The 72,089-nt window shown below is 44.8% G+C and overlaps 1 protein-coding gene across 1 annotated transcript; it reads right to left on the bottom strand.

Moving 5' to 3' along the window:
• Positions 1-30,642: 30,642 nt before the first annotated feature.
• TRIM16 (tripartite motif containing 16) lies at positions 30,643-60,420 on the bottom strand. The gene is made up of 7 exons (XM_069750611.1): positions 60,220-60,420; positions 58,633-59,397; positions 52,633-52,728; positions 50,405-50,638; positions 49,548-49,719; positions 43,443-43,538; positions 30,643-31,794 (listed from the first exon to the last, which is right to left on the bottom strand). Exons 2-7 carry the CDS (start codon positions 59,131-59,133, stop codon positions 31,013-31,015), a joined length of 1,881 nt encoding a protein of 626 aa, XP_069606712.1. The 5' UTR covers positions 59,134-59,397; positions 60,220-60,420; the 3' UTR covers positions 30,643-31,012.
• Between the last annotated feature and the right edge of the window lie 11,669 nt (positions 60,421-72,089).

Below are 72,089 nucleotides of genomic sequence, written 5' to 3'. Positions count from 1 at the left end.
TCCACTTTGGCGGGGTCGGTGGAAATTCCTTCTCTGCTGACTATGTGCCCCACATATTTCACAGTCGTCTGGCAAATCCAGCACTTATCAAGGGACAACTTCAACCCAGCCTCCTTCAACCGATCCAGCACCTTGAACAACCGCTGGTTGTGTTCTTCCAGAGTCTTCCCAAAAACAATTAGATCATCGAGATAAACCAGGACCTCACGTAAGTGCATGTCCCCCACTACTTTGTCCATACATCTCTGAAAAGTGGCCGGAGCACCTGTCAGTCCTTGAGGCAGTCTCTGAAACTCGAAGAACCCAATGGGGCAGATAAAAGCAGTCTTCTCTTGATCTTCTTTTGACATGGGTATCTGATAGTAGCCACTCCGGAGATCTAACACAGAAAACCATTGGCTCCCTTGCAAGCAATCCAAAGCTTCATCGATTCTGGGCACAGTGTACTGGTCGGGGATCGTACGCTTATTCAAGGTTCGATAATCCACACACATCCGAATAGCTCCATTTTTCTTTCGAGCTATCACAACGGGGGAAGCATAAGGGCTACTAGATTCTATGATGACTCCTGTGTCTAACATACCGCGTAGATGCTGCCTGACATCTTCGATATCTGCTGGAGCCAATCTTCGGGACCTCTCTCGAAAAGGCTTTTGATCCTTCAACCGAATGCGATGCTCCACTCCATGAGCGAGGCCCATGTCCCATTCACCTAGAGAAAAAACTGCACCTCGCATCATCAGGCCATCAATGACCAACTCCCTCTCTTCTCCTTTTAGCTCGCTTCCTTCAAAACAAGGGTCAAAGCTTTCAGGCCGTAGTTCCCTCTTCTCCTCCTCCGTTCTCACATAGGCCTCCAGGCAGACTGAGTGGATGGATAGGGTCTGCGAGTAATTTTCTCCCCCAACTTCCCGACACCACTGAGCTAACGTACGGAAGATGTTGGCATTTGTTCCCACTATGACAGGTGTTTGTCTCTCATCTGCCTCGGCCTCTGGGCAGATTAACGCTATGATGGGTATCTCTTTATCCACTCCAACAACAGTCTCTGAGAATCGTAGCGTCACGGACACGTATCCTCTGTAGGGGTAGCTGTGCTCACTCAGTCCCCACACCACGAGTCCAGACAACGGTTTCAGAGGCACTTTGGATAAATATCTCTTATACCATCCTTCAAAGATGATAGATACTTGAGACCCGCTATCCAGTAATACTGTGCAAGGTTGACCATTGATATATGCGGGGACATGTGGGGATGGTCCCACTAAACCTTCAGGCAGGGTTTTCGATGATGCACTATTAGATGGGGCGGTAGAGTAGGTCCTAGTTGCTGATGGGGGCTCAGTATGGGGTTCTACTGGCCCCCTTTCCAGTTTCCCGACTGCCTCTGAGGGTGATGGGGAAACTGTGAAGAGTTCTTTGAGCTCCACCTCTTTGGACACTGACGAGCTATATGGCCTGGACTCCCACAGACGAAGCACCCTTCTGGTTTCCTACTCTCCACTCTACCGAGATCTTCTTTCTCTCTTCCTGAAACCAGTGTTTTCTGCTCAGCTACCTCCACAACACTTTGAAGTCGCTGTATTGTCTTGGCCTGAGCACTTAACAGTTGTGTAATCTGCTCCCCCTGTTTCTCGATGACTTTCAACAGTTCTATGTGTCGGCATTCGGCTTCTGGCTTCAAGGCAACAGTAGTCACCCGAGGGGATGCCTTCTCTCTTGCGGCCAAAATAACCTCCTCCTTCCGAACTTCCTTAAGCAACTCATGAAAAGATCCAGGAATCTTCTCTCTATCACAAGACCTCATCCGCTGGGCAATTGGATCATGAGTGAGAGCTCCTCTGAGTACTTGTTCCAGGCGACACTGATCAACTTCTTGAGGGCTGATGCCACCTTTAGCTACTATTCTATGAACCAGCTTATCTAGTCGGTATAAATAGTCGGACATCTTCTCATCTGGCTGTTGGTAGGTGGTACGGAGTTTAAAGAGTAGATCAGTAGCATCTTCAGGGGATCCAAAAGCATCTTCTAAAGCACTCATATAATCTTGATAAGTTGCCAGAGGCTTGCTCCGCCAAGCAGCCTGCACCACCTCCATAGCAGTACCCTTCAAGCTCTCTACTATTCTCTGCCTCTTTACAGCATCAGTGCACTGCCACTCTTCTAGGCACTGTAAAGTGACATCCCTCCAAGTATCATATCCTTCTTCTCCAGTAGGGGTGGGGAGGGCACCCGAGAAAATTCTTAGACGACGGTAGTTCCCTTCTGGCTGCATCTTGGCAAACTGACTGACTAACTTTTCCATAGCTGTCATAAGCACATCAGCAGGGGCCGCTGTCTCTTCAGGACGGAATCTAGGTGGAGTAGAAGGTGGAGATATACTAGTCTTTCTAGGCTGAGTGGTTGATTCCTGTTGCCGGGTCTCAACTTCGGACTCAGTAGGCCAAGTGATCTGCCATTGTCGACCATACTCTGAAGACACAACTACCATAGAGGGGGAAGTATTCTTTCCTCAAGATCTGCCCGGTTGAAATCAGGGCTGTGGGTAACTGTCCCCCCTTTTCCTTCCGGCGATCAACCACTTTAGGGTGGGCAAGTTCAGTGAGTCGGTTAACTATTTCCAGCATCTCTTCATCAGACGCATCACAGAGCTCACCACTCACTGCAAAGCTTTGTTTGGCGGGAACATCCATCTCTTCACACCATAAATACACTTCTTGTTCTGTTAAAGTCTCCATAGTAAATACTCCTGTGTTAGTTCTAGATCTCAGCAGTGCCTCCACTGTAACACCCCTTTAGGGCTACCACGGTACACTGGGTGTTATGGGGGGTCTCACCTCTCCAGGGCGCAGTGCCTCCACCCGAATCTTGATTGGAGTTCTCTCTCTGGGACTGCAGAAGGGCTATTATCTTCTGCCAGGGGCTGATTCGGGAAACCCCTGCCACTCTCAGTACACACTCACAGGGATCAGGAGTAAAACAGTTTAACAGGTTTATTGCTATGCAGCATAAATTAGATGGATTTAAAAGAATAACATGAAATACAAATAACTGTGCTCTGTCAAGGTCATATACACATCTCACTCTAATTCTACTTCAACCCTGCAAGTATAACGTAGTAGGGTTTTTTGTTTGTTTCTTCTAGTTTAACTCAGTCCAAACGTTGTGGCCCAGTTGCCGCGGGTGCAGGCGCGCAAATTAAAACAGTTGGTGCACTTGGACGAACATAACTGGCAATAGTCTGAGCTGTAATGTACTCACTGTAAAAAACGCTGGTAGGACCACAAGTCTCAGAAAGTCACTCACGGCACGTCTCTAACGGTCGGATGGTTCTCTGGACACCAGCTGGGGGCGGCCGGATTCAGTCCTTTATAAGGTGGGAGTGCAGGCAGAAATCTCCAAGTTTTTGATGCAACTTGCTCCAGAGGGTAACACAAAGTAGCACTCTCTCCAGCAACACGAGTATATCCGGGAGGACAGCAACCCTGCAGCATGGGGCCAGGCAAGTTCCCCGTGCTCCGTCTCTCCCAACAAGATACCACGCTCTTTTCTTCCTGTGAATTCTTAGTTTCACTTTCTCCCCAGCTCCTGCCTCCAAGTCCCTCCTCCTCCAATCCAAGCTGTGTCATCTGACTCAAACAAGGATCCCTGGGAATTGTAGTCCAGGGGTCCTTGGGAATTGTAGTCCACTGCAGCTCAGAGGAAAATCTGCTAATGTCTGTAGGTCCTGGTATAACAGCAGCTGCAAAGCTCTTCTTAGTGTCTGTAAATCCCAGTATACCAGTAGCTGCCCTAACAGTTCCCAGTGCAGGTGTTACATGTACATGCAAATTTCAGGCTAAACTCATTAATTACCTGTAGGTGTTGCCCTGTTTCTGTTGTCTGCAAGATCAGGGGGTGTAACCTAATGGGCCTAGTCATATATGGCAGCCCTCTTTCATTTTATTTTTATCACAATGAGTAAGGCGGCACGACCGTTGAAACGCGTATGATTTTAATGCACTTTAAGCCTGTGACTGTCACTGGTATGAATCACCCGTTTTTGTGTCTATGGATATGAAGATGGACTTTGGATTTATGTGCTTTTAATGAAAATGGAATAAAAGGTATTTTTTATGGACATCACCCGCGCTGGACTTCTGTTTTTTCCTTCTATAATACTGCTCCTATGTACAAGAATATGACTACTATAATACTGCCCCTATGTGCAAGAATATACAGTAACTACTATAATACTGCTCCTATGTACAAGAATATAACTACTATAATACTGCCCCTTTGTACAGAAATATAACTACTATAATACTGCTCGTATGTACACGAATATAACTACTATAATACTGCTCCTAAGTACACGAATATAACTACTATAATACCAATACTGCTCCAATGTACAAGAATATAACTACTATAATACTGCTCCTATGTACACGAATATAACTACTATAATACTGCTCCTATGTACAAGAATATAACTACTATGAGGCCATGTTCACACGTTCCTGATTTCCCTGCTGTTTTTTCTGCACTAAAAACCACAGCTCTTGGCAGAAAACGCAGGTTCGTTTTTTGGTGCGTTTTTTTATGCGTTTTTTTATGCGTTTTTTAGTGCAGTTTTTTATGCAGTTTTCTCTGCAGAGTCTGTGTGTTTTCTAGGAAGTTTTTTTAGGGTTAAAATGGCTGAAAATACCCTAACCCTACCCCTAACCCTACTCCTACCCCTAACCCTACCCCTAACCCTTTCCTACCCCTAACCCTAGTTCTAACTGTAGTGGGGGAAAAAAAAAAATTCTTTATTTTATTATTGTTACTACCTATGGGGGTGATAAAGGGGGGGGCATTTACCTTTTTTTATTTTGATCACTGTGAGGTTATCACAGTGATCAAAATGTGCCTGGAACGAATCTGCCGGCCGGCAGATTCGGCGGGCGCACTGCTAATGCGCCCGCCATTTTGGAAGACGGCGGCGCCCAGGGAGAAGACGGCCGGACGGACACCGGGAGGCCCGGTAAGTATAAGGGGGGGAGATTAGGGCACGGGGGGGCGTCGGAGCACGGGGGGTGGCATCGGAGCACGGGGGGGTGGCATCGGGGCATGGGGGGGTGGGATTGGAGCACGGGGGGACAGCCACACTCCGCCCACGCACTTCCTGCTGCAGCGGTTCTGCACCACAAACCGCAGAAAAACTGCAGATATTTTTTTCGTCTGCGGGTTTTACTGCGGGTTTGACCTCACAATGGAGGTCTATGGGTGCAGAACCGCTGCAGTTCCGCAAAAAGAAGTGACATGGTACTTCTTTTTTACCGCGGCTATTCAGCGCGGCTTTTTTCGCGATTTTCCGCAATGTGGGCACAGCAGTTCCTGTTTTCCATAGGGTACATTGTAATGTACCCTGCATGGAAAACAGCTGCGGACCCGCAGCGGGAAAATCGCGGCGGTTCCGCATTAAAAAAAGGATGGTGGGAACATGGCCTAATACTGCTCCTATGTACAAGAATATAACTACTATAACATTGCACTATATACAAGAATATAACTACTATAATACTGCCCCTATGTACAAGAATATAACTACTATAATACTGTCCCTATGTACAAGAATATAACTACTATAATACTGCTCCTATGTACAAGAATATAACTACTATAATACTGCTCCTATGTACACGAATATAACTACTATAATACTGCCCCTATGTACAAGAATATAACTGCTATAATACTGCTCCTATGTACACGAATACAACTACTATAATACTGGCCCTATGTACAAGAACAAGAATATAACTACTATAATACTGCTCCTATGTACACGAATATAACTACTATAACATTGCACTATATACAAGAATATAACTACTATAATACTGCCCCCTATGTACACGAATATAACTACTATAATACTGCTCCTATGTACACGAATATAACTACTATAATACTGCTCCTATGTACACGAATATAACTACTATAATACTGCTCCTATGTACACGAATATAACTACTATAATACTGCTCCTATGTACACGAATATAACTACTATAATACTGCTCCTATGTACACGAATATAACTACTATAATACTGCTCCTATGTACAAGAATATAACTACTATAATACTGCCCCTATGTACAAGAATATAACTACTATAATACTGCCCCTATGTACAAGAATATGACTACTATAATACTGCTCCTATGTACAAGAATATAACTACTATAACATTGCACTATATACACTTGCAGTATATGATCTGAGCTGATGAGATAATACTCCTATTTGATTAGAATTGACCTTTGATATAAATCCCTCTGATCATTTTTTCCCGCCTCGTGTGTATTATCAGAGGTAATATCACACCCAGCGACAAGCTCAATATAGCATTATTACATTGTAACAAATTGACAGAATGGCGATAATTTCAACCATTTGGGCAAACACCGTCTGTAGCCAATTATTAGCTAAACGGCCTAATTTCATTACGTGCAGCCTTTCTATCAGCTCACAAGTAGCTGCGTCTGCACATAACAATTACCCAGCTAATCAAGAATAAATGAACTGCAATTTCCTCTCAACTGCACAGAAGAATCAAGGAAAGCTCAGCGGAACGCTTGGCATTTCAGAGTCGAAATGTCACAGATTTTCCAGGGAGATTGGGTATAAATTCTACTTTTGTGTCAGAAAACGAGCAGACAAAACCGCTCATATTAAACGTAGGCAATAAAAAGTATCACCACCCAGGGACTACGAACGTGAACGATTTATGAAGCGTAATCCGCAACCACATCATCGGTGACATTGAAATAAGGGTTTTTTTTAAAGAAAATTATTAGAAGATTTTTAGTTAGTTTTTTTTTTTTTACTACATGATCTTGATGAGTCTGACGGCCTTATATAAAATCATGCACAGTGAAACTCTAGACAAGATGTGTGGTTTCTTAACTGTAGGAATTAGCTACAGTCAGGGGTCTTAATGTCATATGAGGAGGATTTAAATTTTTTTAACAAAATAGAAAATACATTTAACAATACTTATTTCACTAGGCAGGTCTGCTATTGCACACCTGTTTAAGAAGTCAAATATGAAACCCGTGCACAGCACAACAATACTGGGGCTGTTGTTGTATTAGGTTTCCGGTCATCATCACGTGTATCTACCTTGCATTTCATGTTTAATCCTATTTTTTTTGTGGAATAACTGTGGTTGAACATTTTTAAAAATATTAGTTACACTTGTGTACATAATGTATAGAAAGAGCAAAAATGGCAAGGGACAAAGTGATGTAAATGAAAAAAAAATACCATAACTAAAAATGTGGGAGCTGCAGCAGCATCACCGCCAACAATACCGCTAGACGTCCAAGCAGTGGCACTATCACATGCAAGTAAAAAACAGCTTCCATTATCTATGGCAGGGCTCCCCAACCTGTAGCTCGGGAGCCACATGTGGCTCGCGGCCCCATGAATTGTGGCTCGCGGCTGTCTGCCAGCTTTATGCATTAGGTCCAGGTCTATCAAACAGGTATGAAGACCACATCTCAAAATGATGAATTCTGTGAGTAGCCCTGCACAGAATTGCAGATCTGGATGCACATGTACTGGTCTTGGGGGTTTAGGGATGTTTTAGGTATGGTACGCTGGAGGTTTGTACTACCTGTTAGAGAAGGTGCTCAAAGCTGGATGTGACAGTGTGTTGGGAGAATACTGAATGGGGGTATTGTGGTAACCCCTAGATCTCAGTGTACTGCTCTGGAGTGATTTCTGTGGAAAAGCTTTGGTTATCATTTTACCTGTAATGGGGGGTTTGGTTGACACTACTTTGAAGGGGGTGGGAGCTGGATGTGGCTCGCGACCCTCTCTCAGTGCTGAATGTGGCTCGCGAAAGGTTGGGGACCACTGATCTATAGCAAGAATGATGGTGAGGAAGAATCAAAGGGTGTAATGGAATATACGACACATCGCTGGTCTCAATCACAGGAAGATAATGTTACCTCTGACAACGACACAGTCAGTTTTAGTAAATGTTCTCTACTCTTAATCTTTTACATTGCATAATCTCAATTCTTTTAATGATACCTGCATCTGTTCAGTCCATTCGTTCCCAAAGCCACAAACACTTTGGGTGCTAATGACAACATTTCACAACATCTTCCAGTCGAATTATTAGATGAGATGCTCAGTCATCTTTTGTGCACAGATGACTTGGGACAAGAAAAGATGAAGGACATGCTTCAAAGACTTGGCTACATTGATGGCTCTCTCAACTGGGATGCACTGACAGCCAAGGTGGCAGTGGAACTTCTAGTTAGGGCAAATCTGAGGCAACCTTCAGCCAAGTCAGAAATGATGATTGTGTGGTGGACAAAACCTTGGAATCAGATTGGGGAGATTAGGAAGAGAGTGATGACATCAACAATAAGGAGTGTAGGTAATGTTCTGCCAAATGATCTTCCGGTTGCAGATCTGTTTTTTCTGCAGTCAACTCAAGAGCAGGTGATGCTTTAACTGCTGTTGGTGGATGAGATTCATCAGAGCCTAACAGTTCTAGTAGTGGTGGTGGTGAGTCTTACATGCGGGCATCTCAGGTTTAGGAATTCTTTTCCATGTTTTGGCCAACGAATCATTTGTAGTTCCTGCAGAAGGAACATAAGCCATTGACATCTAAGCTAGAATAAACTATGAGCTACAGCTCTCCATGAGCACATGAAGTGACAATCATCTGCTCATTTGAGAAAAGCAAGCTGCCCAGCAATATGAAGATGGCTCATGCTGTCCTCACACCCCTTCTGCTCATCTTTCTGGCCGCATCCTCAAGAAGTACCTGGCTGGTGTTGTCATCATTATGATCTACTTCTTTCCTTACTTTATTAAACCCAACCCTTTCTTTGTTACATTGTCAGTTAGCCATATGTGTGCCCAAGAAATGTTTGTGCGGAGACTCAACTCCCTCATGTCCAAGTTCACCACAATCAACAGCAGCAATTACAGCCAAGGACTTACCATGCCATTCATGTCCCAGTAAAGCAATGATTGAACTGCGGCAATGCAGTAGCAAAGAGGCTCAGGAGTTTACTAGTGATGCCTTCACACCAAGCAATGCTTACAATATATGCTTCCTCCACATCCTCCTCAATGGACATCTCCCCGTCCCCATCAACAGGGCAGAAAGTTGTACTCTTCAACTACAACTGGACAACTTAGTAAGTGACAATGCCAGAAACATTATAGCTGCTTTAGGTTTGGGCATTATACCAGATGCTCACTGCATGGGACATTTACTAAATATGAACGTTCAATATCTTTAAATGAATATACCCTTCAAAACAAGGTGGTGTTCATTGCCAAAACAATGTGTTGGCACTCAACTGTTCTTACGTTAGAAAAGAATGGTCACCAGGTTTTGGAGCTACTGAGCAGTATGACTGAGCCCCCGCCTGCTTTGCAACATTGCAACAAAATGGAATTCACCACTGCATATGTTGCAGCAGCATTATTATTTATTATAGCGCCATTTATTCCATGGCACTTTACATATGAGGAGGGGTATACATAATAAAAAACAAGTACAATCTTAATACAAGTCACGACTGGTACATAAGGAGAGAGGACCCTGCCCTCGAGGGCTCACAATCTACAAGGGATGGGTGAGAATACAGTAGGTGAGGATAGAGCTGGTCATGCAGCGGTTTGGTCTATAGGTGGTTACTGCAGGTTGTAGGCTTGTCAGAAGAGGTGGGTCTTCAGGTTCTTTTTGAAGGTTTCCACGATAGGCGAGAGTCTGATGTGTTGGGGTAGAGAGTTCCAGAGTCTGGGGGATGCACGAGAGAAAGCTTGTATGCGATTGTGGGAAGAGGAGATAAGAGGGAAGTATAGAAGAAGATCTTGTGAGGATCGGAGGTTGCATGCAGGTAAGTACCGGGAGATGAGGTCACAGATGTATGGAGGAGACATGTTGTGGATGGCTTTGTATGTCATGGTTAGGGTTTTGAACTAGAGTCGTTGGGTAATGCGGAGCCAGTGCAAGGATTGACAGAGGGGAGAGGCTGCGGAATAGTGGGGGGACAAGTGGATTAGTTGGGCAACAGAGTTTAGAATAGATTGGAGGGGGAGTGGGAGTGTTAGAGGGTCTTTCCCCCCTAATCAGATGCAGCACAGCCGTCACTCCGGGCCCGTGCGCCGGGCGCCGCCTCCTCTTGCTTCATTAGTGTTCCCGCCTCCTGCGCTGTAAGTATTTTTTATGGGCATGCGCAGTTGTGCTGCCCTTCGAACTTACAGCGCAGGCGCCAGGGACGCTGATGAAGCAAGAGGAGGCGGCGCCCGCCGCGCACACTCCCGGAGTGACGGCTGTGCTGTGTCTGATTAGGGGGGAAAGACCCACCCCCGGGACGATTTCACGGTATGAGGGGGCACATTTTATAAGTGTTTATTTCAGCGTGTGCAGGGAGCATAACTAAAAGAGCCACCTTGTTAGAATGCAGCATTAGTGCTGCACAAGGTGGCTCTTTTAGTTACAAACGCCTGAGGGGGATGACAGGTTCCCTTTAATAGGTCATTGGTGACTTTCTTTAGAGCCGTTTCAGTGGAGTGATGCGACTAGAAGCCAGATGGAAAGCGGTTGATGAGGGAGCAGGAAGAGAGGTGGGAGGACAGTTCAAGATGGACGTGTTGTTCCCGTAGTTTTGAAGCATGGGGAGAAGTGATATGGGGCGATAGCTAGATGCAGAGGATGAGTCAAGGGAGGGCTTTTTGAGAACAGGTGTGATTTAAGCATGTTTAAAGCTTGAGGGGAAAACACCAGTTCCTAGTGATAGGTTGAAGAGATGGGTTAGGGTTGGAATGAAGACTGTGGTGAGGTTTGGGATGAAGTGGGTCAGGATCTGGTCAAGTGCACAGGTGGTGAGATTTGATCTTGAGAGTAGAGTGGAGAGTCAATCTTCTGTAATGGTGGAGAAGTTGGTTTTGGAGGAGGAGGGCTGGGCAGTTAGGAGGAAGGGCTCTGGGGGTTGTCGACCAAAACTGTCTCTGGTGTTATCAATCTTCTGCTTGAAAAATGAGGCATCTGTGCAATGTCAGGTAGTGACTGATCATACAGTAGAGAAATTGGAGCTTGAGTTACCTTGAGATCCTCAATCAGCAGGGGATTAGAGGGGCAGCAGAATTTGTTATTAATGACAACGGGGCTCCTGCGCAGGGCTGGGCACAGCAGTCTAAAAACAAAACATTCATTAGCTTCCATGAATATTTTATGTACAATCACCATCAATTTTTGGATATATGTTGATTTTTGGCCATCAACTAGGGTGAATTCCCCTGGTAGGAAACTTCATAGGGCTGGGCACAAAAGGCAAACACTTTTCCAATAAAAATTCAAGGGCTTCTAAGGGTATGTGCACACATTGCGGATTCCATTGCGGACTTGCGGACTTTTCCACTCGGATTCTGGGGAATCCACAGGTAAAATGACCTGCGTTTTATCTGCGGATTCCCTCCAGATTTTGTGCAGATTTCACCTGCGTTTTTACACCTGCAGATTCCTATAATGGAATAGGTGTAAAAACGCTGCAGATTCTGCACAAAGAATTGACAAGCTGTGGAAAATAAACCGCTGCGTTTCTGCGCGGAATTTTCTGCAGCATGTGCACTGCGGATTTAGTTTTCCATAGGTTTACATGGTACTGTACAATGCATGGAAAACTGCTGTGGATCCGAAGGGCCAAATCCGCTGCGGATCCGCAGCCTAATCCGCTACATGTGCACATACCCTAAGGCTACAATTTTCTTCATGACCAAAACGGCAGAAATTTTTGTGAAGCAGAAAGTCATGAGTTTATGTGATGGTCATCTTTCCCTTTTATGGGTACATAGAAGGCTGATGTAATGTTATTTTTCACCCCTAACTCACATAGTAATAAACAAAGGAATTAAACCCTGAGTTTACGCTTACCATGGTCTGGACACCATGGAGGACACAGGAAGCAACACACAAAGTTGATAGGATGGACAGTGACAAGAATGGATAGTTATCATCTACTTCTGGTCCCTGCGTGTGTCAAATACATGGTCAAACAAGGTGTATGGAAGCAATTGCTATATACTCCCCTGCACAGGCTATATCAGTCATTGTCCTGTATTTACAGACATTAACACTTTGTTTAGCGATTTGCACAAATCAAATTGCAAATTGTTTGAAATTGCCTGGGCCAACAAATTTCAGAAAATTCGACACAATTGTTTTACATGGAACATATTTTCACATCTCTAATATGTAAATAAATATATATATATATATATATATATATATATATATATATATATATATATATTTATATTTATTAAGCTGCCCATTTTCAGGCCCCGGGCAAAGTTCTCATCATCGGAGACCTCGACGCAAGAACTGGGAGAGAAAAAGACTTTCTGACCACGGATGGAAACACCTACATTCTTGGAGCAGAGACTGACAGCCATGACTCAGTACACATGGAGAGAAACAGCTATGACAGTACAGTCAACAAAAGTGGCAAAAAGATCTTGAACCTATGTAGAAGTTTAGGACTTCATATTCTTAATGGTCGCACCAAGGGAGACTCTCTAGGAAGATACACATTAAACTACCATGTAGGAAGGAATGTAGTAGACTATGCCATTACAGATATGAACATGGAAAATATCGGCGGCTTCATAGTGACCCCACAAATGCACCAGTCAGATCACAGCCAACTTCTTCTGTACACAAAATCTACAGAGAAACCATTGGCACAAAAGCCTCAGCAGAGCGGCCTCTTCAACCTCCCCCATCCTATAAATGTTCCAAGACGTCGGCAATAAAATATCAAGAGGCTCCCATCAGACCCAGAATACAGGAGATGCTCCACCACTTCTACAACTACGAGTACAAGCCTAACCAAGAAGGAGTGAACCAAGCTACAAAAGACCTCAACGATATATTCTACACCATGGCCGAACTGTCCGACCTTCAAAAAGTTAACAATAAAAGGCCAAAAGAAAAACAGGCCAATGGTTGGTTCGACAAAGAATGTAAAGCCATACGGAAGACACTGAGAACAGCTTCAAACAAGAAACACAGAGACCCCCAACCATCTGGGTCTGAGGAATGCCTACGACACTATACAAAAGCAATACAAAACCATCCTCAAGAGAAAGAAACAGAGTTAGATCTCCACCAAATTTAACCAACTCCAAGACGCCCTCCATGACAACTCCTTCTGGGAACTATGGAACCACATGGACACAAAAAACAACAAAAACATCATCCATATCCAAAATGGCAAAATCTGGCTTCATTTCTTCAGAGACCTCTACAAAGACATCCCGAAGGAAGAACTAAACCAAGAACAGAAAAACATAACTGAAAAACTAAAAGCTGTGGAAGAAAAAGTCAAAAATTTCCAAAACCCACTGGATACACCAATCACACTACAGGAAGTTACAGAGAGAATCTCTTCCATAAGGTGTAGAAAAGCCAGTGGCCCGGATGGAATCCCACCAGAAATGTTGAAATACAGCCCACCGGAAATACAGGCAGCAATGGTTAACCTGTTCAATATTGCGCTGAGTGCTGGCTACTTCCCTCGTACCTGGAATCAAGGCCTCAATTCACCCATTCACAAGAGTGGGGACAGGTATGACCCTGCCAACTATAGAGGAATATGTATCAGCAGCAACCTGGGTAATAGTTCAATAGCATCTTGAACAAAAGGATCCTTAATTTCCTCACCGAGCATAACGTCCTCAGCAAAAGTCAAGCGGGATTCATGCCAAACCACCGCACTACCGACCACATCTACACCCTGCACAGCCTCATTCAGAGTCACGTCCACAACACAAAGCACGGGAAGATGTACGCTTGTTTTGTAGATTTCAGAAAGGCTTTTGACTCAGTGTGGCACCCGGGCCTGTTACTGAAACTGCAGGAGAGCGGAATAGGAGGAAAGACCTACGATGTCATCAAAAGCTCCTACACCGAGAACTGTTGCAGCGTGAGCGTGAATGGTAGAAAACGGCTGATTTCCAGCAGAGCCAGACAGGGCTGCACCCTAAGCCCAATGCTCTTCAACATTTACATCAATGAGTTGGCCACCGCTCTGGAATCTTCCCCGACACCAGGTCTCACACTTCATGATGCCCAGGTGAAATTCTTGCTGTATGCAGATGACCTACTGCTGCTGTGACCAACTGAGAAAGGTCTCCAAGAAAACCTGAAAATCCTGGCGAAATTCAGCTCCAAATGGGCACTGCCGATCAATGCAAAGAAAACCAACATTATGGTGTTCCAGAAGAGAAAGCCAAGACTGAACCAGCACATTCCATTTGTGCTAAACAACTGCGCTCTTACAGAAACAGACAAATACACCTACCTGGGCTTGGAAATTCACCAGTCAGGGAGCTTCAAACAAGCCATAGAGACCCTGAAGAACAAGGCCTGCAAAATCTTCTATGCCATCTGAAGGAAACTCTACCATCTGAAGCCGCCAGTGAGGGTCTGGCTAAAAATCTTCAATGCCATAATCACCCCAATCCTCCTGTACGGCAGTGATGTCTGGGGCCCTCACACATACCCAGACTGGTCAAAGTGGGATTCCAGTCCAACAGAAATATTCCACCTGGAATTCTGTAAACACCTTCTCCAGGTCCATCGGAGCACCACCAACAGTGCCTGTCGGGCTGAGCTGGGCATATTCTCACTGCATTTAGCAGTCCTGAAGAGGGTGCTATCCTTCCAGGCTCACCTACATTGTAGCAATCCAAGCTCCCATCATCATAAAGCCATGCTACATATAGGTGGTCCTCACAAACAACTCACCCAAACCCAACCTGACCGAACCGTCAACCAAAAAAACCTGACAAAAGTCACAATCAGGAAGATGGTAGAGGAGGGACAGGAGAAGTATGTCAGTGTCTAGAGGAATGAGATCAGCAGCTCACAGAAACTAACCGTGTACAGACTGGCTCCATATCTGGAGAAAGTCTCGGATCCCAGAGACCGCCAGATCCTGAGCCAGTATAGACTCAGTGCCCACAATCTGGCCATCGAGGTTGGCCGGCACAGACAGATCTACAAACCCAGAGAAGACAGACTGTGCCTACACTGTGACCTGAGACCCACTTCCTGCTACACTGCCCCAAATACTCAGCAGGGAGGGACACTCACTTCAGGAAACTCTCCGATCTCTTCCCGGATTTCAGCTCCATGAAGGAGGAAAAGAAAACAGATCCTGCTGGGGGAAGAAGAGAGCGTGGTGGAGGTAGCAGCGCAGTATGTGAGCGCGTGCCATAGACTGCAAGAAAGACAACCATGATATGCCATGGACTTCCTTAGCCCCACCCTGTACCCCATCCATCATTCCTACAGTCCCCACCCATTATCCCCACAGTCTCTACTCCCTATTCCCTACTGTACACGTGCTTTGGCAAAACTAATGTTTATTTGGTCCTGCCAATAAAGTTTCTTTGAATTATAATATATAAAGCTGAATGTGTGTGTGTGTGTGTGTGTGTGTGTGTGTGTGTGTGTGTGTGTGTGTGTGTGTGTGTGTGTGTGTGTGTGTGTGTGTGTGTGTGTGTGTGTGTGTCCGAGATTGGCATCTGCACCGTTGCAACTACATCCACAAAATTTGCACAGTCACACATCTGGACCCCGAGAGAGTCATAGGCTATGCTGTGAGGCAAAATTTTAACCCCGCGCTTTCTAATTCCCCAAACAATTTTGCCCCTATCTACATAATGGGGAAAAAGTGAAAGGAAAAGTGTTGGAGGCAAATTGACAGCTGCCAGATGTGAACAAGGGGGACTTAAAGAATGAGAGCGATGGCGCCAAAGAGTATATACCGTACAGTTGCTAAGGTGGGGCCCCGACATGGGATACTCACCACACACGGGGATGTGAACACACACACAAAATGCGCCACACACTACCACGTGCTTGAACATATATACCTCCCTCAGCACACATTTCACCACACATACACCAACCTCGGCACATAAAAGTCGAAACACAAAAGTCACCGCTCAAAACTCTCCACGCGCCAAATTCGCCACATGGAAAACTCGCCACATGCAAAACTAGGCTCACGCAAAACTAGCCACACGTGCAAAACTCACCTCATGGAAAACTCGCCACACGCAAAACTTGCACATGCGGAAAAATTGCTACATGCACAAAAGTTGCAACACATGCAAAAGTTGCCTCACACAAAGCTTGCACATACTCAAAACGCACCACACATAAAACTCGCCATGCGCAAAACTTGCTGCACACAACTTGCTATACTAACCTGTCACATGCAACTCGACACACAAAAAGTTGCTACACGCATGTCGCCACACGCAACTCAACACACACAACTTGACACATGAAACTCGCCCTAAGACACACACAAGTCTGGTATTATCCATCAAAAATAAAAATCTGATTAATAAGCAGACAACCTACTAGAGCAACAAATGTACCATATAGGAAGTACGGCAGCTGTCAGTCACATGACCTGTCTAGTATGTGTATGTGTGAGCTAATATTTACTGCCAGGGGAGGGCTTCCTGTTGGCTGGGGATTTATCAGGCTGCCAATTTAGCTTACAAATACTGAGGTAAAAATACTGACCAAATAACGTGTGAACGAGGTCTAATACAGGAGGAGATGACACACAGATATACTATATACAGGAGGAGATGACATACAGGTACAGTCATGGCCAAAAGTTTTGAGAATGAGACAAATATTAATTTTTCCAAAGTCTACTGCTTCATTTTTTCTAATGGCAATTTGCATATACTCCTGAATGTCAGAGTGATCAGCTTAACAGCAATTACTGTACTTACAAAGTCAATATTTGCCCAGAAAATGAACTTTAACCCCCAAAACACATTTCAACATCATTGCAGTCCTGCCTTAAAAGGAGCAGCTAACATCGTTTTAGTGATTGATCCATTAACACAGGTGTGGGTGTTGATGAGGACAGGGCTAGCGATTAATTAGTCATGAATAAGTAAGAATGACATCACTGGACACTTTAAAAGGAGGCTGGTGCTTGGTATCATTGTTTCTCTTCAGTTAACCATGGTTATCTCTAAAGAAACACGTGCAGCCATCATTGCACTGCACAAAAATGGCCTAACAGGGAAGAGTATCGCAGCTACAAAGATTGCACCTCAGTCAACAATCTATCGCATCATCAAGAACTTCAAGGAGAGAGCTTCCATTGTTGTCAAAAAGGCTCCAGGGCGCCCAAGAAAGACCAGCAAGCGCCAGGACCGTATCTTAAAACTGTTTCAGCTGCGGGATCGGACTACCAGCAGTGCCGAGCTTGCTCAGGAATGGCAGCAGGTTGGTGTGAGTGCTTCTGCACGCACTGTGAGGCGGAGACTCTTTGAGCAAGGCCTGGTTTCAAGGAGGGCATCAAAGAAGCCACATCTCTCCAGAACAAACATCAAGGACCGACTGATATTCTGCAAAAGGAACAGGGAGTGGACTGCTGAGGACTGGGGCAAAGTCATTTTCTCTGATGAATCCCCTTTTCGATTGTTTGGGACATCTGGAAAACAGCTTATTCGGAGAAGAGGTGAGCGATACCACCAGTCTTGTCTCATGCTAACTGTAAAGCATCCTGAAACCATTCATGTGTGGGATTGCTTCTCAGCCAAGGGAATTGGCTCACTCACAGTCTTGCCTAAAAACACAGCCATGAATAAAGAATGGTACCAGAATGTTCTCCAAGAGCAACTTCTCCCAACCGTCCAAGAGCAGTTTGGCGCCCAACAATGCCTTTTCCAGCATGATGGAGCACCTTGCCATAAAGCAAAGGTGATAACTAAATGGCTCATGGAACAAAACATAGAGATTTTGGGTCCATGGCCTGGAAACTCCCCAGATCTTAATCCCATTGAGAACTTGTGGTCAATTATCAAGAGACGGGTGTACAAACAAAAACCAACAAATTCTGGCAAAATGCAAGCATTGATTATGCAAGAATGGACTGCTATCAGTGAGGATTTGGTCCAGAAGTTGATTGAGAGCATGCCAGGGAGAATTGCAGAGGTCTTGAAGAAGAAGGGTCAACACTGCAAATATTGACTTGCTGCATTAACTCATTCTAACTGTCAATATAACCTATTGGTACTCATAATATGATTGCAATTATATTTCTGTATGTGATATAAACATCAGACAAACACTAATAAAAACCAGAGGGCAGCAGATCATGTGAAAATATAATTTTGGTGTCATTCTCAAAACTTCTGGCCATGACTGTACATACTATATACAGGGGAGATGACACACAGGTATATACTTTATACAGGAGGAGAACACACACGGGTACATACTATATACAGGAGGAGATGACTTACAGGTACATACTATATACAGGAAGAGAAGACAGGTACATACTATATACAGGAGGAGATGACATACAGGTATGTACTAGATACAGGGGAGATGACACAGGTATATACTATATACAGGAGCAGTTGACACACAGATATGTACTATATACAGGAGGAGATGACATACAGGTATGTACTAGATACAGGGGAGATGACACAGGTATATACTATATACAGGAGCAGTTGACACACAGATATGTACTATATACAGGAGGAGATGACACACATATATACTATATACAGGAGGAGATGACATACAGGTATATACTATATAAAAGAGGAGATGACACATAGGTATATAAAGGAGGAGATGACATACAGCAAGTATACTATATACAGGGAAAATGACATACAGGTTTATACCAGAGGTGTCAAACTGCATTCCTCGAGGGCCGCAAACAGGTCATGTTTTCAGGATTTCCTTGTATTGCACAGGTGATAATTTAATCACCTGCACAGAATGATTCCAGCACCTTGTACAATACAGGGAAATCCTGAAAACATGACCTGTTTGCGGCCCTCGAGGAATGCAGTTTGACACCTCTGGGTATATACTATATACAGGAGCAGATGACACAGGTACATACTATATACAGGAGAGATGACACACAGGTACATACTATATACAGGAGAGATGACACAGGTATATACAGGAGCAGATGGCACACGGGTATATACTATATACAGGAGGAGATGACATACAGGTATGCACTATATACAGGAGGAGATGACACACGTATATACTATATACAGGAGGAGATGACATACAGGTATATACTATATAAAAGAGGAGATGACACATTGGTATATAGAGGAGGAGATGACATACAGCAGGTATATACTATATACAGGGGAGATGACATACAGGTATATACTATATATGGGAGATGACACAGGTATTTACTATATATAGGAGGAGATGACACATAGGTATATGCAATATACAGGAGAAGATGACATACAGCAGATATATACCATTTACAGGGGAGATGACACAGGTATATACTATATACAGGGGCTATGACACAGGTATATACTAGATACAGGAGATGACATACAGGTGTATACTATATATAAGGGAGATGACAAACGTATATACTGAGGGGAAAATGAGATGTGAGGTGAAAATGAGAGGTGTGAGGTGAAAATGAAAAGGTGTGAGTGCAAAATGAGAGGAGTGAGGGAAAATAGTGGAGTGATTGGAAAATGACAGAGGTGAGGTCAAAATGACAAGTGTTAGGGGGGAATGGGAGGAGTGAGGGAGGAATGAGAGGAGTGAGGAGGAAAATGAGAGGCGTAATGGGAAAATAAGAGAAGTGAGGTACTATAACTAACCACACAGATATTTACTATGCCCAGGCAACGCCGGGCTCTTCAGCTAGTATATATATATATATCTCTATCTGTGGCTCTGCATCTGTGCCCCACCTGCGGTTCTGCACCTGTGCCTCGCCTGCGTCTACTTGACTGTCCAGTCTGAACTGGGTCCTATCTGTTCCTGTATTTGAGTTGTATTTGTCTGTGTCTCAGTCATTCCTGAAAATGCTCCTAGTCTGAACTGGGTCCTACCTGGCCATGTATTCCAGTTGTACCTGCTTGTGTCCAAGTCCTTCCCGAAACTGATCCTGTCTGCCCAGTCTGAACTGGGGCCTACCCATCCCTGTATCATCCCACTCTTACCTGCCTGTGTCCTAGTCCTTCCCAAAACTGTTCCTGTCCCTCCAGTCTGAACTTTGCCCGCCTGCCCACCAGAGTGTCAACTGTGCCCGCCTGAACATCTCCCGTGCCTGCCAGTACTTCAGCTGAGCCAGACAGTATATCTACAGTACTTACCTGTACCTGTCTTTACAGTGTCCTGTCCCCTTGGGGGTCAGCTGCTACTGCCAGACGCCACCCTAGAGTGGTACCTGTCAGCTACCTGCTGTACAAACCTGACCTCACCACTAGAGGCTTCAGCGAACACCAAGGTAGCTGCTTAGTCATGCCCCTCCAGGGTAAGCCTGGTTTGTGGCACCGTGGGGCCACAATTCTCGCTTGCGCCATCCAGTCTGGGCTCAAGCTTTACATTGAGGACTATCTGGTGCATTATACTATATGGAGACTATTTAGGGGGCCATCATACAGTATGGGGATAACAGTGAGGAGGCCATCATACAGTGTGGAAGATAATGTGGGGTATTTGTACAGTGTGGGGGCCATCATGGACTGTTGGAACCATCAAACAGTTTAGGGGCTGCTACGGGGTCAGTATAATGTGTGGGGGATATTATGTATAAAAGAGCATCATACTGTGTAGAGGGGAGTTGTAAGGGGGTGCTTGGGACATTAATAAATGTTAAGTGGACACTTAAGGTTATAGGGGAATTCAGGTGATTGTGGCTGCTAAAGGGGCACCCAGGGCATTATTACTTTCTAGGGGGCAAAATGTGGGCACTTTTCTAGGGCGCTTGAACACAGCATTAATATATTTTAGAGTGGTGTTTTAGTATCTAGAGGGAACACAGTACCACATCACAGCCTAACACCCTTCTATTTGGTTGTGTTAAGAATTTGCCAATCATATTACACTCATTACATAGTATTCAGCTGCCATAATTTACAGGGATTCAGGTTAACCCCATATAAAAACTTTAGCTGTTCTAGTTGGATTTTCCTGACAGTTTCTTAGTTGTATTTTACACCAAAAGCTGTGGTCAGTTAGCAGCTAACAACACAGCAAATGGATCTTAATGTTTAACCCCTTAATGACCGCCAATACGTCTTTTATCTGACCTGAGATATAAGAGACTAGCCTCCCCATGCAGGTGACAATCCAGCAGCTGTCGGCTGTACACTATAGCTGACAACTTGCTGCATCTGCCTCGATCAGTGTTGTCACTGTGCATATCTGTTTAACCCCTTAGATGCTGCTGTCCATGGGCAGACATACCGGCTGTTCAAACTGTGCAACCGCACAGGGGCCCAGAGCGGGAGGGGGCCCCCAGCGGGCATACAAAGCAATGAATGTGAATGACAGCCGGCAGTAGTATTACTGCTAACAGGAGAAGCAGGGGGGCCCGCTCTGCTGCACGCATGTGATATGACAGTTAAACGGGCCTCCTCCTCACCTGCTAGCATATATTATGCTGCTGTCTGTGGTGAGGTGACGGGTAGCAGATGCTGGACCAGGAAGAGAGGAGGGAGGGGGAGGGCCTCTCAGTCACAGTGAGTCACTGAAGCTTGCTCAGAGCTGCATCCCTCCACCTGCAGAGAGCCACACATCACATGTATGGCTGCTGCTGCTCTGTGCGCACAGGACCTGTGATGAAGTCACAGGAGGGGAGGAGTCAGGAGTCACATGATTAGGGGCCTCCGTGTATTGCAGCGGACTCTGCTGTGCTGTCATGGTGCTAGATGGTAAGCTTATGTGTGGGGTGAGGAGTTGTTTACAGAGTGAATGTAGCAGAGCCGTGTGTGTATGAGGTGTACAGAGCGGAGCCATGTGTGTGTAAGAGATGTACAGAGCAGAGTCGTGGGTGTGTATGGGGTGTACAGAGCGGAGCCGTGTGTGTGAATGAGGTGTACGGAGCAGGGCCGTGTGTGTGTATGAGGTGTACGGAGCGGTGCCGTGTATGTGTATGAGGTGTACGGAGCGGAGCTGTGTGTGTATGAGGTGTACAGAGCGGAGCCATGTGTGTGTAAGAGATGTACAGAGCGGAGCCGTGGATGTGTATGGGGTGTACAGAGCGGAGCCGTGTGTGTATGAGGTGTACGGAGCAGGGCCATGTGTGTGTATGAGGTGTACGGAGTGGTGCCGTGTGTGTATGAGGTGTACGGAACGGAGCTGTGTGTATGAGGTATATGGAGCGGAGCTGTGTGTATGAGGTGTACGGAGCGGAGCCGTGTGTGTATGAGGTGTACGGAGCAGAGCCATGTGTGTGTATGAGGTGTACGGAGCAGAGCCGTGTGTGTAGGAGGTGTACGGAGCGGAGCTGTGTGTGTGTATGAGGTGTACGGAACGGAGCCGTGTGTGTGTGTGTGTGTGTGTGTGTATGTGGTGTACAGAACGGAGCTGTGTGTGTGTGTGTGTGTGTATGTGGTGTACGGAACGGAGCGGTGTGTATGTATGTGGTGTACGGAACGGATCCGTGTGTGTATGAGGTGTACAGAGCGGAGCCGTGTGTGTGTATGAGGTGTATGGAGTGGAGCCGTGTGTGTATGAGGTGTAAGGAGCGGAGCCGTGTGTGTATGAGGTGTACAGAACGGAGCCGTGTGTGTGTGTGTGTGTGTGTGTGTGTGTGTGTATGTGGTGTACGGAACGGATCCGTGTGTGTGTATGAGGTGTATGGAGCAGAGCCGTGTGTGTGTATGAGGTGTACGGAGCGGAGCCGTGTGTGTGTGTATGAGGTGTATGGAGTGGGGCCGTGTGTGTATGAGGTGTACGGAACGGATCCGTGTGTGTATGAGGTGTACGGAACGGAGCCGTGTGTGTATGTGGTGTACGGAACGGATCCGTGTGTGTATGAGGCGTACGGAGCAGAGCCATGTGTGTATGAGGTGTACAGAGCGGAGCCGTGTGTGTGTATGAGGTGTACGGAGCAGAGCCGTGTGTGTGTATGAGGTGTATGGAGTGGAGCCGTGTGTGTATGAGGTGTACAGAGCGGAGCCATATGTGTGTAAGATGTACAGAGCGGAGCCGTGGGTGTGTATGGGGTGTACAGAGCGGAGCCGTGTGTGTGTGTATGAGGTGTACGGAGTGGTGCCGTGTGTGTGTATGAGGTGTACGGAGTAGAGCTGTGTGTGTGTATGAGGTGTATGGAGCGGAGCTGTGTGTATGAGGTGTACGGAGCGGAGCCGTGTGTGTGTATGAGGTGTACGGAGCAGAGCCGTGTGTGTATGAGGTGTACGGAACGGAGCCGTGTGTGTGTATGTAACATAGTAACATAGTTAGTAAGGCCGAAAAAAGACATTTGTTCATCCAGTTCAGCCTATATTCCATCATAATAAATCCCCAGATCTACGTCCTTCTACAGAACCTAATTGTATGATACAATATTGTTCTGCTACAGGAAGACATCCAGGCCTCTCTTGAACCCCTCGACTGAGTTCGCCATCACCACCTCCTCAGGCAAGCAATTCCAGATTCTCACTGCCCTAACAGTAAAGAATCCTCTTCTATGTTGGTGGAAAAACCTTCTCTCCTCCAGACGCAAAGAATGCCCCCTTGTGCCCGTCACCTTCCTTGGTATAAACAGATCCTCAGCGAGATATTTGTATTGTCCCCTTATATACTTATACATGGTTATTAGATCGCCCCCTCAGTCGTCTTTTTTCTAGACTAAATAATCCTAATTTCGCTAATCTATCTGGGTATTGTAGTTCTCCCATCCCCTTTATTAATTTTGTTGCCCTCCTTTGTACTCTCTCTAGTTCCATTATATCCTTCCTGAGCACCGGTGCCCAAAACTGGACACAGTACTCCATGTGCGGTCTAACTAGGGATTTGTACAGAGGCAGTATAATGCTCTCATCATGTGTATCCAGACCTCTTTTAATGCACCCCATGATCCTGTTTGCCTTGTGGTCTACGGAACGGAGCCGTGTGTGTGTGTGTGTGTGTGTGGTGTATGGAACGGATCCGTGTGTGCATGAGGTGTACGGAGCAGAGCCGTGTGTGTATGAGGTGTACAGAGCAGAACCGTGTGTGTATGAGGTGTACGGAGCGGAGCCGTGTGTGTATGAGGTGTATGGAGCGGAGCCGTGTGTGTATGAGGTGTACAGAGCGGAGCCGTGTGTGGATGAGTTGTACAGAGTGGAGCCGTGTGTGTATGAGGTGTGCGGAGCGGAGCCGTGTATGCAAGGTGTATGAATGGAGCGGAGCCGCGTGTGTAGGAGTAACTGTGTGGCCATTATACTGTACGCAGTATCATGTGTGGCCATTATACAGTATGGAGCATCATGTGTGGCCATTATAGAGTATGGAGAAGTATGTGGCCATCATACAGTATGTAGCATCATGTGTGGCCATTATACAGTATGTAGCATTATGTGTGGCCATTATACAGTATGGAGCATCATGTGTGGCCATTATAAAGAATGGAGCACCATGTGTGGCCATTATACAGTATGTAGCATCATGTGTGGCCATTATACAGTATGGAGCACTATGTGCTCATTATACAGTATGGAGCACTGTGGCCATTATACAGTATGTAGCATCATGTGTGGCCATTATACAGTATGGAGAATCATGTGTGGCCATTATACAGTATGGAGCATCATGTGTGGCCATTATACAGTTTGGAGCATCATGTGTGGCCATTATACTGTATGGAGAAGTATGTGGCCATCATACAGTATGTAGCATCATGTGTGGCCATTATACAGTATGTAGCATTATGTGTGGCCATTATACAGTATGGAGCATCATGTGTGGCCATTATACAGTATGGAGCACCATGTGTGGCCATTATACAGTATGTAGCATCATGTGTGGTCATTCTACAGTATGGAGCACTATGTGGCCATTATACAGTATGGAGCACTGTGTGGCCATTATACAGTATGGAGCATCATGTGTGGCCATTATACTGTATGTAGCATCATGTGTGGCCATTATACAGTATGGAGCATCATGTGTGTCCATCATACAGTATGTAACATCATGTGTGGCCATTATACAGTATGGAGCATCATGTGTGGCCATTATACAGTATGGAGCACCATGTGTGGCCATTATACAGTATGTAGCATCATGTGTGGTCATTCTACAGTATGGAGCACTATGTGGCCATTATACAGTATGGAGCACTGTGTGGCCATTATACAGTATGGAGCATCATGTGTGGCCATTATACTGTATGTAGCATCATGTGTGGCCATTATACAGTATGGAGCATCATGTGTGTCCATCATACAGTATGTAACATCATGTGTGGCCATTATACAGTATGGAGCACCATGTGTGGCCATTATACAGTATGTAGAATCATGTGTGGCCATTCTACAGTATGGAGCACTGTGGCCATTATACAGTATGTAGCATCATGTGTGGCCATTATACAGTATGGAGCACTGTGTGGCCATTATACAGTATGTAGCATCATGTGTGGCCATTATACAGTATGAAGCATCATGTAGGGCCATTATACAGTATGGATCATCATGTGGGGCCATTATACAGTATGGAGCATCATGTGGGGCCATTATACAGTATGGAGCATCATGTGTGGCCATATTTTTTGTTTGTTTATGAAACAGTGTGATCAGCAATGCTAAGTGGCTGTGCTTGGAATGTGGATATGGGTGTAACTAGTTGTGAAATAGGTGTGGTCAGAGGCGTGGCTTAAAATTTGCCACGCCGCAAACTTTATCCCTCTTTCCCCTCTTCAAAAGTTGGGAAGTATGGTTTAACTGCGCCCCCACTTGTATATTTGAGGAAAAGGTGTGTGTAAATGGGTGTGGCTTAAAAAATGGGTGCGATTTTCTACACAAACACAGAACCTGTTAAAAATTTGAATCCCACCCCTGCTTGCTCTGCTTGTGACTCACTGTTGCTGTGCATGGGCAGTAATTTCTGCACTCTTCTCAGAGCCTCAGGGATCCGTGGGACTAGGTCTTTACATTACACATGAAAATGGGGGGGGTGAGGGGAGGAATTAATTAATCACTGGTCTAGGTAGGGGAAGGACCAGCTCCCCCGGAATAAATGTATTAAAATGATCGATCCACTATATAGGGGGTGGATGGGGATAGAGATCTACAGAGCGCCTGGTACATGTTTAAGGAAATATGGAGTGCACAGTGACATTTGTGCATGGTTACCTCTCAGCCAATCACACTGCCTTACAAGCACATTGTGATTGGCTGACAGGATGATCTGCAAGTGTCTTCTGTGCAGATATGATATCAATTGCATGACTGCTTTGGGTTATATTCATTTGTTAAGTATGGAACTTAAATTTGTTATTTAGAGTTGATAGTTTTGTTCTAAACTGATAAATATTACAACCTATATGTTTACATAACTTTGTTGCACTATGGAGGGGGGCCGGGAAGGTTTCTTGCACAGGGGCCCTCTGCAGTCTGTGTCCGCCCCAGGCCCAGCCACAGCCCATACCTGAATCAAATTGAAAATCTGTGGGTAACCTGAAGATGGCGCTGTACTCACAATCTGACCAATTGGGGGTGCCACTGAAAAGGATTTTATTTTTATATTTCCACCCAAAAAGATATTAGTTAATCTTTACAATTCAATTTAACCCCTTTCTGCCATTGGACGTACTATTCCGTCCATGTGAGGTGGGCCTAAATACCCAAGGACGGAATAGTACGTCCAGGGCGATCGGCAGCTGACATGCGGTACTATGTGCCAGGAGCGGTCATGAACCACCCCCGGCACATTAACCCCCAGCACACCGCGATCAAACATGATCGCGGTGTGTCGGCGGTATAGGGAAGCATCACGCAGGGAGGGGGCTCCCTGCGGGCTTCCCTGAGACCCCCGCAGCAACGCGATGTGATCGCGTTGCTGTGAGGGTCTCCTTACCTCCCTCCCTGTAGCAGGCCCGGATCCAAGATGGCCGCGGCATCCGAGTCCTGCAGGGAGGGAGGTGGCTTACCAAGTGCCTGCTCAGAGCAGGCGCTTGATAAGCCTGCAGTGCTCTCAGACAGATCGGTGATCTGACAGAGTACTGTGCAAACTGTCAGATCAACAATCTGTGATGTCCCCCCCTGGGACAAAGTAAAAAAAGTTAAAAAAAAAAAATTCCCACATGTTAAAAAAAAAAATATTCCCATAAATAAATTTCTTTATCTAAATAAAAAAAAACAACAATAAAAGTACACATATTTAGTATTGCCGCGTCCGTAACAACCCAACCTATAAAACTGTCCCACTAGTTAACCCCTTCAGTAAACACTAAGAAAAAAAAAAACGAGGGAAAAAACAACGCTTTATTATCATACCGCCGAACAAAAAGTGGAATAACACGCGATCAAAAAGACAGAGATAAATAAATAAGCATCATCTTGTCCCGCAAAAAACGAGCCGCCATACAGCATCATCAGCAAAAAATAAAAAAGTTATAGTCCTAAAAATAGTTTTTATTGTATAAAAGCGCCAAAACATTAAAAAAAATATATAAATGAGGTGTCGCTGTAATCGTACTGACCCGAAGAATAAAACTGCTTTATCAATTTTACCAAACGCGAAACGGTATAAACGCCTCCCCCAAAATAAATTCATGAATAGCTGGTTTTTGGTCAGTCTGCCTCACAAAAATTGGAATAAAAAGCGATCAAAAAATGTCACGTTCCCGAAAATGTTACCAATAAAAACGTCAACTCGTCCCGCAAAAAACAAGACTTCACATGACTCTGGACTCAAATATGGAAAGATTATAGCTCTCAAAATGTGGTAACGCAAAAAATATTTTTTGCAATAAAAAGCGTCTTTCAGTGTGTGACGGCTGCCAATCAAAAATCCCGCTATAAAAGTAAATCAAACCCCCCTTCATCACCCCCTTAGTTAGGGAAAAATTAAAAAAAATGTATTTATTTCCATTTTCCCATTAGGGTTAGGGCTAGGGTTAGGGTTGGGGCTACAGTTTGGGTTGGGGCTAGGGTTAGGGTTAGGGTTGGGGCTAAAGTTAGGGTTAGGTTTGGATTACATTTACGGTTGGGAATAGGGTTGGGATTAGGGTTAGGGGTGTGTTTGGATTAGGGTTTCAGTTATAATTGGGGGGTTTCCACTGTTTAGGCACATCAGGGGCTCTCCAAACGCGACATGGCGTCCGATCTCAATTCCAGCCAATTCTGCGTTGAAAAAGTAAAACCGTGCTCCTTCCATTCCGAGCTCTCCCGTGTGCCCAAACAGGAGTTTACCCCAACATATGGGGTATCAGCGTACTCAGGACAAATAGGACAACAACTTTTGTGGTCCAATTTCTCCTGTTACCCTCGGGAAAATACAAAACTGGGGGCTAAAAAATAATTTTTGTGGGAAAAAAAAAAGATGTTTTATTTTCACGGCTCTGCGTTATAAACTGTAGTGAAACACTTGGGGGCTCAAAGTTTTCACAATACATCTAGATAAGTTCCTGGGGGGTCTAGTTTCCAATATGGGTTCACTTGTGGGGGATTTCTACTGTTTAGGTACATTAGGGGCTCTGCAAACGCAATGTGACGCCTGCAGACCATTCCATCTAAGTCTGCATTCCAAATGGCGCTCCTTCCCTTCCGAGCCCTCCCATGCGCCCAAACGGTGGTCCCCCCCCCCCCACATATGGGGTATCAGCGCACTCCGGACAAATTGGATAACAACTTTTGGGGTCCAATTTCTCCTGTTACCCTCCAGAAAATACAAAACTGGGGGCTAAAAAATAATTTGTGGGAAAAAATTTTTGTTTTATTTTTACGGCTCTGCATTATAAACTTCTGTGAAGCCCTTGGTGGGTCAAAGTGCTCACCACACATCTAGATAAGTTCCTTAGGGGGTCTACTTTCCAAAATGGTGTCACTTGTGGGGGGTTTCAATATTTAGGCACATCAGTGGCTCTCCAAACGCAACATGGCGTCCCATCTCAATTCCTGTCAATTTTGCATTGAAAAGTCAAATGGCGCTCCTTCCCTTTCGAGCTCTCCCATGCGCCCAAACAGTGGTTTACCCCCACATATGGGGTATCAGCATACTCCGGACAAATTGTACAACAACGTTTGGGGTCCATTTTCTCCTGTTACCCTTGGTAAAATAAAACAAATTGGAGCTGAAGTAAATTTTTGGTGAAAAAAAGTTAAATGTTCATTTTTATTTAAACATGCCAAAAATTCCTGTGAAGCACCTGAAGGGTTAATAAACTTCTTGAATGTGGTTTTGAGCACCTTGAGGGGTGCAGTTTTTAGAATGGTGTTACACTTGGGTATTTTCTATCATATAGACCCCTCAAAATGACTTCAAATGAGATGTGGTCCCTAAAATAAAATGGTGTTGGAAAAATAAGAAATTGCTGGTCAACTTTTAACCCTTATAACTCCCTAACAAAAAAAACATGTTGGTTCCAAAATTGTGCTGATGTAAAGTAGACATGTGGGAAATGTTAGTTATTAAGTATTTTGTGTGACATATCTCTGTGATTTAATTGCATAAAAATTCAAAGTTGGAAAATTGCAAAATTTTCGCCAAATTTCCGTTTTTTTCACAAATAAACGCAGGTAATATCAAAGAAATTTTACCACCATCATGAAGTACAATATGTCACGAGAAAATAATGTCAGAATCACCAGGATCCGTTGAAGCGTTCCAGAGTTATAACCTCATAAAGGGACAGTGGTCAGAATTGTAAAAATTGGCCCGGTCCATAACGTGCAAACCACCCTTGGGGGTAAAGGGGTTAAGGTGAAAACAGTTTGAAAAATCATGATAGCATACCACTGTATATAGAGAGGTGTTAGCCAAGTAGACAAAAACTTCGTCTTCTCTCTGTGGGAAATTCTGTTTAATTTTACCTGGGGCTTTGTATAAAGTGACTTGGACAAACCTTAGTGCTGTAATTTTACATTTCTTATATGGAAGATAGACATGAAATGCCATCTTGTGGTAATATGTGGTATGGCAGGAAGTTTCTTTTGAAGGCACATAAAGTTTCCATGCTAGATATCCTCGCTCATCCTTTCAACCTTCCTGAATCCAGCAAAACTGTCCAAAATTTGAGGTGGTGTTCTGCTCTCCTAGAAGGTCTAGGGCATGCCCCAAATTCAGCTTCATGTGTATCCTCATGGCCAGTGGCGTAACTTGAAACTCATGGGCCCCCGATGCGAAAGCTCCAACAGGGCCCCCAAATATTTTAAATCTTTAAAAGCAATAGTTTTTTCTATAGGCCAAAGGGACTTTTAGGGCTCCCTAGGCTCCAGGGCCGGGATGCAATTGCAACCCCTGCACCTGTTATAGTTACACCCCTGCTCATGGCACAGAAAGTTGAATACAACAGTGGAGAAAGGACCTGACCGGTCAGTCCTCCACTATTCCATTTATGTAAAGATTAAAGGTCCTATTGGAACCCTTGGATGACATTCTCCGATCACAAGACTAGGCAATGGAAGCAAGAGAAGAGAAGCAGGACTCAAGAAAAATGTGTGCGAGTGGCTCAGAGCGTGTGTGCGGATGTTGATGTGGAACAGAGCTGTGGGTATTGGGGCCATTATACATTCTTTGATTACCGTAGTTTGCGCCCCCCTTTCGTTCCATTCAGGGTTGAGAGGTTTGCTTCATGCAATGTTTGAGAACTTTTATTTTTTCCATCAAAAATGCTATTTATTATAGAATTTAAATAAACGCACATTTTACAAATGTGTCAGGAGGAAACATCATTGCCATGAAGAATATCTCTGTGGTGTGACCTCTTTATATCATCTGGCATGAGTAGTCAATTGGAGTGGGGGAAGTGAAGTGTCAACTGCCTTGGGCACATTTCTACATCCTAAAAGTGGTCATTAAATTTTTCTTGTACAGGAGTGGTTGCAATACAGTCCAGCATTAGGTTATACATCTCATGATTCATTATATCCAAATTTCCATTTTCATCACTAAAGGACAAACCAAAACAGATATTGAATCTTAAAAGGGTCCAAAACAGACGCAATGTCAGACGGTGGTGACCTTAGTGCTGGGCTGGTCGTCCCTCCATTCCAGTTCTCCATTGGACGCTACGACAGTAGACGGTGTTGACTTTACCAAATCCGTGACCTCTTGACCGTTACTTGTCTCCACTTTGATGGTCTGAATTGTGGTATTGACCAAGACTTCTGTCTTTGTGGTAGTTAACATGATGGACTCCTTAGGAGTGGCGGTCGCCACCTTGGTGTCCATGCTTGGTACTGGTTGGACCATGTCATCTGGACTAATTATGGTAACCGAATTTTCCTTTTTGGGAAGCCAAAACGCAGCATAAAGGGGTTCAGAAAAAGAGCCCTCAAACCTATGCAGGAGCGTCATGGTGTCCTTGACCCCGTAAAATGCCACAGTGCCTCTCTGGTAATTGATATAAACTCCAATTCTGGAAAACTTTCCTGTCTTTAGTGGGGTCTCCACGTCACTGTGCCAAGCTGAAAAATCTTTACCGTTCCACTTAATGGACCACGAGAAATCATTTCCGATGATTGTGCTGTTACTTTCTGTCCCTTTCCGGTTAATGCACTTGTAGGTCACGCCAATGTAGAGGACCTCACCTTTGAACTCAACCTCAAAGTAATGGCGACCCACGTAAAAGCTTTCATCGCTCAGAACCTGACGCCAGTACTCAAATCTTTCTGGGTGCTCCGGGTAGGACTGCTGCCACGGGGAGGCATTGTTCACTTTTCGGTTGTTTTGTAGTAGCCTCAGGAAGCAGTGAGCAGTCACCGGGTCCAGGGTGACATTTGACTTATCTGCAATCACAAAAACATTAAATGTAAGGATGGCGTTTAATATAACTCCTAACAATAAGTTGTTTTTAGTGATCGTGGCAGCAAAGGGCTTCAACCGATCGCTACAACCTGGCACCTGGTCCTAAGGTTTTTTTATTTGGTCTTGCAATCTGCTTCCGTTCTGGAGGCGGCTCTTTGCTGATGGGAGATTATAGAGTCTGTATTTAGTGTTCTCCACAAAGATATTGCTACAGGACTGCTTTATGATGTCGTAAAACTAACTTTGGAGCTGAGCAAGTACATTAAATGATAATTAACCCAGCCCCACCCACCCATGCCTGGCAGAGTCTCAGGTACTGATACTGTTAACAGGAGAGTGTGACCTAGATAGAATTGGGAAGATAAAGTTACACACTGGAATATCAAGTCCTTCTCAGAAATTTCCACTGCAGATGGGATCTCCTCCTCAGAAGTGATCCATTCCTCATGTACAGTGCAAAAAAAAAAAAAAAACACATCAGATCTCAAACAAAAGAGAAGGTGAAAATCTTTACAGATATAAATTTTGCAATTTGTTGAGAACAAAATGACTGGCCAAGGGAAACCAAAGTCATCACTTGAGGGCAAGTCATCAACAAAGACCAATATCATCAAGAGTAGGGTTGAGCGAAACGGATTGTTCATTTTCAAAAGTCGGCGACTTTTGGCACAGTCGGGTTTCATGAAACACGACCCGATCCCTGTGTGGGGTTGGCCATGCGGTACGCGACTTTCGCGCCAAAGTCGCATTTCAATGACGCGAAAAGCGCCATTTCTCAGCCAATGAAGGTGGACGCAGAGTGCGGGCAGCGTGATGACATAGGTCCTGGTCCCCACCATTTTACAGAAGGGCATGGCAGTGATTGGCTTGCTGTCTGCGGCGTCACAGGTTCCCGCCGACCGCCATCTTACTGCTGCTGATCTGAGCATAGGGAGAGGTTGCTGCCGCTTCGTCAGAAGCAGGGATAGCGTTAGGCAGGGTCCATTAACCCCCAAACCGCTTGTGCTGTAGCAATTTCCACTGTCCAACACCACCTTTTGTTTGCAGGGACAGTGGAAGCTACATTTTTTTTCCTCAGCGCTGTAGCTCATTGGTCTGCCCTAGAAGGCTCCCTGATAGCTGCATTGCTGTGTGTACGCCGCTGTGCAAACCAACTGCTTTTTTCAAAGCACAAATCCTGTTCCTTCCTTTCTGCACAGCTATCTTGTTTGTTTGTCCACACTTGATTTAATTTGTGCAGCAGTCCACTCCTTGTTATTGCTGCCTGCCATACCTTGCTGAGATTACTGCAGGGAGATAGTAATTGTGGGACAGTCCCTGTTTTTTTTTTATTCTCCCTGAAAAAAAATAAATAGTGGGAGATTAATCTTGGCATTTGTGCTTGAGTGCCAGTCGTGTGTGCCATCTGTCTCCAATTTTGGGGCACAGAAAGCCTAGTGTGTAATACTGGCCCTGATTTCTTGGCAATTCTCCCTAACAAAAAAAAGTAGTGGGAGATTAAGATTGTCATTTGTGCTTGAGTGACAGTCCTGCGTGTGTGGCATCTCTCTCAAATTGTGGGCCACAGAAAGCCTAGTATCTGCAATACTGTTATTTTTTTGGTTTTTAATTCTCCCTTGAAAAAAAAAAAAATAGTGGGAGATTAATATTGGCATTTGTGCTTCAGTGCCAGTCCTGCGTGTGTGGCATCTGTGTTATGATGCGGTGGTTTAGGAGCAACATGGAACGAGCTCTGAAGGAAGTGGTAACTGTACTGACCGCAGTCCCTAAGCTCAACACAACACTAGAAGTAGCCGTGGGGTGCTCCTAACTCTCCCTAGGCACCTCGTCACCGCCTAAGAGCTAACTACCCCTAAAGATAGAAGCAGGAAAATCCCCAAAGGATAGATTAGCCCCCCACAAATAATGACTGTGAGTGGAGAGGGAAAAGACATACACAGAATGAAACCAGGATGAGCACAGGAGGCCAGTCTAACTAAATAGATAGGACAGGATGGAATACTGTGCGGTCAGTATAAAACACTACAAAAATCCACGCAGAGTTTACTAAAAATCTCCACACCTGACTAAAGGTGTGGAGGGTAAATCTGCTTCCCAGAGCTTCCAGCAAGACAGAATTAATTTATACTGATAACGCTGGACAAATATAGAAGCACAGAACGGATAAGTCCACAAACTGAACAGAAAAGAGCAAGCAAAAACTTAGCTTTGCTGAACTGGTCAGGATAACAGGGAACTCCAAAGAGATGTGAATCCAACCAGGAACCATTTACAAGTGGCACTGGCTGAAGGACAGAGCCAGGCATAAATAGCCGAGCAGAAAAGACGATCAGTGGAAGCAGCTGAAGACAGCTAACTCCAAGGAGCAGCCATACCACTTGAAACCACAAGCGGGAGCCCAAGAGCAGAACTCACAAAAGTGCCACTTACGGGAGCCCAAGAGCGGTATTCACAACACATCTGTCTCATTTTGTGCCACAGAAAACCGAGTGTGTAACATTGTGCCTGATTTTCCTTGCAGTCTCACCCATCTATAAAGGGATATCTAAATCCTACAGAAGTTTGAGTTCACCTTGTAAGTTGTTTTACAGTAACAAATACCGTTACTTTGGTTACGTTTTTAAAACAATGAAGAAGTCTGGTGGAAGAGGTCGTGGCCGTGGACGGCCATTGCCAGCTGGTAATGATGGTAGTGGAGCATCAGGTGGTCGTGAGAAAAACAATATAGCACCTAAGTCTCGAGCTGTGGAGACAGGTTCGTCATCTGGCTTCACAAGGCCTCGAACGCTCCCTTTTCTGGGAGTAGGAAAACCGTTTTTAACCCCTTCATGACCGTGGGATTTTTCGTTTTTCCGTGTTCGTTTTTCACTCCCCTCCTTCCCAGAGCCATAACTTTTTTATTTTTCCGTCAATTTGGCCATGTGAGAGCTTATTTTTTGCGGGACGAGTTGTACTTTTGAACGACATCATTGGTTTTACCATGTCGTGTACTAGAAAACGGGAAAAAAATTCCAAGTGCGGTGAAATTGCAAAAAAAGTGCAATCCCACACTTGTTTTTTGCTTGGCTTTTTTGCTAGGTTCACTAAATGCTAAAACTGACCTGCCATTATGATTCTCCAGGTCATTTCGAGTTCATAGACACCTAACATGACTAGGTTATTTATTACCTAAGTGGTGAAAAAATATTCCAAACTTTGCTTAAAAAAAAAAATTGCGCCATTTTCCGATACTCGTAGCGTCTCCATTTTTCATGATCTGGGGTCGGTTGAGGGCTTATTTTTTGTGTGCCGAGCTAGCGTTTTTAGTGATTCCAATTCGGTGCAGATACATGCTTTTGATCGCCCGTTATTGTATTTTAATGCAATGTCACGGCGACCAAAAAAACGTAATTCTGGTGTTTCGATTTTTTTTCTTATTACGCCGTTTAGCGATCAGGTTAATGCTTTTTTTTTTATTGATAGATCGGACGATTCTGAACGTGGCGATACCAAATATGTGTAGATTTGATTTTTTTTGATTGGGGCGAAAGGGGGGTGATTTAAACTTTTATATTTTTTTTATTTTTTTCACTTTTTTTTTTCACTTTTTTTTTTTTTTTTTTTACTTTTGCCATGCTTCAATAGCCTCCATGGGAGGCTAGAAGCAGGCACAACCCGATCGCCTCTGCTACATAGCAGCGATCTGCTGATCGCTGCTATGTAGCAGAAATGGAGGTGTGCTGTGAGCGCCGACCACAGGGTGGCGCTCACAGCCACCAGTGATCAGTAACCATAGAGGTCTCTAGGACCTCTATGGTTACCATCCTGATGCATCGCCGACCCCCGATCATGTGACGGGGGTCAGCGATGACGTCATTTCCGGCCGCCCGGATGCGGTAGTTAAATGCCGCTGTCTGCGTTTGACAGTGGCATTTAACTAGTTAATAGCGGCGGGTGAATCGCGATTTCACCCGCCGCTATTGCGGGCACATGTCAGCTGTTCAAAACAGCTGATATGTCCCGGCTTTGATGCGGGCTCACCGCGGAGCCCTGCATCAAAGCAGGGGAGCTGACATCGGACGTACTATACCGTCCGATGTCAGTAAGGGGTTAAAGCCGGAGCAGCAAGAGCAAGTTTTGGCTTTCCTTGCTGACTCAGCCTCTAGCTCTTTTGCCTCCTCTTCTGAAACTGGTAAATGTAAAAGCAGCGCGTCGTTAGTGGATGTTCACGCTCAGGGACAAGTCGCTCCATTGTCCTGTTCAGCAAAAACAACAACAGAGAAGGATGCGTCAGGCGACACAACGGGTTACTCCATGGAGCTCTTTACACATACCGTTCCTGGGTTAGAAAGTGAAACAGTTAACAGGCCATGCCCATTACAAGTTGAATCGGACATGGAGTGCACTGATGCACAGCCACAGCCAGATTACTATGCTGTTCCATTGACTCAGACCACAACATTGCCCTCGCGGTGTACTGATCCAGAATCAGACCCTGATGAGACTATGGTGCCCCGTCACGAACGCTATACCACCGACTTACACGGTGACACAGACGAAGTTGCACATGAGATAGAAGAGGAGGTCATAGATGACCCAGTTGTTGACCCCGATTGGCAGCCATTGGGGGAACAGGGTGCAGGCGGCAGTAGTTCAGAAGCGGAGGAGGAGGGGCTGCAGCAGGCATCAACATCACAACAGGTTCCATCTGCCGGGCCTGTATCTGGCCCAAAACGCGTGGCAAAGCCAAAACCAGTTGGAGGACAGCGTGGCCATCCGGTTAAAGAAGCTCAGTCTGCAATGCCTGAAAAGGTATCCGATGCTAGAAAGAGAGCAGTCTGGCATTTTTTTAAACAACATCCAATTGATCAGCGCAAAGTCATCTGTCAAAAATGTTCAACTACCTTAAGCAGAGGTCAGAATCTGAAAAGTCTCAATACAAGTTGCATGCATAGACATTTAACCACCATGCATTTGCAAGCCTGGACTAACTACCAAACGTCCCTTAAGGTTGTAGCACCCTCGGCCAATGAAGCTAGTCAGCAACACTACATCCCTTCCGTCACTGTAAGGCCACCATTTTCCGCACCACCTGCAGTATCTGTGCAGGTTTCGTTGCCAGGCCAAAGCAGGTAGGGTCAGGGAATCACCAGTGTTGTAGTAGGAAACACTGCATCTAGGGCACCGGCAAGAATACCGTCTCCAACCGTCTCTCAGTCTGCCATGTCCATCGGCACCCCCGCTAGTTCCACAATCTCCAGCTCTCCAGTCCAGCTCACCCTACATGAGACTCTGGTTAGAAAAAGGAAGTACTCATCCTCGCATCCGCGTACACAGGGTTTTAACGCCCACATAGCTAGACTAATCTCGTTAGAGATGATGCCCTACCGGTTAGTTGAAAGCGAAGCTTTCAAAGCCCTGATGGACTACGCTGAACCACGCTACGAGCTACCCAGTCGACACTTTTTTCCAGAAAAGCCATCCCAGCCCTACACCAGCATGTTAAAGAGCGCATCGTCCATGCACTCAGGCTATCTGTGAGTACAAAGGTGCACCTGACAACAGATGCATGGACCAGTAGGCATGGCCAGGGACGTTACGTGTCCATCACGGCACACTGGGTGAATGTGGTGGATGCAGGGTCCACAGGGGACAGCAATATTGGGACAGTTCTGCCTAGCCCATGGTCTAGGAAACAGTTGGCTGTAGCCGTTCGCCCCCCCTCCTTCTCGTCCTCCTGCAGAAGCGAGAGCTCGTCCACAGACCGCAGTGGCACAACCACTCCATCCGCAGCTGCCACTGTTGCACACCAGGTGTCCCATTATGGGGCAGCTACTGGCAAGCGTCAGCAGGCTGTATTGGCTATGAAGTGTTTGGGTGACAACAGACACACCGCGGAATTTCTGTCCGAGTTCTTGCAGAAAGAAACGCAGTCGTGGCTGGGCACTGTAGATCTTGAGGCAGGCAAGGTAGTGAGTGATAACGGAAGGAATTTCATGGCTGCCATCTCCCTTTCCCAACTGAAACACATTCCTTGCCTGGCTCACACCTTAAACCTGGTGGTGCAGTGCTTCCTGAAAAGTTATCCGGGGTTATCCGACCTGCTCCTCAAAGTGCGCGGACTTTGCTCGCATATCCGCCGTTCGCCCATACACTCCAGCCTTATGCAGACCTATCAACGATCTTTGAACCTTCCCCAGCATCGCCTAATCATCGACGTTGCAACAAGGTGGAACTCCACACTGCACATGCTTCAGAGACTGTGCGAACAGAGGCGGGCTGTTATGTATTTGTGGGAGGATACACATACACGGGCAGGCAGTAGGATGGCAGACATGGAGTTGTCAGGTGTGCAGTGGTCGAAGATACAAGACATATGTCAAGTCCTTCAGTGTTTTGAGGAATGCACACGGCTGGTAAGTGCAGACAACGCCATAATAAGCATGAGCATCCCCCTAATGCGTCTGCTGATGCAAAGTTTGACGCACATAAAGGATCAGGCGTCTGCAGCAGAGGAAGAGGAAAGCCTTGATGACAGTCAGCCATTGTCTGGTCAGGGCAGTGTACAGGACGAGGTAGCGGGCAAACAGGAGGAGGACGAGGAGGATGATGGGGATGAGTATTTTTTTTAATGAGGAAGCTTCTCCGGGGCCACTGGAAATTGGTGGCGTGGCAAGGCCGGGTTCTGGTTTTTTGAGGGACACAAGTGACGTAGATTTGCCTGAAACTGCCCCTCAACCCAGCACAACCGCAGATTTGACAACTGGAACTTTGGCCCACATGGCAGATTATGCCTTACGTATCCTCAAAAGGGACACACGCATTACTAAAATGATGAACGATGACGATTACTGGTTGGCCTGCCTCCTTGATCCTCGCTATAAAGGCAAATTGCAAAATATTATGCCACATGAGAACTTGGAACAAATATTAGCAACCAAACAATCAACTCATGATTCAGGCATTCCCAGCACACAGCGCCGGTAATCGTTCTCACACAAGCTGCAGGGGGCAGCAGACCAGAGGTGTAAAGGTACCTTCACACTAAACGACGCTGCAGCGATCCAGACAACGATCCGGATCGCTGCAGCGTCGCTGTTTGGTCGCTGGAGAGCTGTCACACAGACTGCTCTCCAGCGACCAACGATGCCGGTAACCAGGGTAAACATCGGGTTACTAAGCGCAGGGCCGCGCTTAGTAACCCGATGTTTACCCTGGTTACCATCCTAAAAGTAAAAAAAACAAACGCTTCATACTTACCTTCCGCAGTCTTTCCCCGGCGCTGTGCTTTTCTGTACTGGCTGTGAGCACAGCGGCCGGAAAGCAGAGCGGTGACGTCACCGCTCTGCTTTCCAGCCGCTGTGCTCACAGTGAGTGCAGGAAAGCAGAGCGCCGGAGGACAGACAGCGGAAGGTAAGTATGAAGCGTTTTTTTTTTTTACTTTTAGGATGGTAACCAGGGTAAACATCGGGTTACTAAGCGCGGCCCTGCGCTTAGTAACCCGATGTTTACCCTGGTTACCAGCGAAGACATCGCTGAATCGGCGTCACACACGCCGATTCAGCGATGTCAGCGGGAGATCCAGCGACGAAATAAAGTTCTGGCCTTCTAGCCCCGACCAACGACATCACAGCAGGATTCTGATCGCTGCTGCGTGTCAAACTGAACGATATCGCTAGCCAGGACGCTGCAACGTCACGGATCGCTAGCGATATCGTTTAGTGTGAAGGTACCTTTAGAGGTGCACAAATCAGAAGTGGCGTTGGACAGAGGGGTTTTCTGACCAGGTTGTGGAGTGATTTTGCTATGTCTGCAGACAGGACAGGTACTGCAGCATCAATTCAAAGTGACAGGAGACAACATTTGTCCAGTATGGTTACTAATTATTTTTCATCCCTTATCGATGTTCTCCCTCAACCGTCATTCCCATTTGATTACTGGGCATCCAAATTAGACACATGGCCAGAATTGGCAGAATATGCATTGCAGGAGCTTGCTTGCCCAGCAGCTAGTGTGCTATCAGAAAGAGTATTCAGTGCTGCTGGTTCAATATTAACCGAAAAAAGGACTCGTCTGGCTACCCAAAATGTTGATGATCTAACCTTCATTAAAATGAACCACTACTGGATTTCGAATTATTTTGCCCCACCTTTCCCGGCTGACACCTAGCTTTCCAATGCAAAGGTCTTGCTTCTGGACTGCTCTGACTGAGTTTTCCAATCTCGTAATTTGCAGCAGCTGTTTGTCCAGCATACGGCATGTTTACACCACCCTAAATGGCCAAACTCCCCCCACGGGGCCGTGGTCTCGCCACTTGGCGCAAGCACCTGTGAGAGTGCCGTTTGTCTTAAGAGGTGGGTGTGCACGCTTTTGGTCGACGGCACTGCCACTGGGTCCCTCATAGTACAATAAAGTGTGTCTGGCGGTGGTGGCGCACAACCAACGTCAGACACACCGTTGTAACATGAGGGGCCCTGGGCCTGTACCGCCGGCCACAAGACAGTCCCCCCCCCCCCCCAGCTCAAACAGTGCTCTACGATTTGCAAAATTATCTCTCACAGCTCCACCAATGTTTAGTCTATGCGCTGACATCCTTCAATGCCTGGCACTGACAATACCTATGTGTTGACATGTATGATGCTACTTAAAATAGTCTGGGGCAGTGTCCTATATTTACACCAGTAAATACTTTGCGCCAAATTACTAGGTCATAAACACAGCAGAGGAGCCCACCCCTGTACCTAACTATGCCACCCTTTTGTTTTTTGGTTTTGTTGTATTGCCAGACATTAACATCTATTTATTTTTTGGGAGTACTAACTGTCAGACACTCATTACAATCGGCCTCCGCTGACAACACCAATGCTGCCTGTGTACCCCTGCAAGATAATTCCAAGTGTCTACAGCCTACTTTTGTTATGTTATGCCTACTAAGCCTGTCTGCGGTCCCTCCTTCCAATAGTCCTCCACTGACCAGACCAATGCTGTCCGTGTACCCCTGGAACCTATTTTAAATTGCATAGAGCATCCTTTTTTTTAATTGTAGGCGTACTAAGTCTGTCTGCGGTCCATAATTGAAATTGTCCTCCACTGACCAGAGCAATGCTGCCTGTGTACCCCTGTAACCTTTTTTAAACTGCATTGAGCCAAATTTTTTGTTTAAGGCCTACTACCTGTGTGTCTGCGCCACTCAATACAGCTGTCCTCCTCTGAAAAAAGCTGAGCGTCAATAGTCTGGTTTTCAGCCTATAGGAATTTGAAAACTGCATTGGGGCTACTACTTCGGTAGGGCCTACTAACTGTGTCTGCCGCTCCAAGGTGTTCTCCAGGTTGCCTCTCCATAGCTTCGATCTTCTAGCTCTCGTTCAGTAGTTGTTGAAACAACACTGCGTTAGGCCTACAAGTTGGGTCTGGGGTGTAGAGACTGTCTGCCGCTCCAAGGTGTTCTCCAGGTTGCCTCTCCATAGCTTCGATCTTCTAGCTCTCGTTCAGTAGTTGTTGAAACAACACTGCATTAGGCCTACAAGTTGGGTCTGGGTTGTAGAGACGGTGTCTTCCGCTCCAAGGTGTTCTCCAGGTTGCCTTTCCTGAGCTTCTATCTTCAGGCTCTTGTTAAATAGTTGTTAAATGGAACAACTGCATTTGGCCTACTAGTTGGGTTGGGGCCTACTAACAGTGTCTGCCGCTCCTTGCTGTTCTCCTGGTTTCCTGTCCTGAAATTCCATTTTCAGGCTCTCGTTAAGTAGTTGTTAATGTTAGACTGCATTTGGCCTACTAGTTGGGTTGGGGCCTACTATCGGTGTCTGCCGCTCCTTGCTGTTCTCCTCCACTGAACAAAGCTGTGCCGCCTGTTTACTACTGTTGCCAATTTTGAACTGCATTTAGACTACTTACTGATTTGGGCCTACTCTCTGTGTCAGCCTCTCATTACAGTTGTCCTCCACTGCAATGCCCCCTGGTTAGTCCTGTGTTACCAATTTTGAACTGCATTTAGCCCACTTTATTCTTTGGGCCTATATCTGTGTTTCCTCCTCATCCTGCCCATTGCCCAGCCAGTGATAGAGGAGTCTGCTACATGTACACTGGTACATTGACCCATAACGCAACATTCCCCGTGCACGCTACACAGCAAGATTGTGACCCTGCTGAAAGTCAGGTTCCTTTTCCCGCATACCATACCACCTTACACGGGGACAAAGAGGAAGGTGTAGATGAAATTGCAGGTTCCTTCATCAGGTGGGGGGAGTAATACTCATTGGCGACGTCACTGGCACAGGGCCCCTCATAGTACAAAAAGTGTCGTTGCCGGTGGGAGGCGCCCCCGCCGTGCAAACACACCGCCGTACTTTGAGGGGCCCTTTGCCAGTGCCAATGCTAACGAGTGGGCCCCCCTGCTTGCTCGGGATCACAGCACTTGCAAAGTTGAAATACTTACCTCTCCCTGCTCCACTGCCGTGACGTGGTCCAGATTTCCTGGGCCCACTAAATACTTGAACCAGCCCTACCCCCCACAACTTTAGCCAAATGACCCCCAATTTCCAATGCCTTACTATTATTATAAGGTAAATTAAGATTGACAAGCTTCAGTAACAAGAATGGATGTTTTTGCCATTAAAATGGGCACTGTACATGTTTTCCTGGCCTCCACTCACTGTCGACTATGCTCCCCCATTGACTTGCATTGGGTTTCGTGTTTCGGTCAATCCCCGACTTTTCGCGATAATCGGCCGATTCCACTCGACTCGACTGTTGAGAGAGTCGGGTTTCGCGAAACCCGACTCGACCCTAAAAAACTAAAAGTCGCTCAACTCTAATCAAGAGGGCTAGTCTCCCACTGAGTTGATAAGTAAGCGATAGTGGCCAAGCCAGTTTCCAAGCCAGTGATAGTCATCAACCGAGACAAATAAAAGCCTCATTGGGCTGCAGATATTACTAATGGTAGCACGAGGAAGTAAAGATACCAGGGGAAAAAAAGGATCAGGAGAGGAGAAGTGTCTGTTGCCACAACCTGCAAAACCAGTTCTGCTTTTTTTATCCTCATTTTGAGGTTGTCTTGCTGATTATCTCCAGTGTTCCTATAGTAGTGACTGTCATTTCCACCAAAGCCAGTGATATCTATTCACAATCTCTCCCCAAGCTTTAATTAAGGGTTATACTGTGATACAATTGTTCCCTTATTTTTGAGCAGTGCTGTGTCCCCTCTATTCTGAAGTGTCGACGGACATAGGGCGATCAGAAAGGTGCAATGGAAATTAGAGTTGGTGCTTATCGACAGAGCACCGGGTCCGTCGGTAGTATCAATGATCACTGGATGAGAGTCTCGAGAACCACCTGGTACCTGAAAGGCTCTTGATTATAATTAGCCAGCCTGGCGTGACATCATTGAGGTGTGAAGCACATATGATGTTGCACCAGACACGGTGAAGTAGGAGGTGGTTCTCAGGTCTCCCATCCGGAGACCACAGATTACTGACTTGTCGATTCACCTCCCACAATTTCTTCAGCTTCCATTTCCACATAAGACACGGGTGTGGCTTCAGTATCTCAGGGATAGTACTTTCTCATAAAATTTGCAAGAGTCTAACTTTTCAGATTAGGATTCTAAACTGTTATTGATTGCCAGGAGTAGACAGCACATTCGAGCACTTACACTTCAGAAAGTCATCTCTCACTGAGGGGTCTGGAGCCGTTATCTTGTGGTTTTTGGAAACAATTGCAGATACCATGGTCTTTATCCTGACGTCTTCTGCAAAAAAAAATAAGTGATGGGAAAAAAAATAAAAATAAATCATTGACCTTAAATCAACACTGCAGATAAAAGTGATACGACAAGTCCTGGGCCCGAGGTGGCAAACCACGACATGGGAATTTAATCTTTCCTATTCTCCAGTTTATTGGCACAATTCCAATTCTGACTTGGTGGAAAAAGTAGATTTTTATTTAATAACTTGCAAAAATATATACAGTTGTGCTCAAAAGGTAACACACCCCGGCAGATTTTTTTCTTTCTTGGCCTTTTTTCCGAGAATATGAATGATGACACCAAAACTATTTCTCCACTCATGGTTAGTGGTTGGGTGAGGTAATTTATTGTCAAACTACTGTGTTTTCTCCCCATTATCCCATATGACGTACTATCCCGTCGAGTTGACCTGGGACTTAATTCCCAGTGACGGGATAGTACGTCATAGGCGATTGGCCGCGCTCACGGGGGGGTGGAGCACGGCCGATCACCACCGGGTGTCCGCTGATTACAGCAGCTGACATCCGGCACTATGTGCCAGGAGCGGTCACGGACTGCTCCTGGCACATTAACCCCAACACACTGCGATCAAACATGATCGCAGCGTTCCGGCGGCACAGGGAAGCATCGCACAGGGAGGGGGCTCCCTGCATGCTTCCCTGAGACCCTCGGAGCAACCCGATGTGATCGCGTTGCTCCTAGTGTCTCCTACCTCCTCCTCCCTGCAGGCCCAGATCCAAAATAGCTGCCGGGGGCCTTCCGGGTCCTGCAGGGAGGTGGCTTGCAATCGCCTGCTCAGAGCAGGCGCCGGCAAGCGTCCCTGCAGTGCCTGTCAGATCGCTGGATCTGACACAGTGCACTGCAAAGCGTCAGATCAACGATCTGTCAATATAATGTGATGTTCACCCTGGGGCAATGTAAAAAAAAAAATTATTTACATGTGTAAAAGAAATAAATAATAAATTCCTAAATAAAGAAAAAAAAACATATTTTTCCAATAAATACATTTGTTTAAATAAAAACAATAAGAAGTACACATATTTAGTATCAGCGTGTCCGTAACGACCCGAGCTATAAAAAAAAAAAAAAAAAAAAAGTCCCACTAGTTAACCCCTTCAGTGAACACCGTAAAAAAAAAAAAAAAAAAAAAAACAGGCAAAAAAAAACGCAGCATTATTTTTCATACCTCCAAACAAAAAGTGGAATAACATGCGATCAAAAAGACGGATATAAATAAACATGGTACCGCAAAAAACGAGCCGCCATACAGCATCATCAGCAAAAAAATAAAAAAGTTAGTCCTCAGAAAAAAAGCGATGCAAAAATTATTATTTTTTATATAAAATAGTTTATCGTATAAAAGCGCCAAAACATTTAAAAAAAAATGATATAAATGAGGCATCGCTGTAATCATTCTGACCTGAAGAATAAAACTGTTTAATCAATATTACCAAACGTGGAAACGTATAAGCGCCCCCCCAAAAGAAATTCATGAATAGCTGGTTTTTGTTCATTCTACCTCACAAAAATCGGAATAAATAGCGACCAAAAAAGGTCACATGCCCGAAAATGGTACCAATAAAAACGTCAACTCGTCCCGCAAAAAACAAGATCTCAGATGACTCTGTGGACCAAAATATGGAAAATTATAGCTCTCAAAATGTGAGACGCAAAAACTATTTTTTCCAATAAAAAGAGTCTTTTAGTCTGTGACGGCTGCCAATCATAAAAATCCGCTAAAAAACCTGCTATAAAAGTAAATCAAACCCCCCTTCATCACCCCCTTAGTTAGGGAAAAATAATAAAATTTAAAAAAAATGTATTTATTTCCATTTTCCCAGGGTTAAGGTTGGGGCTAAAGTTAGGGTTACGGCTTAGGGTTAGGGTTGGGGCTAAACTTAGGGTTTGGATTACATTTACGGTTTGGATTAGGGTTGGGATTAGGGTTAGGGGTGTGATTGGGGTTATGGTTAGGGGTGTGTTTGGGTTAGGGTTTCAGTTAGAATTTGGGAGTTTCCAATGTTTAGGCACATCAGGGGCTCTCCAAACGCGACATGGCGTCCGATCTCAATTCCAGCTAATTCTGCGTTGAAAAAGTAAAACAGTGCTCCTTCCCTTCCGAGCTCTCCCGTGCGCCCAAACAGGGGTTTACCCAAACATATGGGGTATCGGCGTACTCAGGACAAATTGCACAACAACTTTTGGGGTCTAATTTCTCCTGTTACCCTTGGGAAAATAAGAAATAGGGGGCGAAAAGAAATTTTGTGAAAAAAAATATGATTTTTTAATTTTACGCTCTACATTATAAACTTCTGTGAAGCACTTGGTGTGTCAAAGTGCTCACCATACATCTAGATAAGTTCCTTAGGGGGTCTACTTTCCAAAATGGTGTCACTTGTGGGGGGTTTCAATGTTTAGGCACATCAGGGGTTCTCCAAACCAGACATGGCGTCCCATCTCAATTCCAGTCAATTTTGCATTGAAAAGTCAAACGGCGCTCCTTCCCTTCCGAGCTCTGCCATGCGCCCAAACTGTGGTTTACCCCCACATATGGGGTATCAGCGTACTCAGAACAAATTTTACAACAACTTTTGGGGTCCAATTTCTCCTGGTTTCCCTTGGAAAAATAAACAAATTGAAGCAGAATTAAATTTTTGTGAAAAAAAAGTTTTAAATGTTCATTTTTTTTTTTATTTCCAAAAATTCCTGTGAAACACCTAAAGGGTAAATAAACTTCTTGAATGTGGTTTTGAGCACCTTGAGATGTGCAGTTTTTAGAATGGTGTCACACTTGGGTATTTTCTATCATATAGACCCATCAAAGTGACTTCATATGTGATGTGGTCCCTAAAAAAACAATAATGTGTTGTAAAAATGAGAAATTGCTGGTCAACTTTTAACTCTTATAGCTCCCTAACAAAAAAAAAAAATTTGGTTCCAAAATTGTGCTGATGCAAAGTAGACATGTGGGAAATGTTACTTATGTATTTTGTGCGACATATCTCTGTGATTTAAGGGCATAAAAATTCAAAGTTGGAAAATTGAGAAATTTTCGCTAAATTTCAGTTTTCACAAATAAACGCAGGTAATATCAAAGAAATTGTACCACTAACATGAAGTACAATATGTTACGAGAAAACATTGTCAGAATCGGTGGGATCCGTTGAAGCGTTCCAGAGTTATAACCTCATAAAGGGACAGTGGTCAGAATTGTAAAAATTGGCCCGGTCATTAACGTGCAAACCACCCTTGGGGGTTAAGGGGTTAAATCATAATGACAACCCAAAACATCCTAATGACCCTGATCAAAAGTTCACATACCCCATTTATTAATACCGTCTATTGCCCCTCCCAACATCAATGACAGCTTGAAGTCTTTTGTGGTAGTTGTGGATGAGGTTCTTTATTTTCTAAGATGGCTTTTTGCCAAGAAGATTAGGCACTTTACCTCCAGTTCCTGTAAATTTCTGGGCTGTCAAGCATGAACTGCATACCTGAGAGCTCCCCAGAGTGGCTCAATGATATTGAGGTCAGGAGACCGAGATGGCCACTCACGAACCTTCACTTTGTTCTGCTGTAGCCAATGACAGGTCAACTGGGCCTTGTGTTTTGGATCGTTGTCATGTTGGAACGTCCAAGAACGTCCCATGCGCAGCTTGAGGGCTGGTGATTGCAAGTTTGCCTCCAGTATTTGCATTTACATGCTGCATTCATCTTTCCTTCAACTTTGACCAGCTTTCCTGTGCCTTTGAAGCTCACACATCCCCAAAACATCAACGATCCACCTCCGTGTTTTACGGCAGGAATGGTGTTCCTTTCATCATATGCCTTGTTGACCTCTCTCCAAATGTATTGTTTATGGTTGTGGCCAAAAAGTTCAATATTGGTCTCACCACTCCAAACTACCTTGTTCCAGAAGTTTTGAGGCTTGCCTAGGTACTGGTTGGCATATTGTAGGCAAGATACTTTGTGGCATTTGTGCAGTAATGGCTTTCTTCTGACGACTCAACCATGCAGCCCAGTGCCTCCTTATTATGCATTTTGAAACAGCCACACCACTAGTTTTCAGAGAGTCCTGTATTTCAGCTGATGTCATTTGTGGGTTTTTGTTTGCATCCCGCACAATTTTCCTGGCAGTTGTGGATGGCATTTTTGTTGGTCTACCTGACCATGGTTTTGTTTTTACAGAGCCCCTGATTTTCCATTTGTTACTCACAGTTTGAACGCTGCTGACTGGCATTATTAATTCCTTGGATATCTTTTTGTATTGCTTTCCTGTTTTATACAGTTCAACTACCTTTTCCAGTAGATTTGTTGACAATTCTTTTTTTCCCCCATGACTCACAATCCAGAAACGTCAGTGGCTGGATGAAAGATGCAAGAGTCTGTCTGGATCCCAGAAACTCACTCAGCTTTTATGCACGCACACTGCTTACAAGCAAACAGGTCACAGGTGAGGATGTTACCTTTAGTAGCCATTCACACCCATTTGTGTCAACTTCTGTGCATGTTTTCAGGTCAAAATCACCAGGGTATGTGAACTTTTGATCAGGGTCATTTGGATGTGTTGGGTTGTCGTTATGACTTAAAAAGAGAAAACACAGTAGTTTGACAATAAATGGCTTCACCTAACCACTAACCATGAGTTGAGAAATATTTGTGATATTCATATTCTCTGAAAAAAGGCCAAGAAAGCAAAAATTCTGCAGAGGTATGTAAACTTGAGCATAACTGTACATCATTCTCACAAGTCGTCATCATTCATTTTTGTGGATTAGTCTTGGTTTTTTAGTTTCCGACAAAATAAAGATAAAATACCTATGGCAGCCACCAGGTGGCTGCCGTTTTTGATGTGCACATTAAGTCGAATTTCTTTTTGACAAACTGTTTTGCAAATAATATTTGCATAAAGAGTTGAACAATTTTTATACATATGTATGGCTATTAAAGTATTCACTCCTTTTAGGTGTGGTTGCTGGTTCTCACTGTTCTTCTGATTCACTTGTCCTTTGTTTTCTTTCAAGGTCGTAAAATTAATTTATCAAATCACAATTTAAATATTTACTTCCCTGAACTTTTTGCCAGCAGCTTGTGTTCTAAGCTCAGGACAAAGCTCTAGGTACATTTATACCGCTGTACATGTTTTCTACATACTACAATTAGCTTTATGCTAATGGAATTTAAAAAGGAAGCAGCCGGGATAAAGTCTGTTTTTTTGTTTTGTTTTTAAATCCGACATATGGTTCCAGGGGTATGGGCCTTTTTCTTTAGTGCTGATTTTTAAATAGCCTTTCCTAAGCAGGCATCGCTCACAAGATAATTATGCAGCACAATCTATATATACCCCTGAGGATCGTGTCAGCAATGCCATGTCACCCCCACGATAAAGACCATAAAAATTTCTATCAAACCAAAATGCGAATATCTCTGGAGCTGTCTGTTGGATTAAAAAATAAAATAAGAGGATTGGGGGCGATAAAATAAGAGGAAAAACTGGCCACTTGCCTCAAGTCATCTTTAAAAAGCTAAAATGTTGTAGCGCAGAGTGTTCTGAGGATTTTAAACAAAGTTCTGCATGTTTTATCACAGGAGTGATTGTTTCTACAGTGTCACCAATCCTGTGCGCTCTTCATAAATCAAGTCAGTGATGTAGGTGAGGCAGCCACTGACTTGATTTGTGATGAGCTCAGAGTGATGGTGACATGGTAGAAACACTTACTCCTGTGATAAAACAGGCAGGGAATGGTGTTCTCAGAAAGCAGCAGTTGTGAGCCTCTGCTGTGATGCTTGCATACTCGCTTATCATAAGTGACATATGCTTCACCCTGAGTAGAAGCTGTGGTATGTGCAGGCCATGAACTGGAGCAGCTCTGCGTGGGCTGGCACAGCCATTACACATTTATAAGATCTCAGCACAGGAGCATTTATTTTTAACAGGTCAAATTGTAGAAATTATTATTCCAACATCTATTGATTAAAATGTACTTTTAAAGGGGAATTCTGTTCCCTTACCTTCCTTAGCAAACTCCTGAAGGTTATCAGTGTATGATGTCTGCAGGTCATTAATAACTTTTTGTGTGGAATCATTCACCACCTTTCTGATCCCCGACAGCTTGTCTATGAGGCCGATATAAACGCTGGGGAGGGTGTCATCTCCAGTCGCCTTCTTAAACTCACAATATTCCTGTGGAAACCACAAAGCAAGACATTTAAAAAAAAAAAAATTGTTCATTTTATAATTGAAATATATATATATGGGTAATTAATGCAATGACCAAATGTCTAGCATCAAACACGCAAATGTCTATCATCAAAGCTGTATGTCCACCCTATAGCTATAGGAGAAGTCAAAATATCATTTAAAAGTGGCCCTGACCTATAACAACCTACTTTTTTTCCCTCTTTTTGCTTTGTGTATTTCTGGAATTACATAAACATTTAAAGAAGTTGTCCACTTTTTGGGGACAATTTTTTTTCTCAAATGCATGTATTTTTAGCTAAAGATCATTTTTTTCAATTGGGTTTCCTTAAAAAAAAATTTGAACAGCTCATCTTTTACAGCCTCGGGGTCGCTCTTTTTATTTCTGGCTGCAAAGTGGGAAAACTGAGAATTTATCAGTTATCTTGTTCTGAAAGATAAGAGAGTTAGTCCAAATGGAGAGTTTCTGTTTTGTTTATTTTAGCTCCTTTCAGCTGATTTTTAACCACAAACCATATCAAAATTGAATGTGCCGGGGAAACATGGAGACTAAGAGCCAAACGGTGCAAAATTTTTCACAAAATCAAACTTCAAAAGTTGTTAGCTGTTTTTGGGAAGCCGAGTGAAAGCCCACAGGGACTTCTTGCCTCAATGTTCACGCATTTCATACCTGAAGGAAACAGAAGTTGCTTGAGTGATTTGCAATCCTCTCCACCTTGGCTTTAATTTTCCGAAGTTCATTGCATTTCTGCTCCAGGTGGGTCTTAATACCGTCAGCCTGGTTGATGGCCGCTCGCTCTCTTTGCTCCAGAAATTCCAGGACTTTGGAATGAGCCTTCTTCACTGCATCATGAAGTTCTTCGAATTGCAGATCTGTTGCTCGTTTTGCTTCTGCTACGGAGTTCTGCAAATACGCAAAAAGAGAGAATGGTTCTACCAAAATTCTGTAACATCTGACACTAATGATCGCCTTGCCCAATAGTGAACCCATGACAAAAAAAGCCATTTGAGCTTGGGTATGCCATTAGAACATGACCACCAACCAGACCAACTTTAGCCAGTTGGCATTTAGGACGTTTGTTTTCAAATAGTTTTTGCAGAACCCAGATTTGGTGACTTCTGGGAATCCAAGAGAGTTTTCATCGCTTCAGTTCTAGCATTGCAATGTCAATTAAATGGTTGACCATGTCCTTCCTCTTTTTTTTTTTTTACAATACGCCACCAAATTTGCAAGCAAGAGCCTTTAGAAAGTACTTCCAAAAGAAGGTCTACACTGGCTCCAAAAACACCAGGTTTGACTAATTTCTGATGTACACTTTTTGTAAAATAAGTGGTGGATCTGTCCATCAAACTTGACAGTGTTCAGCCTTAAATGGAATCTGTCAGTAGGATAATTCCTCCAAAGCCATCTATATGGACATGTAGATAGGAAGCTGAATAAAGTGACTCCTTGTTAGCTGCGATCCGATGTCTTATTCCAAAGAAATCCATATGTTTCTTAATATGTAAATGAGCTATTAAGATCTATGGGCCAGAAATAGATCTTCCTGAGAATCTGCCTCCAGAACTGATTGTAAAGGGGCATTACCAATGAGACATTTAGATCAGGAGAGCAGACTCATTACATGGCTCACACCAGTTCCGTCCCCTTTTTATATAAACTAATCTCTCAAAGCAGACTCTATGGGAGATCTATGTCCAACCCATAGATCTTAACAGCTCATTCACGTATTGAGAAAAATGTGAATTTCTTTGGAATAAAACACTGGATCGCAGCTATCAAGGCATAATTTTATTTCAACTTTCTATGACCTACGTGACCAAAGAGATGGCTTAGTAGGGTTGATCTTTCTGACAGATTCCCTTTAAAGGTTGTCCGACAGTAAGAGATATATATATTATACACACACACACACACACACTTTAGGCATAGATTGTCTGAAAATAACTAAAGGCATACTTACCTTTCAGTAGTCCCTCGGATCCAGTATAGGTTGCTCCAGAAGTGGTGTCTCCTCCGATCATGAATCACAGCACCGGTACAGCCTGTGATTGGCTGAAGCAGTCAGGGGACTGCTAATGTTTCTTCAATTACATGATGATTGCTTCAGCCAGTCACTGGTTCCAATGGTGCCAACACTGCCAAGACTTCTGAAAAGAACAAAGAAAAGTTTCGGAACCAGTGAGACCTCTGAAGCGACCTCCGCTGAATACTGGGAGGCCCTGAAAGGCAAGTGTGCCTCAGTTTGTTATTTCTAAACAATCTCTACCTAAAAAAAATAAATAAAATGTTTACTCTCATCTAAGCTATTTAAACCATGAACCACTTTGCTTTTCCTAGGAGAAGGTCTGCAGATGTCTTCAATTAGAATACTGGACTTTTTCCCCCAGAGAACGTCTCATAAGGCTAAGTTCTCACAATGAGATTTTTGGTAAGTTTTTGATGTTGCAGATTTTCTGCAGCATTTCTGAATCCATTAAGCTAGGTTACTTGTATTTTTTCAAAAATACTCAGCGTCAAAAACTCATCGTGTAAACGTAGCCTTATGGTCCACAATAAGAAGTGACTTATAAACAATTCTATTAAGTTCGAAATTTCCAAAACATGGATGCTTTCTTCCAAAACAGTAGCACACTTGAAAGGAAGGAAGCCAAGTCATAATACCAGACAAGTTCTTGGTAAAATGCAAAAAATAAATAAATTTAAAAAAAACAAAAAAACAACACAAAAAAAACAAACGTATATAATTCTGTACAACCCATACAAATGTGGATTTTGACTACCCCTCATGTTCTAATCAAGGTTTCGACAGATTGTCATCTCTGGTCACTTTTGGCCTCTCAAAGTTTGACTGTCAGCCCATGTGAGGTCGTCTCCGTGGACAATTGTTTGGCTACCTGTATAGATGCTGTGTTTGCCTCCAATTTGACGATCGAGTGTTCTGCACATTTCAGCTTCCAGTCGTATTCCGTGACTATCTCCTGAACTTCCAACTGGAGGAATGAAAGAGGATACAGGTTATTCACTGGGGCGTGCAAGAGTTTCCACTAAGGCATTTCAAATGAGCCTTCTAAGGAAATAGAGAAACCTAAAAAGCTTCAACCACAAAATTCATTCTGCCCAATACCCCCCCCAACAGAGGCACAACACAAGGTGAGAACAACTTAACTCCAATCTTAACCCATTCGCTGATTGGTAGGATTGAATCAATGGAGTTTTCGTGTGATCTTTCTTCAGGAGTGCAGAGTATCTCTTGACTTCCTGCTTACATGGAGGAGCATGAGCTGAAGGTTGAGTTTGGGACACCACCGGTCGAAACGTAGCACTCTCAAATATTGATATCAGAGATGCCTCTGTCTCTTCATAGGAGCGTAGAGGGAATGAAGCTGACCAGATCTAGCAATCTGACCAGCTTCCGAGTAGCTCTTACAAGCTGCAAAAGCAAAGAGCTTGCAGGTGCTGCTCTCCTTTCTTACGAAAATGGCTAGTATGGAGACTGCAGAGGTGGTCTGTAATCTAGGCTACAAAATGTAAACTATACAATTATTCTTTCATTGTATTTTATATTTTTTTTTATTTTACCCACTTAAGTTGAGACAAACATTTCAATGCGATGAGCGGATTGCTTCTCATGTCCTCAATCCAGGTTAGTGCACTCTGGCCATGGAAATGGGAGACACACATTTGCTGTGCTTGTGGGTTCCCCACTGCAGTGTTTGATTCACCCATCTGGCGGGCTGTCATCTGTGCAACACACAGGTGATGTCTCGCCAGCTCGGCTAATCATAAGCAGGGTCTTTTATCCAGAAGGGCAAGGAAATTCGTGGGCTCCCATCTATGGCCAGAGACCTGGGCCGTGGCTACGAAGAGTAGTCTGCTCATTTCATATTGTTCCCAGATCAGGATGATGAATTAGTGGCTAATTGGCTTGGAATAATGGTGGGAAACTCCACCCGAAACCAATTAGCTGAGCGGTTCCTAATGATTGGTTGACTCATGCCCCATTTATACATTTCCCTCTGACAGATTGTTAGCTGGGCTTACCTTTTCCCAGGAGCAATGAATCAGTTCGCTGCCTTAGCCCTGTACTCATCAAGGCAAAATGGCTTCTCAGTGCACCATTTGGCATCCGGCACCTGAGAAAAAAGCCCCAGTAACCAGCCATCACCTACAGCTCTGCACTATGCTTATTACTGCAAGTTAAAGGGGTGGGCTGGCACCTAAAATGTATTTTCTAACCATCTATCCCTATACTTTAACCTCTTTTATAACTTGCTTCATTATACAACATTGCATACTTCTGCCTATCCTGCTAATCTCTACATGTTTTATTTTACTTCCTGTGATTGTATCATTTGAAATGAGTCTCAAAATGTGACATCGCAGGAGGCCAAGACTGCACTTACTTCCCAGCAATGTCCAAGGCCCATCCTGGAACAGGACATCACTAGGAGGCAGTGCTGCAGTTACTCACTAGATTCTTGCATCGCCACCCCCTCTGAAAAGGTCCTGGAAACCAGTGGTGGACGCGAGTGCAGTGCCCGCTCTCTGCTTCTATCTCCACCACAAAGTTGTCGTCATCATCAGGCGGCGCTGCACTCACAGCTGTTATCACTGCCTCCTGATGATGATTCTTTGAAGGCAGTGGTAGAAGCTGTGGGGTAGTGGTGGTGTCACTCACTGTTTCTACCTCTGCCTCTGATGAGGTCTTCTTACAAATAAGCTACAGAGGCAGTGGTAGAAATGGAGAGTCGGAGCTGCACTCACATCTTCCGCAGCATCCATCACCCCCGACTTCAAGGTAGGTGAGCCATGAAACTGTAGTAAGTAACTCCAGCCCCCTGATAAAGTCATGTTCCAGGAGGGGCGATTGACACTGGGGAGCGAATGCAGCCCCTGACACCTGTGACGTCATGTTTGAGACTCCTGTGAAACATCACAGGAAATAAAGTATAAGAAACAAATTTGGGGATTAGGTAGATAGAGAGGAGTGTAGGGGAGAGGAGATTACACTGCTCAAAAAATAAAGGGAACGCTTAAACAACAGAATATAACTCCAAGTTAATGCAAACTGTCCACTTAGGAAGCAACACTGTTTGACAATCAATGTCACATGCTGTTGTGCACATGGAATAGACAACAGATGGAAATTATTGGCAATTATCAAGACACTCAAAGGAGTGGTTCTGCAGGTGGGGACCACAGACCACATCTCCGTACCAATGCTTTCTGGCTGATGTTTGCATCACTTTTGAATGATGGTTGTGCTTTCACACTCGTGGTAGCATGAGACGGACTCTACAACCACTCTACAAGTGGCTCAGGTAGTGCAGCTCATCCAGGATGGCACATCAATGCGAGCTGTGGCAAGAAGGTTTGCTGTGTCTGTCAGTTTACTGTAGTGTCCAGAGGCGCTACCAGGAGACAGGCCAGTATACCAGGAGATGTGGAGGGGGCCCATAGGAGGGCAACAACCCAGCAGCAGGACCGCTATCTAAGCCTTTGTGCAAGGAGGAACAGGAAAAGCACTGCCAGAGCCCTGCAAAATGACCTCCAGCAGGCCACAAATGTGCATGTGTCTGCACAAACGGTTAGAAGCCGACTCCATGAGGATGGTCTGAGTGCCCGACGTCCACAGATGGGGGTTGTGCTCACAGCCCAACACCGTGCAGGATGCTTGGCATTTGCCACAGAACACCAGGATTGGCAAATTTGCCACTGGTACCCTGTGGTCTTCACTGTTGAAAACTGGTTCACACTGAGCACATGTGACAGACGTGACAGAGTCTGGAGAGCGATCTGCTGCCTGCAACATACTTCAGCATGACCGGTTTGGCAGTGGGTCAATAATGGTGTGGGGTGGCATTTCTTTGGAGGGCTGCACAGCCCTTCATGTGCTTGCCAGAGGTAGTCTGACTCCCATTAGGTACCGAGATGAGATCCTCAGACCCCATGTTGGTGCGGTTGGCCCTGGGTTCTTCCTTATGCAGGACAATACCAGTCCTCATGTGGCTGGAGTGTGTCATCAGTTCCTGCAAGATGAAGGCATTGAAGCTATGGACTGTCCCTCCCGTTCCCCAGATCTGAATCCGATTGAACACATCTGGGACATCATGTCTCGCACCATCCACCAACGTCACATTGCACCACAGACTGTCCAGGAGTTGGTGGATGCCTTTGTCCAGGTCTGGAATGAGATCCCGCAGAAGATCACCCGCCGCCTCATCAGGAGCATGCCCAGGCGTTGTAGGGAGATCATACAGGCACGTGGAGGCCACACATACCACTGTGTACCATTTCCTTGTCTTAAGGCATTTCCACTGAAGTTGGATCAGCCTGTAACTTAATTTTCCACTTTGATTTTGAGCATCATTCCAACTCCAGATCTCTGTGGGGTATTAGTTGTGATTTTTTATGTTGATCATTATAAAGGTTTTATTGTTCTCAACACATTCCACTATGTAATGAATAAAGATTTACAACTGGAATATTTCATTCAGTGATATCTAGGATGTTGTCATCACGTTTTGCTACGGTTTGATCAAACAGTTTCAACATATTCACTAACTGCCACATCCCTGTATACAGAGAATAATCAGTATTCTGTTCTCATCCGAACCTTCTCCCCATCCGGATACTCCAACATTAATAAGTTATTGTTGAGTTTCCTTCACATCTGAAGGAGAATTTACACCTACAGTAACTTGCCCGTTGCGTAGCTACTTCATCTTATAACTTTATCGCCAATGATTACAGATGTGGGAGCATACACGAAGATATGAGGGTCAGTGAGCAATATCTTTGATTATAAAATGGGAGATAGAATTGTGCCAGGAGCTTAAATATCAAGAGTGGCATTTAAGGGGTTTTCCATTTTTCCAAAAAGATGGTCACCAAATTACAGAACTGTTGTAAAATAACAAGAGTCTAATAGAAGTCACCCTTAAGGGCTCCAACGTGGACTCGCTGGTACTATTTCTGTGATAGGCCATGTGCCCTCGTTGCAGATTCGTATGCAGATTTTTCCGCACCGTTTTTGAAAAATCCACAGGTAAAGCACACTGCGTTCTACCTGTGGATTTCCTGTGTTTTTTGTGCTGATTTCTCCTGCGAATTCCTATTGAGGAGCAGGTGTAAAACGCTGCAGAATCCGCACAAAGAATTGACATGGTGTGGAAAATACAATGCTACATTTTCGTGCAGTATTTTCCGTAGCGTGGGCACAGCAGATTTGGTTTTCCATAGGTTTACATGGTACTGTACACCGCATGGATAACTGCTGCAAATCTGCAGGCAAATCCGCAACATGTGCACATAGCCTTAGTGTTTTTGGTGCAGCGGTGACATCACATTGACAGCTTACCTCACCGCTGCAGCCGGTCACGCAGCTCCGCAGATATAGACGACATGAGCCAAGTAGGGTAAATACCAAATCAGATATTGTTATTTTATACCAGTTCCATTATTTGGGTACCAATTTTTAAAAGTGGAAATTCCATGTAAAAGGAATCCGTCAGCAGGTTTTTGCTATGTAATCTGAAGCGCATGAGGTAGGGGCAGAGACCCTGATTCCTGCAATGTGTCACCAGGTTTCCTGCGTGCAACAGTTGTAATAAAATCACAGTTGTATCTGCTGCAGATGTAGCAGAGCTTTGAATACTGAGCTCTGTATAACCGCCCACACCAGTGACGTTTGGACCAAGAGGCACAAGACACCTAGTCCTGTAGTGATAATCTCCTTCTGATAATACACTTTTTTATTGAAAAACAAAACACAACCTAGTATACGATACATCACTGGAATTAGGCTCTCTACCCCTACATAATTCTTCTCTCAGATTACATAGAAAAACCTTGGTGACAGTATTTCTTGTTTTTTTTTTTATGGAATTTTTCCAGGCAACACACAATATCCAATTATATGAAGCAACAATTGGGTTAGTATTAGTGTCCTGCACAAGGCAAATTAGTTGTTTTAAGCATGTTTATGTAGACGACCAGCAGTGTATGCTTTTGCAAAGTGTTATAGTAGTTCTATTCTTGTACATACGGGGCAGTATTATAGTAGTTATATTCTTGTACATCGGGGACAGTATTATAGTAGTTATATTCTTGTACATAGGGGCAGTATTATAGTAGTTATATTCTTGTTCATAGGGGCAGTATTATAGTAGTTATATTCTTGTACATAGGGGGCAGTATTATAGTAGTTATATTCTTGGACATAGGAGCAGTATTATAGTAGTTATATTCCTGTACATAGGGAGCAGTATTATAGTAGTTATATTCCTGTACATAGGAGCAGTATTATAGTAGTTATATTCCTGTACATAGGGAGCAGTATTATAGTAGTTATATTCCTGTACATAGGAGCAATATTATAGTATATATATTTTCTTTTTTTTTTTTTATAGGGGGCAGTAGTTATTACGTTTCATGAATTTGGCACCTCAAACATTTGAACTTCGCCTTCATCTCAGGGTTTGTGGATATAGATAATGACAGTCATTTTCCTTGTGAACAAGACTCCTCATGTCAGGCGTGGTCATCCTGACACATCATGCACACGCTTGTTCAGACATCCATAAATTTTAGAGCATTTTGACTATACACATTTTTTACATTTATACATATCTAACTACCCACATACATGAAAATGTTCAAGTTTTTGTTTTTTTTATAAAATGCATCTTAGGATATATTTGAAAAAAAAAAAAATATCTGCTGTGTTAGACATTGAATTGTCACACAGCTCCTGTTCCTTCCATGTGTTTTGGGGGGTATCACCTGCTGACATCACTACAAGGGCAAGTAAAGAGGATTGTGAACGACAAGATATTCTTGACAAGTCCCATTTTGCACATTTTAGGACCGCCGTCATCACTTTAAGGTCTTACCTCCACCTGCTTTCTTGCTTTTGCACAAGGAATCGGGTCATGGTCTTTGTGGTCTCCCGTGGCACACTCTTCACAAATACACGTCAGGTGCTCCTTACAGAACCACTCCAGGGGTTTATTATGGATACTACAGGATCTCAAGGCGGCTTCATTCACAGGGGGCACCAGCTGATGGGAGAGCAGCTTGGGGTTATCGATGTGGGGTCTGAGGTGGGCAGCGCAGTAATTGACCATGCACGTAAGACAAGTCTTCAAAGCCTTCACTTTGGTCTCCATGCAGAAGTCACACCAAACCTCATCCCCAGTCAGCGCCTCAATTTTCTCCGTGGATGGATCATTTAATATTTTGGATTCTCCACCTGCGGAGCTATTTAGCGTTCTCATCTCCTCTACGGAGTGGCTTTTGGCCACCTTGCCCTCTTCGTGGTTGGCCATGGATGAGATTTCCACGCAGCTTTGGCATTTGGAGACCGGCTTGGAGTTTATCCTTGTTTCAGCCATGTTCAAGTAACTCCCAGCTCCAGTCACAAACTTTTCTTCTTTCTCTCCAGCTGAAGATCAGGTTTACAGAAGGCCACACCTGACTGAGTAACCCAGCCCGAAGCATTTAACCGATTGGGTTCCGGAAAGCAGTGCCAACAGATAATCCCACATGACTGGGCTTCCTTTTTTGCAGTCATGCATTCCTTTTGGCAAACAAACTTGTGTGTGTGAATTTTAGCAATGGCAAAAAGAAGGACATGGACAATGCTGACATCAGCTGGTCTGCAAGAAGAACAAGCCGGAGAATGTGCCAAGTGTAAAGTGCAGAATTCATTCTAACAACATAAGCATGCAAATAAAAAGTGGCGCATTCCTGAAATTAAAGGGGTCCGAGAAAGCTGAAAAATACCCCCACGTGATCACACCCTTTGCCGTCTGCAAAAAGGGCAGCTATTGGGCCATTTTTTAATCATTCCTGAATCGTTTATGGGGGGACATCCCTGGGTGGTCCCAATTTTGCCAAGTATTTGATCACTTTTGGTAACTGTTTCTCCTCACTGTGGAAATTTCCACCAACCCCCATAGGCCTTTAATGGAACAGCCAGAATAGTACTGCTCTTCCTTAGGGCAATGCAGAACAAGGGACATGTGTCATGGACACCTCCGCTGCTCCTCCTGTTCTGAATGACTTGGGAGCTCCAGTAAATTGGTCATTATTAATATTGTCCAGGAGTAACCCCACCCTGTCCTCAGGTTGTCAGGAGTATTGTAAGCAATTTAACTCAGTGTAATACCAGACACAACCTGTGAACATGGATGGCGCTGTTTTTAGAAGAAAGCAGTCATGTTATAGTAAATCCTGGTCATATGCTCACCTGAGGACCAAATCCTAAGGCTGCACCACTTAGACTTTCAGAGTACATCATTTTTTGTACAGATACAAATCACTAAATACATCAGTGTCCATATATTATGTGTTTACACCTGATACCGGTGCCGGAGGGGTAACAGCCCTTCTGGCCATGCACAAGTCAGACTGTAATAACGTACTTTAGAACCCTTTTTAAAAGGAGACCTTACAAATTTGCAAATGGTGTGACTTACTTTGCTTCATCTTGACTCCATGTTCTTGAGATGCGGATTCCATCTGTAGGACCCACATCTATCAGACGCTTACGTCATGCCCCGGCCATAAGCCAGAAATGTGCCATGGGATCACCCTATTAGTGGTGCTGTGAGTCCGAGGGTCCTTTAATGTGAGGAATTTGTGGTGTCTCGGTCAGTGGTGACTCCATCATTCATGTGACACAATTGCTGTACAGGTTCCAGCGGCCGCCTGTCCTGGTTCTGGTCCAAGCTTCCTGTCCACAACTTCCTGGACATCCTGTTCGGAGGACATCTCATTGCCCAGATCTCTGCAGGCAGCGACTTTATAGAGATATTCTGTATTCGCAGAGACTTCCTCTACATCCCGGGCGATTATTATACACATCTATAGACAACTGCATTTCTTTAAGGCTGTGTGCACACGTTGCTGATTTTTCGCGTTTTTTTCGCAAAAAAAACGCTATAAAACTGCAAAAAAAAGCATACAATTTTTTTATGCATCCCATCATTTAGAATGAATTCCGCATGTTTTGTGCACATGATGCGTTTTTTTCCGTGAAAAAAACGCATTGCGGTAAAAAACACAACATGTTCATTAATTTTGCGGTTTTTTTTGCGGTTTAAAATGCATTGGGAAATGTCCGGAAAAAAAGGCATCAAAAACGCGGCAAAACGCGCAAAAAAACGCATGCAGATTTTTTGCAGAAAATTTCAGGTTTTTCTCAGGAATTTTCTGCAAGAAATCCTGAACGTGTGCACATAGCCTTAGTCCCGCAGCAAATGGTCCAGAAATCCGAATAACCAGAAGTTCATAATGTGGTCCCATCTTATTATCAGGAGGTGCAGGACTCGCTGCTCCCAGATAACTCGGGGTGGAGGAAGAGGGCACTGCCGGAATTCCATAGTTACTACCGATTCCTGGCTGCATTAGAGGGGGACAGTAATAAACTGTGTTGTGGGGGCACAGTGATAGGGCTTATTATTAGGACACAGTGGGTGAATGGATTATGGGAGCACAGTGAGTGGATGTGTTATGGGGCACAGTGTTTATATGTTTTATCATGGCACAGTGGGTGGACGTGTTATGGGGGTACAGTGAATGAATGTATTATGGGGGCGCAGTGGCTGAATATTATGGGGGTACAGTGACTGAATGTATTATGGGGCACAGTGGCTCAGTGTTATGGGGGTACAGTGACTGAATATATTATGGGGGCACAGTGGCTGAATATTATGGGGGCACAGTGCAGTGGCTGAATATCATGGGGGCACAGTGACTGAATATTATCGGGGCACAGTGGCTCAATATTATGAGGGTACAGGGGTTAAATATTATGGGGGTACAGTGGCTAAATATTATGGAGGCACAGTGAATGCATATTATGGGGCATGTTATGAACAGGTAATTCAGAACCACAGTGGACATTGAAGTTCAGAGCACACAAAGTGACCTGACAAATACCAAAAACAAAGGACGAGCTCTGAGACGTGGAAACTCTGCTGACCGCAAACCCTAATCCTAACACACCACACTAGAGGTAGCTGTGGATTGCGCCTAACGCTCCCTATGCAACTCGGCACAGCCTGAGAAACTAACTAGCCCTGAAGATAGAAAAACAAGCCTACCTTGCCTCAGAGAAATTCCCCAAAGGAAAAGGCAGCCCCCCACATATAATGACTGTGAGTAAGATGAAAATACAAACACAGAGATGAAATAGATTTAGCAAAGTGAGGCCCGACTTACTGAATAGACCGAGGATAGGAAAGATAGCTTTGCGGTCAACACAAAAACCTACAAACAACCACGCAGAGGGGCAAAAAGACCCTCCGCACCGACTAACGGTACGGAGGTGCTCCCTCTGCGTTTCAGAGCTTCCAGCAAGCAAGAAAAACCAATAAAGCAAGCTGGACAGAAAAAATAGCAAGCAAAAAATAACACAAGCAAAACTTAGCTTATGCAGGATAGTCAGGCCACAGGAACGATCCAGGAGGAAGCAAGACCAATACTAGAACATTGACTGGAGGCCAGGATCAAAGCACCAGGTGGAGTTAAATAGAGCAGCACCTAACGACTTAACCTCATCACCTGAAGAAGGAAACTCAGAAGCCGCAGTACCACTCTCATCCACCAATGGAAGCTCATAGACAGAACCAGCCGAAGTACCACTCTCGACCACAGGAGGGAGCTTGGCCACAGAATTCACAACAGTACCCCCCCCCCCTTGAGGAGGGGTCACCGAACCCTCACCAGAGCCCCCAGGCCGACCAGGATGAGCCACATGAAAGGCACGAACCAGATCGGCAGCATGGACATCAGAGGCAAAGACCCAGGAATTATCTTCCTGACCATAACCTTTCCACTTAACCAGATACTGGAGTTTTTGTCTCGAAACACGAGAATCCAAAATCTTCTCCACTATATACTCCAATTCCCCTTCAACCAAAACCGGAGCAGGAGGATCAATAGATGGAACCACAGGTGCCACGTATCTCCGCAACAACGACCTATGGAACATGTTATGGATGGAAAAAGAAGCTGGAAGAGTCAAACAAAAAGACACAGGATTAAGGACCTCAGAAATCCTATATGGACCAATGAAACGAGGCTTAAATTTAGGAGAGGAAACCTTCATAGGAATATAACGAGATGACAACCAAACCAAATCCCCAACACGAAGTCGGGGACCCACACAGCGCCTGCGGTTAGCAAAACGTTGAGCCTTCTCCTGGGACAAAGTCAGATTGTCCACTACATGAGTCCAAATCTGCTGCAACCTATCCACCACAGTATCCACACCAGGACAGTCCGAAGACTCAACCTGCCCTGAAGAGAAACGAGGGTGGAACCCAGAATTGCAGAAAAACGGTGAAACCAAAGTAGCCGAGCTGGCCCGATTATTAAGGGCGAACTCAGCCAAAGGCAAAAAGGACACCCAATCATCCTGATCGGCAGAAACAAAACATCTCAGATATGTTTCCAAGGTCTGATTGGTTCGTTCAGTCTGGCCATTTGTCTGAGGATGGAAAGCCGAGGAAAAAGACAAATCAATGCCCATCCTAGCACAAAAGGCTCGCCAAAACCTCGAAACAAACTGGGAACCTCTGTCAGAAACGATGTTCTCTGGAATGCCATATAAACGAACCACATGCTGGAAAAACAACGGCACCAAATCAGAGGAGGAAGGCAATTTAGACAAGGGCACCAAATGGACCATCTTAGAGAAGCGATCACAAACCACCCAAATGACCGACATTCTTTGAGAGACAGGGAGATCCGAAATAAAATCCATAGAGATATGTGTCCAAGGCCTCTTCGGGACCAGCAAGGGCAAAAGCAACCCACTGGCACGAGAACAGCAGGGCTTAGCCCGAGCACAAATCCCACAGGACTGCACAAAAGAACGCACATCCCGCGACAGAGACGGCCACCAAAAGGATCTAGCCACCAAATCTCTAGTACCAAAGATTCCAGGATGACCAGCCAACACCGAACAATGAACCTCAGAGATAACTTTATTCGTCCACCTATCAGGGACAAACAGTTTCTCCGCTGGGCAACGGTCAGGTCTATTAGCCTGAAATTTTTGCAGCACCCGCCGCAAATCAGGGGAGATGGCAGACAAAATTACCCCCTATTTGAGAATACCCGCCGGCTCAGACAAACCCGGAGAATCGGGCACAAAACTCCTAGACAGGGAATCCGCCTTCACATTTTTAGAGCCCGGAAGGTACGAAACCACAAAGTCAAAACGGGAGAAAAACAGCGACCAACGAGCCTGTCTAGGATTCAACCGTTTGGCAGACTCGAGATAAGTCAAGTTCTTGTGATCAGTCAAGACCACCACGCGATGCTTAGCTCCTTCAAGCCAATGACGCCACTCCTCGAATGCCCACTTCATGGCTAGCAACTCTCGATTGCCAACATCATAATTTCGCTCAGCAGGCGAAAATTTCCTGGAAAAGAAGGCGCATGGTTTCATCACCGAGCAATCAGAACTTCTCTGCGACAAAACAGCCCCTGCTCCAATTTCGGAAGCATCAACCTCGACCTGGAACGGAAGCGAAACATCTGGTTGGCACAACACAGGGGCAGAAAAAAAACGACGCTTCAACTCCTGAAAAGCTTCCACAGCAGCAGAAGACCAATTGACCACATCAGCACCCTTCTTGGTTAAATCAGTCAACGGTTTAGCAATGCTAGAAAAATTAGCGATGAAGCGACGATAAAAATTAGCAAAGCCCAGGAACTTCTGCAGACTCTTCAGAGATGTTGGCTGAGTCCAATCATAAATGGCCTGAACTTTAACAGGGTCCATCTCGATAGTAGAAGGAGAAAAAATTAACCCCAAAAATGAAATCTTCTGAACACCAAAGAGACACTTTGACCCCTTCACAAACAAAGAATTAGCACGCAGGACCTGGAACACCATTCTGACCTGCTTCACATGAGACTCCCAATCATCCGAGAAGACCAAAATATCATCCAAGTATACAATCAGGAATTTATCCAGGTACTCTCAGAAGATGTCATGCATAAAGGACTGAAACACTGATGGAGCATTAGAAAGTCCGAATGGCATCACCAGGTACTCAAAATGGCCTTCGGGCGTATTAAATGCTGTTTTCCATTCATCGCCCCGTTTAATACGCACTAGATTATACGCACCACGAAGATCTATCTTGGTGAACCAACTAGCCCCCTTAATCCGAGCAAACAAATCAGACAGCAGTGGCAAGGGGTACTGAAATTTTGACCGTAATTTTATTTAGAAGGCGGTAATCAATACAAGGTCTCAGCGAACCATCCTTCTTGGCCACAAAAAAGAACCCTGCTCCCAATGGCGACGATGACAGGCGAATATGACCCTTCTCCAAAGACTCCTTCACGTAACTCCGCATAGCGGCGTGCTCAGGTGCAGATAAATTAAACAGTCGACCCTTAGGAAACTTACTACCAGGAATCAAATCGATAGCACAATCACAATCCCTATGCGGAGGTAGGGCATTGGACTTGGGCTCATCGAATACATCCCGGTAATCAGACAAGAACTCTGGGACCTCAGAAGGGGTGGATGATGAGATAGACAGAGATGGAACATCACCATGTACCCCCTGACAACCCCAGCTGGACACAGACATTGATTTCCAATCTAATACTGGGTTATGGACTTGTAGCCATGGCAACCCCAACACGACCACATCATGCATATTATGCAACACCAGAAAGCGAATATCCTCCTGGTGCGCAGGATCCATGCACATGGTCAGCTGGGTCCAATACTGAGGCTTATTCTTGGCCAAAGGCGTAGCATCAATTCCTCTCAATGGAATAGGACACTGCAAGGGCTCCAAGACAAACCCACAGCGCCTAGCAAACTCCAAGTCCATCAAATTCAGGGCAGCGCCTGAATCCACAAATGCCATGACAGAATAGGAAGACAAAGAGCAGATCAAAGTAACGGACAAAAGAAATTTCGACTGTACCGTACCAATGGTGGCAGACCTAGCGAACCGCTTAGTGCGCTTAGGACAATCGGAGATAGCATGAGTGGAATCACCACAGTAGAAACACAGCCCATTCTGACGTCTGTGTTCTTGCCTTTCAGCTCTGGTCAAAGTCCTATCGCACTGCATAGGCTCAGGTTCATGCTCAGATAATACCGCCAAATGGTGCACAGATTTACGCTCGCGCAAGCGTCGACCGATCTGAATGGCCAAAGACATAGACTCATTCAGACCAGCAGGCATAGGAAATCCCACCATGACATCCTTAAGGGCTCCAGAGAGACCCTTTCTGAAAATAGCTGCCAGCGCACATTCATTCCATTGAGTGAGCACGGACCACTTTCTAAACTTCTGACAATAAATCTCTATCTCATCCTGACCCTGACACAGAGCCAGCAAATTTTTCTCTGCCTGATCCACTGAATTAGGTTCGTCGTACAGCAATCCGAGCGCCAGAAAAAACGCATCAATATTACACAATGCAGGATCTCCTGGCGCAAGGGAAAATGCCCAGTCTTGAGGGTCGCCACGTAATAAAGAAATAATGATCTTAACTTGTTGTACTGGGTCACCAGAGGAGCGGGGTTTCAAAGCCAGAAATAGTTTACAATTATTTTTAAAATTCAAAAACTTTGCTCTATCTCCAGAAAATAACTCAGGAATAGGAATCTTAGGTTCTAACATAGGATTCTGAACCACTAAATCTTGAATATTCTGTACATTTATAGCGAGATTATCCATCAAAGAGAACAGACCTTGAATGTCCATGTCCACACCTGTGTTCTGAATCACCCTGATGTAAAGGGGAAAAGAAAGACAGAACACAGTGCAAAGAAAAAAAAATGGTCTCAGAACTTCTCTTTTCCCTCTATTGAGAAGCATTAGTACTTTTGGCCTCCAGTACTGTTATGAACAGGTAATTCAGAACCACAATGGACATTGAAGTTCAGAGCACACAAAGTGACCTGACAAATACCAAAAACAATGGACGAGCTCTGAGACGTGGAAACTCTGCTGACCGCAAACCCTAATCCTAACACACCACACTAGAGGTAGCCGTGGATTGTGCCTAACGCTCCCTATGCAACTCGGCACAGCCTGAGAAACTAACTAGCCCTGAAGATAGAAAAACAAGCCTACCTTGCCTCAGAGAAATTCCCCAAAGGAAAAGGCAGCCCCCCACATATAATGACTGTGAGTAAGATGAAAATACAAACACAGAGATGAAATAGATTTAGCAAAGTGAGGCCCGACTTACTGAATAGACCGAGGATAGGAAAGATAGCTTTGCGGTCAACACAAAAACCTACAAACAACCACGCAGAGGGGCAAAAAGACCCTCCGCACCGACTAACGGTACGGAGGTGCTCCCTCTGCGTCTCAGAGCTTCCAGCAAGCAAGAAAAACCAATAAAGCAAGCTGGACAGAAAAAATAGCAAGCAAAAAATAACACAAGCAAAACTTAGCTTATGCAGGATAGACAGGCCACAGGAACGATCCAGGAGGAAGCAAGACCAATACTAGAACATTGACTGGAGGCCAGGATCAAAGCACCAGGTGGAGTTAAATAGAGCAGCACCTAACGACTTAACCTCATCACCTGAGGAAGGAAACTCAGAAGCCGCAGTACCACTCTCATCCACCAAAGGAAGCTCATAGACAGAACCAGCCGAAGTACCACTCTCGACCACAGGAGGGAGCTTGGCCACAGAATTCACAACAGGGGCACTGTGGATGAATATTATGGGGGTACAGTGAATGAATATTATGAAGGCACAGTAGCTGGATGTGTTATAGGGGATCTGTATTAGGTTTTGTTATGGAGCACAGTGATAGGGCTTATTATTAGGGCACAGTGGGTGGATTTGTTATGGAGGCACAGTGGCTGAATATTATGAGGGCACGGTAGCTGGATGTGTTATGGGGAAATGTATTATGCTTTTTTATGGGAGCACAGTGTATACATTTATTATGGGAGCACAGTGGGCGTATTATGAGGACACAGCAGGTGGATTTGCTATGGGGCACAGCAGGTGGATGTGTTATCAGGGCACAGTGGGTGGATGTATTATGGGGCACAGTGGCAGGATGTATAATGAGGGAACTGTATTAGGCTGTGTTATGGGGGCACAGTGATAGGGCTTATTAGGTCACAGTCTCAATATGTTTTATATGGGCACATTAGGTGGATGTATTATGGGGGGTGTGGCACCCCAGGAGCCCAGGAGTTCGGGTACCATAGTAGTGCTGCCTTCCTCTCGGGGAGGGTAGTGCTATGCCTGGAAACAAGAGGGATCTCTTTGGCAGGTAAATCACACACACACGACACCTTCTGAATCCAGGCCAGGAGGGGGAGCTCAAAACCCTGTTTTAGGGCAGCTTCCCTGAATAAAGATCCTGGTTTGGAGGAGGAGTCAGACAGTCTGAGAGAGACAGTCGACAGAGACAGTTGGTCCCAGGAGACCAGTGAGTATGGACAGTCTGTGAGCGAGGACAGACAGAAAAGGAGCAGAGGAGAGGAACAGGGCTCAGAGGGGAACTGTGACCGGGCACCCTCAGAGCCGAAGCATAGAAACCGGGTCCCTAGGCTAGAGTGAAACTGTAGGAAGCAGAATCGGAGGGCATAGGGTTACATGGATATTGCCCAAATTACGCCTGTGGCAAAGCAGCATCCTGGAGCCTGGAGTCACCGTGTAGAGAACCCAGAAAGTACAGCTCAAGCTGCCTGCCATACAGGTACCTGTCCCAGGACAGGAGAAAGAACTGAAAGAATTAGGATCTTGTTTGGAACACTTCAGGCATCAAGGGACTTTAGCAAGCGCAGAGTGGAAGGCTCCTAACCTGACTTGCCAAGCGGATTCCGCTTGTTTCCTAGATACCTGGACTCCTATGTACCTGTTGTCGGTGCCCTGGACTGTGGCCTGCCAACTACAGTAAACCAGGTAAAGACTTACAACTTGTGTCCTTTAATCATTTACCGGCAACCGGCATCACCACCATACACCTTAGGACCCATGGGGACTCCGCTTCACCTGTGGAAAGTGTACCATTAGTGCTGCAATAACTTTCCCCCAGAGGACCCTTTTAACCCAGCATCGTTCCCACTATTGACCGAACACCACAGGTGGCGTCACAACAGACTTATATATAGAGGAGCTGCGGAGACACCATCACATGTTTCTCAACGCAGGCAGTGAATAGCCAGGCCTTTCCCCGGGAAGGAACAACCAAGGGAAGGGCAGCATCCAATAAAGGAAAACATCCAATAAAGGAAAACCACCTATGCCAAGCATGGTATCCATCCACAGACAGCTGTTTCGGAGTTTTTGCCCCTCATCAGTGTGGAATAGGAAACTGGCTATCAGGAGCAGTGCCTAGTAGAAAGTCTATAAAGGCACAGATGATTGACCTCGTGGAGACCAAAACATCCAACACCGCGGAGACACAATCACGTGTTTCTCAACGCAGTGATCCAGAACACTGCCCCAAAATATGCAAATGCATGTAGAGGAGCTGCGGAGACACCATCACGTGTTTCTCAACGCAGGCAGTGAATAGCCAGGCCTTTCCCCGGGAAGGAACAACCAAGGGAAGGGCAGCATCCAATAAAGGAAAACATCCAATAAAGGAAAACCACCTACAACAACAGACTTATAAACACTTTTCCCTTAAAAGACCGTCCCCTTAATTGGGCGCTTAGGGCCACGGACCAGGTCGCAGCCATCGTGACTTCCGCTTTAAGACCGGACCCGGTACTGAGTACCCCGCTGCCCTGGTGGACGACTCAGGGGGACAGCAGGTGGATAGGTTATGAGGACACAGTGTCTGTATGTGTTACAGGGGTACAGTGGCTAGAAAAGTTATGGGACACAGTGGGTGGATATGTTATGGGGAACAGTGGGTGGATGTTATATGGGGACACAGCAGGTGGATATATTATGGGAGCACAATGGGTGGATATGTTATGAGGGAACAGCTGGTGGAAGTGCTATGGGGACACAGTGCTTGGATTTGTTATGGGGCAAAGTGTGTGGATGTGTTATGGGGTACAGCAGGTGAATGTGTTCTGAAGACACAGCAGGTGGTTGTTTTATGGGAGATGGTAGCTGGATGTGTTATTGGGGAACTGTATTAGGCTGTGTTATTGGGACAACAGTGATAGGACCTATTGTTATTATTATTATTCTCTATGGGGCAGCTTCTATGAAAGTCTATGGTGGCGTGAAAAATATGGATTACACAGGGACCATCAGTGTGACGTGCGAGAAATATGCACTGGTGTTCTATAGAAAAGCCGGTAATTCAGTGCGGTGTACAGTAAAATCACACTGACAGGTTAGAATAGAATAGCTTAAATAAATGTCTACACATAGTATAGGTACAGTATACTATATGTATATATATATATATATATATATATATATATTTATATATATGTCATTGACACACATATATATATATTTATATTTAATACAGAGCTAGATAGCTTAAAAGCCGGTAATTCAATTGCCGTCTTTTGCTATCTCCTTATCAAACCCGACAGGAAATGAGACATTGTTTATATACAGTAAACCATTTCATATCCATTATATTTTTACATATTCCTCACTAATAATGTTAGTAGTGTGTGTGTGTGTGTGCAAAATTTGGGAGCTCTAGGTGTTAAAATAAAGGGTTAAATCATGGAAAAAACTGGTGTGGGCTTCCGCGCAATTTTCTCTGCCAGAGTGAGAAAGCCAGTGACTGAGGGCAGATATTAATAGCCTAGAGAAGGACCATGGTTATTGGCCCCTCGGCTAAAAATATCTGCCCCCAGCCACCCCAGAAGAGGCACTCTCTTCCCACGCGCGAGTAGCGATGGGATATGGGGTAATAAGGGGTTAATGTCACCTTGCTAATGTAAGGTGACATTAAGCCTGGTTAATAATGGAGCGATGTCAATAAGACACATCCATTATTAATCCAATAGTAATAAAGGGTTAAAAGTACACACACACACTATGAATAAAGTATTTTATTGAAATAAATAAACACATGGGTTTTAATATCTTTATTATACGCTCAATCCAACTGATGACCCTCGTTCTTCTGAAAAAAAAGGAAAAGAAAAAAGCAACAATATCCCATACCTGTCCGCCGTACAGTCATGTCCAACGATGTAAATCCATCTGAAGGGGTTAAATACATTTACAACCCGGAGCCTGCTAATGCAGCCACCCCTGGCTGTAAAAACTGGGGAATGAATGGAATGCAGCTTCGTTGACTTGCGGTGCCGTCATAGAAGCTGCGCTCCCTGGTGGCATAAACTCATATGAACTCTAGCGTGGGAAAATATTCATAAAAATTTAATAAGTGGGATTTCTTGCCTTATAAATGGGGTTGGGACCATCAGTTGTGTTGTGCAGAAGTCTGGTGGATTCACAGCTGATAGTCCTACTGAATAGACTGTTAGAATTTGTATTATGGCAAGAAAAAAGCAGCTAAGTAAAGAAAAACAAGTGGCCATCATTACTTTAAGAAATTAAGGTCTGTCAGTCCGAAAAATTGGGAAAACTTTGAAAGTGTTCCCAAGTGCAGCTGCAAAAGCCATCAAGCGCTACAAAGAAACTGGCTCACATGAGCACCGCCCCAGGAAAGGAAGACCAAGAGTCACGCCTGCTTCTGAGGATAAGTTTATCCGAGTCACCAGCCTCAGAAATCGCAGGTTAACAGCAGCTCAGATTACAGACCAGGTCAATGCCACACAGTTCTAGCAGACACATCTCTACAACTGTTAAGAGGAGACTTTGTGCAGCAGGCCTTCATGGTAAAATAGCTGCTAGGAAACCACTGCTAAGGACAGGCAACAAGAAGAAGATACTTGTTTGGGCTAAAGAACACAAGGAATGGACATTAGACCAGTGGAAATCTGTGCTTTGGTCTGATGAGTCCAAATTTGAGATGTTTGGTTCCAACCACCGTGTCTTTGTGCGACGCAGAAAAGGTGAACGGATGGACTCTACATGCCTGGTCCTCACCGTGAAGCATGGAGGAGGAGGTGTGATGGTGTAGGGGTGCTTTGCTGGTGACACTGTTGGGGATTTATTCAAAATTGAAAGCATACTGAACCAGCATTGTTACCACAGCATCTTACAGCGGCATGCTATTCCATCCGGTTTGCATTTAGTTGGACCATCATTTATTTTTCACCAGGACAATGACCCCAAACACCTCCAGGCTGTGTAAGGGATATTTGACCAAGAAGGAGAGTGATGGGGTGCTACGCCAGATGACCTGGCCTCCACAGTCACCAGACTTGAACCCAATCGAGATGGTTTGGGGTGAGCTGGACCGCAGAGTGAAGGCAAAAGGGCCAACAAGTG

The sequence above is a fragment of the Ranitomeya imitator genome, chromosome 2, assembly GCF_032444005.1.
Source record: "Ranitomeya imitator isolate aRanImi1 chromosome 2, aRanImi1.pri, whole genome shotgun sequence".
NCBI lineage: Eukaryota > Metazoa > Chordata > Amphibia > Anura > Dendrobatidae > Ranitomeya > Ranitomeya imitator.
This window is presented reverse-complemented; position numbering and strand designations above follow the sequence as displayed.

Excerpts from the sequence above, each read along its gene's own strand:
- TRIM16 (XM_069750611.1), bottom strand. The coding sequence starts at position 59,133 with ATGGCTGAAACAAGGATAAACTCCAAGCCGGTCTCCAAATGCCAAAGC. Across the intron at positions 43,539-49,547 it reads TCAGGAGTTTGCTAAGGAAG|AAGACGTCAGGATAAAGACC; the intron begins GTAAGGGAACAG and ends TTTTTTTTGCAG. Across the intron at positions 31,795-43,442 it reads GAGAGATGACTTTCTGAAGT|ATAAGTCAAATGTCACCCTG; the intron begins GTAAGTGCTCGA and ends TTGTGATTGCAG.